General features: G+C 45.9%; 1 protein-coding gene, 2 long non-coding RNA genes and 1 pseudogene across 3 annotated transcripts in view; 3 read left to right on the top strand and 1 right to left on the bottom strand.

Annotated features, from left to right (window-relative positions):
* The window catches only part of LOC133239773 (uncharacterized), a 6,589-nt gene extending 2,199 nt beyond the window's left edge, over positions 1 to 4,390 (top strand). The window contains exon 2 of the long non-coding RNA XR_009733955.1: positions 1 to 4,390. This exon is cut by the window's left edge and continues 1,421 nt beyond it. This is a non-coding gene — a long non-coding RNA (uncharacterized LOC133239773).
* Positions 4,391 to 6,760: 2,370 nt separating this feature from the next.
* Positions 6,761 to 6,879, top strand: LOC133240153 (5S ribosomal RNA; annotated as a pseudogene).
* A 6,764-nt stretch (positions 6,880 to 13,643) lies between these two features.
* LOC133239771 (liprin-alpha-1-like) lies at positions 13,644 to 43,045 on the bottom strand. The gene is given in 15 exon segments (XM_061404033.1): positions 13,644 to 15,065; positions 16,354 to 16,526; positions 17,372 to 17,420; positions 17,423 to 17,522; positions 18,156 to 18,236; positions 23,098 to 23,320; positions 25,111 to 25,334; positions 28,028 to 28,163; positions 31,851 to 31,930; positions 35,731 to 35,862; positions 39,163 to 39,384; positions 39,607 to 39,708; positions 40,808 to 40,972; positions 41,443 to 41,538; positions 42,728 to 43,045. Coding segments are annotated over 15 exon segments (1,956 nt in total). The 5' UTR covers positions 42,845 to 43,045; the 3' UTR covers positions 13,644 to 15,009.
* Positions 43,046 to 43,165: 120 nt separating this feature from the next.
* On the top strand, positions 43,166 to 61,779 carry LOC133239772 (uncharacterized). Its single transcript, XR_009733954.1, has 2 exons — positions 43,166 to 43,255; positions 43,948 to 61,779. It is a non-coding gene; the product is annotated as an uncharacterized LOC133239772 (long non-coding RNA).
* Positions 61,780 to 72,089: the final 10,310 nt, after the last annotated feature.

Below are 72,089 nucleotides of genomic sequence, written 5' to 3'. Positions count from 1 at the left end.
TTTTAATTCCTATTACGTGGGGATTTCTTATGTTATGTCGGTTCAGTTCAGTTCAGTCGCTCAGTCCTGTCCGACTCTTCGTGACCCCATGAATCGCAGCACGCCAGGCCTCCCTGTCCATCACCAACTCCTGGACTTCACTTAGACTCATGTCCATCGAGTCAGTCATGCCATCCAGCCATCTCATCCTCTGTCGTCCCCTTCTCCTCTTGCCCCCAGTCCCTCCCAGCATCGGAGTCTTTTCCAAAGAGTCAACTCTTTGCATGAGGTGGCCAAAGTACTGGAGTTTCAGCTTTAGCATCATTCCTTCCAAAGAAATCCCAGGGCTGATCTCCTTCAGAATGGACTGGTTGGATCTCCTTGCAGTCCAAGGGACTCTCAGGAGTCTTCTCCAACACCACAGTTCAAAAGCATCAATTCTTCGGTGCTCAGCCTTCTTCATGGTCCAACTCTCACATCCATACATGACTACAGAAAAAGCCATAGCCTTGACTAGACGGACCTTTGTTGGCAAAGTAATGTCTCTGCTTTTGAATATGCTATCTAGGTTGTTCATAATTTTTCTTCCAAGGAGTAAGCGTCTTTTAATTTCATGGCTGCAGTCACCATCTGCAGTGATTTTGGAGCCCCCAAAAATAAAGTCTGATACTGTTTCCACTATTTCCCCATCTATTTCCCATGAAGTGATGGGAGCAGATGCCGTGATCTTCGTTTTCTGCGTGTCGAGCTTTAAGCCAACTTTTTCACTCTCCACTTTCACTTTCATCAAGAGGCTTTTGAGTTCCTCTTCACTTTCTGCCATAAGGGTGGTGTCATCTGCATATCTGAGGTTAATGATATTATCCCGCAATCTTGATTCCAGCTTGTGTTTCTTCCAGTCCAGCATTTCTCATGATGTACTCTGCATAGAAATTAGATAAGCACAGTGACAATATACAGCCTTGATGTACTCCTTTTCCTATTTGGAACCAGTCTGTTTTTCCATGTCCAGTTCTTACTGTTGCTTCCTGACCTGCATACAGATTTCTCAAGAGGCAGGTCAGGGGTTCTGGTGTTCCCATCTCTTTCAGAATTTTATACAGTTTATTGTGATCCATGCAGTCAAAGGCTTTGGCATAGTCAATAAAGCAGAAATAGATGTTTTTCTGGAACTCTCTTGCTTTTTCCATGATCCAGCAGATGTTGGCAATTTGATCTCTGGTTCCTCTGCCTTTTCTAAAACCAGCTTGAACATCTGGAAGTTCACGGTTCGTGTATTGCTGAAGCCTGGCTTGGAGAATTTTGAGCATTACTTTACTAGCATGTGAGATGAGTGCAATTGTGCGGTAGTTTGAGCATTCTTTAGCATTGCTTTCTTTGGGATTGGAATGAAAACTGACCTTTTCCAGTCCTGTGGCCACTGCTGAGTTTTCCAAATTTGCTGGCATATTCAGTGCAGCACTTTCACAGCATCATCTTTCAGGATTTGAAATAGGTCCTCTGGAATTCCATCACCTCCACTAGCTTTGTTCATTGTGATGCTTTCTAAGGCCCACTTGACTTCACATTCCAGGATGTCTGGCTCGAGGTCAGTGATCACACCGTCGTGATTATCTGGGTCGTGAAGATCTTTTCTGTACAGTTCTTCTATGTATTCTTGCCACCTCTTCTTAATATCTGCTGCTTCTGTTAGGTCCATACCATTTCTGTCCTTTATCAAGCCCATCTTTGCATGAAATGTCCCCTTGGTATCTCTAATTTTCTTGAAGAGATCTCTAGTCTTTCCCATCCTGTTGTTTTCCTCTATTTCTTTGCATTGATCACTGAGGAAGGCTTGCTTATCTCTCCTTGCTGTTCTTTGGAACTCTGCATTCAGATGCTTATATCTTTCCTTATCTCCTTTGCTTTTCACTTCTCTTCTTTTTACAGCTAAGTCATACAGTGACTCACTTAGTGGCTCAGTCACACACTTGAGAATGTAAGGAACAACACTTCTTGAAACAGGCAATATCGAAAACAATAGCAGTAATAGTAGAATCATAAGAAGTTAAGTCAAGAACTTCTATTAGGTGTAGCCCAGTGACATCTCCATGTCATCTGACTTAGTTTGCTAAATGACTATAGCTTGCTGTTGATATCCTGCTTGTAGATCCTGAGCATCTGATCTTTATTCAAAGACTGGTTATTGAGATAAGCTTTAGAAACAAACTCAGAATGTCCTTTTTAACAACTTAATTCAACCTCTTAGCAATGTAACATAACCACAAGGAACTATCTAAGGAGTGAGTCTTAGTAAATACAGACCTTAATTAAAAAAACTGGCACTTAATATTCAGTGAAACATAATAGATGCCATAGGCCTGACATCAGTTAGGTGGATTTTTCTTTTAGAGCTCCCCAGTATACGTTGAGATTTCTGTATATGTCGGGAGACAGTCTTTTTATTTACCTGATAAGGCTGTTCAGAACCCAAGTGTCTCCAGTTTCTGGAGGGATGAGGCAGAGAGAAAAAAGGTATAATTTTACCCATAGGAGTAAATCACTAGATTGTTTTAAACGATCAGTAACTCGAGGAGAAGTGCTTCTTTATATCTGAAAACACAGAGTAAAAGTCAACAATATGTCAGACAAAAAGTCGTGAAAATTGTGGTCATATTTAGCAGTCTACTCCATCCCATGCAATTGATCCCTTTGTTCTGCTGTCCTTGCCCAATGACCAAGGACATCAGTGAAAGCAATAGTCTCGAAGAGACTCATGAAGTTTTTGTGAACGTCTGTATGACCTGTCCAGCAAAGTGGGTGCCCTGATCACTGGAGATTGTGGAAAGCACCTTTTAACCATTTTTTTCTATTCTGAGATATTAATCCTGAAGCCAGGAAAGGCATTATCAAATAAAAATGAGGTTTGTCAGGGAGCCAGGAAAAGCCAAGTGGCCATCTTGGACCTCTCATAGCCCCAACTCTTTGGTTTATGGCCATTTATAATCCATTTTAAATTCCCTGAAGACATGTTAACTTTTGTAGAAGCAGAATGAGCTTTGTTCATATGTGCTGTAGTCTGTTCTCAAAAGCCACATTCCAAGAAAACTTTGTTCTTTTAATCAGTGAGAGAAAACCAAATTCCAGTTTGGTAACAGCTTATATTCACTGTGAAACAATAGTTATTCACTTAGTCATAGTAACAATAAGACTTCAAAGGCAGTTTAATGTCTTAACAAACTTGTAGCATGCACAAAACTCTTCTTTCACTTGCAACACACCTGGTTACACTTTCTGTATTCATCACTTCATTTGTGCATTTAGAGGACAGCCACCTGTACGTTTAGACTTACTTTGCTTTTCCTTAATAGAATGGAATTCCATTCCTTATTACTTTTTATTGAAAACACACATCTTACTTTTCTTCAGAAACCATGACTTGTACTTTACATCATCATTCTGTAGATTGGTAAGGATAAATCACCCAAAGTTATATCATTTATAAAAGTATCTTCACAATGCCTCTGTTAATTAGATCAATAAACAAACATCAATATCATGTATCAATTCAGTAATGATTATTTCCCAGATCACACAAGCCTCAAATTCATTTACTTTAATTTTCTTGAATTTAGAATTGTTTGATTTGTAAGCACTGACTTCTCTTTAGGCCAATTAATTAGAGCTCATTGAACCACTTAGCCTTTAGCAATTTTTTCCAAGGATGGAGACATACACCGAGACACACACAAATCTGGACAGACAGAAACCTCACAGTTTTCCACCTGAAATTTAAAATGTCTCTTTGTCCCTTTTAATTTCTTGGCTTGAGTTCCAGCTCATGGCTGGAGTCCCAGATAGAGTGGGCTGTGTATCTCAAGGACATGATAAGAGTTAACTCAGGTTTTTCCCCAGGCATGTTTCTGTTTCTCAGGCAGGATCAGAGCTCCCCAAAAGAGTATTTTCACAAGTCAAACTTTTAGTAATTACATGTGCAAAAAGAACCAGTTTTGCAATTTCAAAAAGATTCCATTTTACCTAGTTTTCTCTGGAGTCCATAGAATACACATGGCCATTCAGGGTTCAAAATGTCATTTCTCCTTCATGTAGTCATAGCTTCATAGCTAAGCTTTAAACCAGAGAGTGCTCAGATGGGCTCTGATGACAGGGGTAGACTGATCGATAAGATGTCCCAGCAGGGATTCTCTCTCTGGGCAGGTGAGGTCTTCTCTTAAAGCAAAGAAACCCCATATATAAGGGATTTTTAGGCCTTGAGGATCAAAATTATCCCAGGTTTTCAAGATATTATTCAAGGGGGGTGGCTCTGGACTGTTAGGCCCCATCTGTAAGAGAGAAAAAAGCAGTGCCCAGTGCCATGGCTTTTTTCTACCAGAGGTGTCTGCCCCTGCTCTAGACGGGGTTGGAGACTGATTTGCCACCTAAGCTTCCTTCCCTGGCCAGAGCTAACCTGTCTCTTACAGGTGAAGGTGTCCTACTCCCAACCCCCCTCGTTCTACCACCCAGGCATGGTGGAGATGCACCAGGGTTAGACCTGATGGCATCCCAGATTGATGTCCAGGTCCTCACCATTAAAACCTTGGTTTGATTTCCCTTTTATTCCGGCACCGCCTGGGGTGGAACAGAGTAGTTTTCCGGATGCTTGCCGAGCCAAGACCACTAGGGGAAGCACCCAACTTCTGTGTACCTGCGCACATTCCTCATAACAGTATAAGTGGCAAGTCATAAAGGGATGAACAGTAAACCCAAGACATCCTCCTGAGAGTGGCCATACGAGTCTATTTAATAACAAAGGAGGCGATGGAGGGCCCGCCTGCGAGGAAAAACTAATCCTTCGTATTCATGGAGTGCCAACATCATCCTTTTTATTCCTGTCCATCAGACTGTACAAAAAGAATACCTAAGGAGTTGAGACAAGAGCCACTGGAGGGCTTCGTCTGCTCTGCTAAGAGCTAGCGTTACTAAGGGAAGAAGCCCAATGCACTTTCAATCTGCCCAAATCTGGGGTGTGCCAATCTGTGTCCTCAGGAATCTCATGCTCACCAGCAATGCCTCAATCCATATAGTCCAGAGGCATAGCCATGACAAGAACTTGCCTGTGTGTCTGTGGGATCAGGATGGTGATTTCCAGTCTGAGAGATGTCCCTGGAGCTAGAGCTCCAGCTAGCTCCCTAAAGTGCTCCTGTCTGCAGTGTCCTGTAAAACTTGGAGTGGGGGCCTTGCTAGAAAAGCACAATAACAGCATGGATTGCAAGTCCCTTGAAAGTCTACAATCTGGCACACAAGGTTAATAACTTTAATTCCCCAAGCAGATATAAAATGGTCAGAGGGACCAGGAAAAGCTGACTGGGGAAAAGAAATTCAGTCCACATGCTTCTGATTTAGTAAAGTAGCTGCTGCTGCTGCTGCTAAGTTGCTTCAGTCGTGTCTGACTCTGTGAGACCCCAGAGTTGGCAGCCCACCAGGCTCCAACGCCCCTGGGGTTCTCCAAGCAAGAGTACTGTAGTGGATTGCCCTTTCCTTCTCCAATGCAGGAAAGTGAAAAGGGAAAGTGAAGTCACTCAGTCGTGTCCAACTCTTAGCGACCCCATGCACTGCAGCCTACCAGGCTCCTCCGCCCATGGGATTTTCCAGGCAAGAGTACTGGAGTGGGGTGCTATTGCCTTCTCCGTAGTAAAGTAGAGACCACAGTAAAAGAGCAAAAGAATCTCAACTCTGAGTGTTCTTACCTTGTCTTGAAGATCTTGGTCAAGCCCCCAAGATGATAACCTAGCAGTCAACAGTGACCGATACCACTGGATTCATGGTGTCTAAGAAGAAGATATTACTCTGGGGCCAAAGACAGTCTCAGTCACTCAGAGCTTTGTGTATATTTTATTTAAAGTGAAGGTGACAGAAAAAGCTTCTGACACAGACATCAGAAGGGGCTCACTAATTTAAGTGGGGCCATATATACTTCTCAACTAGCCTCTGAGAATAGACAAAAAACATCTCAAGGATGTGAGCGTTTTGCCCACACCCTTTCCTATAACATACATCCAAAGCTCAAAAAGAGGAATGTCCTTGAACCTGAGATACTGCTCCCTACAATGCCTACTTGTCTTAGGCAAAAAAATGTGAAAAAGAAAGCAAGCTTGCCTCCTCCTTAAAGGGGCTTTAGGCTTGGACTCTTTATCAACCTGCTGGGACAGGTAAGTATACAGTTAAACTCAGAAAACTCTAATGTTGTAATGGTGGTGAGTAAAGCATTTGTATAACATACCACTGATAACTCATGTAAGTATATCACTTATAAATTCAGTATGAAGGTCAAAAGATAAAATATCAAAATAATGATAACTACAAAATGAAATAATGGAACTATGTTTGAAGAATTAGATGACAGTATGATACGAAGTCAACAAACAGAGAGACGCAATGAAGAGCTACAAATTATTTTTTTTTTAAGGAAACTAACAAATTCTGGATTTGAAAACTAAAATAATTGAAATGAAAAATTGATAGGTTCAACAGCACATTTGAGATGCTAGCAGAAATAATCCATAAACTTGAAGATGAATTCATAGAAATCAATGTAAAAATAAAGAGAAAAAATGTTGAGGGAAAATGATGTAAGGCATCCATTCATTACACCATCAAGTATGGAAGGAGAGAGACTCTCAGAAAGCAGGGAGAGAAAGGGGAAGGAGTAAAATTACTTGTAGACGGAATGGCTGACCGGCAGTTCAGAGCGAAACGGAGGTGCAGCGCAGGGCTCTTAGGGCGCCGGGCGGCAGCAGCCTCGGTCTAAGGCCATAGCACCCTGAACGCGCCCTATCTCATCTGATCTCGGAAGCTAAGCAGGGTCGGGCCTGGTTAGTACTTGGGTGGGAGACCGCCTGGGCATACCGGGTGCTGTAGGCTCTTTGCCTTCCCTCTCCTTTAGCCCCCGCCCCACGTCCCAACTCTTGGGCTCCCGCAGCCCCAGCCCCTCCTGGGGCTGGGTGGCCAGGGCACTGACTGCCGCTGCAGACCTGGGTTGCCTCCGCGCGGCCCGCGAGCCCCTCCGCATTTGGCTTCCAGGAAACCAGACGACCGTCCCGCGGGTCTCCGTCTGGGGCTCCCATGGCGTGCCTCAGGCAATCCCGGGGGGCTGCACCAGCCCCAGCCCCAGCCCCAGCCCCACCCCACCCCCATCCTCGCCGGCGAACGCCCGAGCTCACGCGCACCCGCACGCACACACAGATATATGTGCACAGACGGTGCATGTATCTTATTCAGTTATACTTTTGGTGGATATATGCCTGGGAGTGGGACTGCTGAATCATATGGTACTTCTAGTTTTAGTTCCTTCAGGAACCTCCATACTCTTTTCCATAGTGGCTCTACCAACTCACATTCCTACTAACGGTGGAGGCGAGCTCCCTTTTCTCCACATCCTCTCCAGCATTTGTTATCTACAGACTTTTCCATGAGGACCATTCTGACTAATGTGAAGTGGAACCTCATTGTAGTTTGGAGTTGAGTCTGTCCAATCATGAGTGATGTGGAGCAAGATGACCTTTTTAAAATGCAGATGCAATTCTATCACCTCCCTGCTCCAACTGCTCTTGTATTTTCCCATCATAGTGAAGATATGACCAAATCCCTTCATTGCTTGGTCCCCACTTTCTTCTCTGATTTCTTTTCACTGGAATGCCCTCTGCACTCTTTTGGTTCCATCCCATAGGGCATTTTTCATTTCTTGAATGTACTAAGGTTCCCTTGTCACGTAGCCTTCCAAGATGCTATTTTACCTGCCTGAAATTCTTCCTGCATCTCAACCCTGGTTTACGTTGGTTCAACCTATGGATCTCAACTCAATTATTAGTCTGAAAAGCCTTCTCTGACACCCAGTTTTTGGTGAGGGAAGAGGCCCCTATAGAAGTTCTCAAAGTATCTGCCTGTTATTTATCATTAGATTAGTCTCAGTGAAAGAAGGAACTGTGTTTCTTCTTCTCTCAGCATTCTATTTCCAGAAACATATTGCATGCCTACTAGCTCATAGTAGGTGCTCAATATTTATTCAGTGTGTGAAAGACAGAAAAGTTCTGCGAAGCCTCAACTTTTCACTTGGCTCAGCACTTTTGATCTCTTTGTATCTTTGTCGATTCAGTTCTTTTCTTTCTTCTGTTGATGTGCACACTATATTCAAGGCACGATCTAAGGCATGAAGACATATCAATAAATATAGGTTCTTGCTTTCCAGGAACTCATACATCAGATTTCTATAATTCAGGGGTTTTTTTTATTTAATGCTCTAGAACAATGTGAATTTTTAGTATTATCCATTTTCATTTCAAAGAAAGATCATTTTACTTACATAGCAAAGGTGGAGACCTTCCAACTTTCAGTACAATACTTATACCTTTACCATTTCAGGCAAGTCTTGTGGTTCCTTCTGGAGGTGTGTGGCTCTTCCAGAAATGTGAAGATCTTCCATAGTCCTCAGACTTTGGTGTGATTTGGAATCATCAAGAAAGTTTCCAGGTATAGGTTCCAGACCACCCCCTCAAAGAGTCAGTAGCGAATGGAGTGGATTCCAGCAATATGCATTGTTAACCAGCATCACTGGTGATTCTGTTGCTACAGACTCAATGCAGTGGGCAGGGCCTGGACTGCCCACTGGGTCTGATGTGGAATGGAAAGAAGGGCTTACCCCCTCCACTGTTTCTAGCCCTGTGACTAGAAACGGTCCCCAAACAAAAATCAGACAAACAAGATTATCCCAGATCGTAGTCCATGAGATGAAGGAACTAAGCAGCTGGTTGAGATGGAGCCAAGGGGAAAGGTTGCTCTTTTTTTCTCCACCTCTACTCCTTTCTTCCTTGATGCCTTAGTGATTCATCGTGGAGATTTGAAATAAAGTTCACAAGAGTCATATTTGTTGAATAAAGATTTTGCATTGAACCAACTCTAAAAAATGAAGAAAGTTTCACCTGTCACATGATTCTTTTAAAAAGTCAATTGCTTTTCAACTCTGGGGTTTCTCCATTGCCTTGTTCAAGTAGCCTTAATCGTAAAAATAAAATAAAACTAAATAAAGATTCAAATATACCAACAAAGGAAAGCTTCCGTTTCTTAAATCATCTTTCCACTTAGTAGAACACTAGCTCTTTTCTTTGTATTTTGACTAGGCAATTCGTTGTATTGTGGCTCAGATGGGAAGGCATCCACTTGCAGGAGACTCAGGTTTGATCCCTGGGTCGGGAAGATCCCCTGGAGAAAGAAATGGCAAACCACTCCAGTATTCTTGACTGGGAAATGCCACGGACAGAGGAGCCTGACTGGCCACAGTCCATGGGTAGCATAAAAGTTGGGCACAACTGAGCAACTAAGAACAGAAGTATTTCCAAGGACCACATTCAAGAGATTTGGAACTCTTGCTTGACTCCCTCATGTTGACCATGTTGACTAGGCAGCAGATAGCAGCTGATTCATCTTTACAATTAACAAAGAATGTGTCATTCTGTTCTATACTTTTCTGTACTGTAGGAAGAGACTGTACAGAGCAGATGTCTGGACTTGTACAGGACTTTTGGTCCGTTAGAGGATTACAGTTGCACCATCAATGCTTGCCAGAGGTGGCAGGAAGGCGGCCCTGAAAGTTTGAGTCCAGACATGTCCAGTGTTTTAGGATATATCAGATGAGTAAGAATGCATTTACCCTTCACTATGTCTCCATAGAAAGTTGCTTTGGGTTTGGAGGTACACACACACACACACACACACACACACACACACACACCCTGCTGCCGAGACAGGTCAAGAGCTAGAAACCACAGGTAAGGGAGACGGAGAAAGAGGGAGAGAGAGACAGCAAGAGGACACTCAAGCTTCCCAACCCCCGGCCTCCACACCCTTCCCCCTCCACTCTGGGTATCCACCCGGCCCCAAGTCGACCCGACCCCACCCTCACCCACCGACACACTCACACACACTCTCACACACTCACCCTCTGGCCTGGGGGTGGGGGCTGGGTCTCGCCTTAGGTAGCCAGGCCAAAGGGGACCTTTGAGACCTTGGCTTCAAGGAAGTCTTGGGGTCCCCACGGGTGACCGCCAGCCCCAGGGCACCGCGTCCAGCCAGGCCCGGCCCAAAGCTGACGCCCCCTCCCTTGGGGAAGCTGCTTCTTCCGCGTGGCCTTCCTCTGAGGTGCGTCACGGGCTGTGCCAGTGTGTCTGTCTCAGATCCGATGCCATCCTCTCTCCCCTGTCTCCTGTTTGCTGTCTCTCTGTCGCTCGCTCTGTGTCTCCCTCTGTCTCTGCCTCCATGTGTGTGTGTGTGTGTGCGCGCACGCGCACGCGTCTGTCTGTCTGTCTATCTGTATCTCCCTCTCACAGTCCTGGAGTCTATCTCTGAACTTTCATCTCTTTCTGCCTCTGTCTCTCCTGACACCCGGCGGCCCGTCCGTTCCTCTGGCCCCGGCCTCTCACAGGTGCTATGGCTCTGGCTGATGAGGTTGCGACGGCGGGCTGTCGACTGTCTGTGTGTCTGTCCGTGTGCCTGCCTGTTGCTCGTCTGCTCTCGCAGGAAGGTTGTGTGCTTGTCCGGCGGCGTGGGGGAAAGGTGGGGGCCTCGGTAGGGCGAAGGGGCGGGGCTGAGGCGCTCGGGTGGACCGCGCCTCCGTGGCTCCCGGTGGGTTTGGGCACCGGGCAGGTGTCGGGCAGGATGGGCGCTCAGGGCCCTGGCTGGGCGGCGCCTAGGCCCACAGGAGGCTCAGAGGCCCGAGGGCCGCGGGGGTCGGGCGGCGGCAGGGCCAAAAGCCAGACACCTCCGGGCCGCATGGCCCTGGGCAGCGAACGGGATCGAGGGAGGCCCAGCTCGCCGAGCGCGGCCGGGCCTGGAGAGGCCCGGGGTGGAGGGCGCCAAGACCTCCGCGCCCCTCAGCCCACCCCCCAGGCCCCGTGCGCACGCACGCCTGGCATGCCGCTGGGGATCCCGGAAGCCCTCCGGGCTGCCGAACCTGGCCAGGCGTTTGCTGGCCGCGGGGTGGCAGTGTTCGGGGGCATGGCGGCATTGGCTGGCGGAGTCTGGTCGCGGGTCGTTCGGCTCAAGTACAGCGCACACCCCCATGGTGAGGTGCGGCCTGCTGGCCCGACCGGCAGGTCAGAGCGAAAGGGAGGCACAGCGCAGGGCTTTTAGGGCGCCCGGCGGCAGCCGCCTCCTTCTACGGCCATATCACCCTGAACGCGCCTGATCTCCTCTGATCTCGAGGGCTCACATTTGATGGTGGTCTTGTCATCTCCTACCTCTTTCTCGTAAAGCTGGCAGCTGAGGGAATGAGGTAAGTGTAAAATTGAATAACAATAGACTGTGTGGAATCTGTGAATGTGGAGCTCTGTGAATCCGTAGGTCTAAGGAGAGACTGGCAGCTGCCGACGTGGAGTATCTGTCCCCATGACCACGTTTACGTCATCAAATGTGCCATTGACCGCCCTCCCCCCACCCCGGGTGGCAGGGACCCCCACGTGGCAGCCCCCAGGCTCGCTCTCTCTGGCTCATCCACCCTCTAGAAGTTTCCCCAGACCCTCAGTAGGAGTGGGCACTGCTGCGGGTGTGCGTTGTGTGTCCTCGTGCCCCATGTGACGTTGCACGACTAACCGCACTCTGTGTTTGCACCCTTCCTCCCGCGCTCATGGGACCAGGCAGCGTGGCGGGAATGCAGGGGCTGGATTCTGCTACAGTCAGGACTTGCTCCTGATGTGCTTCCGGGTGAGTACAGGCCGGCCTGGTCCTGCGGGGGCATGGAGCCCACGCCCCAGGGAGTGGAGGGTCAGTGGGTCTCTGGAGGTTAGCCTGGGAGAACCCTCACACCAGAGAACGTGACCTTGGCGCCCCACTGCCGCCGGAGTGGTCAGAGCATGGCCAAGGCCCCTCGCATAGGGACGCATGGGTATCACTCCCACAGCGCCAGTGCTGCCGGCCATGCCCTGCATGCACGTTCTCGGAGAGAACAGGGCCCAGAGCGTCAGGGTTCACGAGGCTGCCCTGCCCTGGGCCTCTCCGTCCGGAGGCCAGCATTTCACACGGAGGTGCACCGGCATCTGGGGCTCGGCTGCTGCTAAGGGGCCACCCTCCCTTGCAGGCGCTGCTCTGGGTAGGCCTCTGGTGGGTCTGGCCCTGGGGCCCAGCCCTGCTCGAGCAACTCTGAGGGCAGGAGGCTGTCTGCTCTGTCCTGTTCACATCTCAGCTAGAAAGCTGGATTGGGCTTTTGAGGTTTTTTTACCAGCAGCTTTTAGCTATATGTCAGAATAAAGTCAGCCACAGAGTTCTCTCCTTGATCTGCTTGGCCCTCCATGTTTCTCTGAATTCTCAAAGCAGCTGAAGCCCCAAATGGGGTGGGGGGGTGGGGGTGTCAGGAGGGGCAGGGGCTGGGGCACCAGCTGCCAACCCAGGACTGACTTTTCTGTGTGTGTGTGTCCAGTTTACCTGCACGAATTCTCCAGATGTTTATACAGCATCCAGTATACAACAAAGACTACATTTTGAACTCGATGGAATCTTTACTCTGTTAATACTTGTTACATGGACCCAAAGATATTACAGGGTTTTTAATTAGTGAAAAATTCATGAATACCATAGAGAAAATATTTTAGAATTTAATGTTTCTGATATTTATGTAAACTTATGACTTCATTTATATAATTCCTTCCTTTTTCTTGTATATTCAGGCTATGAATATCCTTTCAGATCAATTTCATGTTCTGATACTGTTCTGATACCTGATTTCAGTCTTTCAAATGAATGTACTGTAGTGCTTGTCTGTATAAATCCTATGAACAAACACAGGGCTTTTGTAAATGATGCATTTATTGTAATTATTCTTGTTTAATTTTTCAATGTTAAACCATGAGAGAAGGGGTTTTCCTGCGATTGTAAAATCATCATGACACGGTGTGCTTTATTATCCTTCCAGAATGTAACCAAGCTCTCCAACAATCACTCTGAAATAAGAAAACTTAATTTCAACCAATTGTTGTTGGATGTTAACGACTGGCCTAAACTGTACTTTTTCTAGCAAGAAATGCTTTTTGTCCACAGCGTGAAGTGATTTAAAAGTACTGGGTGTTAAATGTGAGCTTCTAATGAAATTTGGGCTGAAAGGATACCTAGAAGAAGACTGAAAATCTCTCCTGTAACCCAGTCTCTGTGGACCTGGATCCCTCCTCTCCGGTGAGACTCTTTGGGGACCAATCTCGATGCCCTGCACCCGCTACAGAGCCATCGAGCTGGACAGTGAAGGTGCCACTTCCCAGACAGACAGGGTAGTGTAGCTCTGACAAAGGCCTTATTTTTATGGAAATCATCTTTTTACATGATTGTAAACATGTTTAAAGAATGGACCTAGGCGTACATTTTTAGATTGTGATGACATAGCCATTCTGGATTGTATAAGTAGCAAATGTAATTTTTACTTTTTCAGCGGCACATTAAAAAAGCCAGCAAGAGATGCGTTCAGGTCACAGTGTGATATTTATTATGCAGCTGGTATCTTGGTAGACAGAGACAGCATGTTTCTTTACATGTGGGTTCTGCCTTTAATTTACTTGTACAATTTACTTGTAGAATGATAAATTCTATTTTCCTATTAATCTTTTGTGAACTTCCTGAATATGTGACAAAGTATGTACAGTCTACTTTTGAACTATTTTTATCATAGTATTATTTATTGCTTTCTTTCAATAAAGTACTGAAGCAAAATTTCCCAGGGCCAATAAAGAGTGCCGAGGGTAAGCTGTACTCTCACTGAGAACAGACCAGAGCTGGTAATGGGAGCCCGTGTCATCACACGGACATTCTGTTAAGAGAAATGGACGGATGCAATGGAAAGGCCAGAAGGCGGAAGCATAGGTGTCCCTAGAGGACGACCGACGGTGTGTTCATGCCCTTGGCTCTGGAGACAAGAGGCTCCATCACTTCAGCATCTGCGGGGACAAGGCCCCTCTGCTGCTGAGGTGTGGGCAGTGGGCCGAGGGTGGGAACAAAGTGCAGGTGTCGAGGCTCGCCATCGGTCACAGCGTGGGGTGTCCGAGGGCAACCTTGACGGGGATCCAAATGATGCACCCTAGTCCAGCATCAGGTCCTCCCCCAGCATCAGACCCTAGTCCAGCGTCACGGCCCTAGGCCAGCATCAGGCCCTCCCCGACCCTCAAACCCTCCGCCCACCTCCAACCCTTCCCCAGTATCAGGCCCCCCACCTCCAGTATGAGGTGTGGCAGCCCTACTTGTCTGATACTCCTGAGCACACTCAGGCAGCCCCAGAGCAGCAGGACAATAGCTCTGGCAGGAGGTGCATCTTTAGGAATCACCTGCGGAGCAGCAGCAGCTGGGCTTTGTTTCAGGTCAAGGAGAGACAAAGAAAAGGCACTTGTGCAGGAGGCAGTGGAGGCTGTGGGCACGTTCCCCCAGCTCTGCTTCCTCCCCGTAGGGGCTTTGCTCTCCTGCTCTCTCACAGGCCCCAGGGTGGTGTCCTTCCAGATTCACGGTCTCCTTGATATCTCAAGCCCAAGTCCTGAGTTGTGTCCCAGTCCGGTGTGGCAGAGGGCTGGGAACACCCAAGCTCAAGGGCTGAAAGGATTCCAGGGGGACAGCCGGGCCCCAGCAAGTGGCAGGTTAGGGGATGAGGGTGGCCACCTACAGAGGGCCCCGGAGCAGCACTGGAAGGAGAGCAGTGATGCCTTAGCTCACTCGGGGACGCTGCCCGGCCTGGCACTCAGAGATGTTACTGCCAGCAGCTCTGGGGATACAGGAAGCCTGGTGAGTGACACCACGCCACCCAGGCCGTGTGGTGGGCACTGCTGACCATGTCCTCGGTTTTCATTCTGGTTCCAACTGTCCCTCCAAGGGCTGACGGGCTCCTCTTCCGAATGGCACAGACACTTTCTTTCTGTGGGTGAACGCATCCCTTGTTTCTGTTGGCGCTGTTGTCGCTCATCGTGTGTTTTCCTCTTTACAACCTGTGCTTGCTGCTCTTCCAGTTTAACTTAGGAGCAGCCCTCATTTTCTGCATTTCTAGTTGTCAGCATTCACTGGGGCTTTCCAGGTGGCGCTAGGGGTAAAGATCCTGCCTGCCAATGCAAGAGATAATGAGAGATGTGGGTTCAATCCCTGGGTTGAGAAGATGCCCTGGAAGAGAGCATGGCAACCCACTCCAGTCTTCTTGCCTGGAGAATCCCATGGACAGAGGAGCTAGTGGGCTACAGTTCCTGGGGTCGCAGAGTCAGACACGACTGAAACAGGTTAGCACACACTCAGTTTTTAGTTCAGTCACTCAGTTGTGTCCGACTCTTGTCACTCCTTGGATTGCAGCACTCCAGGCTTTCCTGTCCTTCACTATCTCCTGGAGTTTGCTCCAACTCATGTCCATTGAATCATCATGCCATAGAGCCATCTCATTCCTGTTTCATCCACGAGAGAGGTGGCTGGGGCTCGGCAAAGTGTCTGGTCCCACTGGGTGGGTGTGAACCTGCCCTAACCGCTCCCTAACCACGTGACTGTCACTGTGTCCTCCTCTGTAAATCGGGAGGGGGCAGCACCTGCTTGGTAAGGGACACACACAGCATCTGGTACATAATCAATGCACCATCCATCTCAGCATTGTATTTACTACTAATAGGGATAGCATTTAATAATCTGCTCCTTTTTCTCTCTTGTCACTTAACTGTGCTCCAGACCACATCTGCTTTACTTACCCCTGTAAATCCCACACCCAGCACAAACGAGACTCAACAAATTTGTGGCTGAAGAGGCAGGAACATACGCTGTCCTCAAGGAGAGGAAGCTGAGTGATATGGGGGCCTGATGATAACCCTGTGTGATGAGGGGACCCCAGGAGGACCTGTGTGGCTGTCGGGTGGGGTGGGGGGCATGGGTAGAACCCCTGATGAGCTCCTGGGGATGGGGAAGGTGGCAGGAAGGAGGGCGGGCTGTTCCTTGTGGGGTGTCCACAGATTGTACCTTACCCCTCACTGAGGAGCACTTAGGCCGTTTCCAAACACATGTCACTGTTAGGATGAAACAATCATCGCCCAGCTCCTACTCAATCAATTTCGTAGAATATGTTTCTAGCACTGGAGTACAATCATCTGCTTTATTCCTTCCATGCTCCGTTCATCCACCCATCCAGCCAGCCATCTGTTCATCCATCCACCACTCACTAATCAATCCATCCATCCAACCATCCACTCATTAACTCAGCCGATCATCTCAGACCCATTGAGAAGACAGACGCCTCCTCCACTCCTGCTCCCAGGAGGACCCCCAGGATGATTGACAGGAGCCTCGTGGGGACAACAGGGGAGACACAGAAGGGAGATGCCTGTAGGCCCTCCTCCCTCTGAACGGTGAAGCACCCACCTGGTCCTAACGCCTCCTTGCTGGGGTGTTCAGGCCGGCCCTTTTCCTTCTTGCGAAACAAGCGGCTGATGGAGGACTTGATGCCCTTCTTCTTTGGGGCTTTGTGCAGCGAGCCCTGGCTGCTGGTGCTGCTGCTGGGGTTATTCCCGGGGCTGTCCTGAGAGCCTGTGGAGCTTCGGGGAGAGAAAACGACCTTTAACTGGCACCCTTGTGCAAACACACACCCCTCCACAAGAGCTACTGATAGAAACGGGCACCCAGCAGCACCCGCGCCTCAACCTCGCAGCTGACAGTTGGAGTCTCCTTCACCGACCACACTCCACACGAGCAATGCAGGCTCCCAGCGTCAGACAACTGCACCGGGAAGCTGAGATTCTCTGCCTCGAGCTCTCTCGCGAGGAGGGCTTGACTCCAGGCCAGCTGGTGCAGAGGGCGCTCTGACCCTCCCTTAGGGTCGCTGCTCGGCAGGTGATGATGCTCCAGGAGAAGACGAGCTCCCCTGCTCTGGGTAGGTCCCCCGCCTCCCACAGGGTAACCGTGCCCGGCCGTGGCAGGAGAGCGACGGTCACCGTGCAGGGCTGCTGGTCAGGTGAACACACATGCCCCCCATTGAGTGCTGCCTGGCTCAGGATGGGAGCTCAGCAAGTAGTGTTCTGAACGAGGACAGTGTCAGTCACAGGAGGGGACAGAGTCTCCTGAGAGGAGACCCCTGCAGAAAAGGGAGGGACCCTCAAGAGCGAACCCGAGAGGCACGGGGCCGTCACTGTCAGGAACGTGCCCCAGGCCGGGCAGACCTCTACCAAGAGCAGGAAGAAAGCTCCCACAGGAGTCAATCTGTAGAGATGGACGTTTTCTAAAATCACTGAGGTCACTGAGCTCTTCTTCCCCAGCACCTGAAGTTCACCACTAAACACAGGCACCGAACTCAGTGGTATTCCTTTAAAATCATCCTTGCAACTCTTTCAAGACAAGAGGCGCAGGGCTCCTGAAACTGACGACGCACACACAGGTCGCTTACTTGTGGGCGTCCCTGAGGTCCTCATGGGTGGCTGTGCGCAGCGCCCCGTGCGCAGGCGGCCCAGCCGAAGGGACCGTGGCCAGGCGAGGGTCGAGGTTTCACATTTGATGGCGGTCTTGTCATCTCCTACCTCTTCCTGTATAGCTGGCAGCTGAGGGAGTGAGGTAAGTGTCAAATTGGCTAACAATAGACTGTTCTGAAAAAGGCAATCACACAGGCTTTACATTATAACCAGAAACTTATTTGAAGATCTATTAGCTATGCTTTCCCCCAAGTACAAAAAAACCCTTGTTATAGCTTAATGCCATCGTAAAGGACTGTCTTGTTCAAAAAAAGGGGGGCTATGGGGCACCGAGAGCATCTGACTGAGTGCAGAGACCCCGGACAGGAGCCTCCCTGCAGCCGGCCTCAGCCCTCCCTGGAATCCAGCGACCAGATGGCCCTGCGGGGCAGGACAGCAGAGCGATGCTGGCACCGTGAATCCTGCACAGCATGAACTGCCCTGATGAAAGGACTGTGCTCATCGCCAGATGCTACTCAGAAGCACCACAGCTAGAGTACAAAACCTCTCAGCAAAGCCGTCCAGACCTTTCTGTTTGAAGGAGAAAAAGACACAGCTTGTGCCACCATCCAAGATCATTTGGAGTAATGATGCAGGTTACTGGAACCCATGACAACAAGAGAAACACAGAAAAGGTACCTAACCCCTCCACGTGAACACCATGTGCCTGGATCGTATTTCTCGGTAACATACAGACTGGGGACTACCCACTGAAGTACTTACACGCAGTTCAAGTGTCATTCGCTCACAGTGGATTCCATAAGGCGCCCCCAGGTCTTCACTAAGAGATGATCTTGTATCACCCTAGAGCGGTGGGAGGTTCAAAAAGGAGGAGATATATGGGTACCTATGGCTGATTCCTGTTGAGGTTTGACAGAAAAGAAAATTCTGTAAAGCAATTACCTTTCAATTAAAAAATAAACTAATTAAAAAAAAAGAAGAAGAAGATGATCTCTCTTGGACACCCAGCGTTTCTGCTGGTCCTGGGTGTGAGGAAAGGAAAGACAGTGTGGGAACAGATTAACCCTGCAGGGTCCAAACAGGTCTCACTGATACATTTCGGTGTGTGGTTAAACCAGGGGAGGTTTTAGGAAACATGCATGGCATGTATTGTTATAAACAATGAGTGTGTTGTTTTGACCAACTAACCTGTGCCTTTTTGGTGGGATTCTGTAAGGAATACTGATCCCGTGCAGCCCCACAGGAGCTTGGTGACAGCAAGGGAACTTAGTGCAAAATACAGCTGAACTCATTTAAGAGCAGCTGGATAAACTGGGCTCCCTCCCCTGAGCTCTAACAAGAACCCTCAGACAACAGAAGGCTACAAAGGCTAGAAATTTTCCACATGGAACTGAACAGGGATCAATCTCAAAGTCAAGTAAAAATAAGCATTTATAAAAATCAGAAAACAACAACGAACAGAGCAGGGAAGTGACACACCTGGGTTGACTATGGACTCAGTGGAGACAAACACCTGCCTCAGAGTCAGGGCCCAGGCCAGCCCCTTCTCCTGGGCCTCCTCCTGAGGAAGGCCTCTGGGTCTGGGCCTGGCTGCCCTCCCCCAGGATGGGAGCTGCCCCACTGGTGCCACATGTGGCTAGGAAGGGCAGTGCCTTGTCCTCGCTGAACAGGAGGGCAAAGCAGGCCACAGAGCAGGCGAGCGGCACACCCAGGTGACCAAACCCAGGGGGACAGCGCTGCTCTGCTGTGCTCAGCAGAAGGGCTCCCGGGCACTGAGTTGCCTGAACTGGAGTACCGCCACCCCAGTCCTGCGGGAAGCCCCAGGAGTGCTCGGTCAGCGGGCTGGGAGCAGGAGAGGGACAAGGAAGGCCAGCCCTTGGGGCACTGGACTCCAACAACAGGGGCTCATCCAAGTGACCCGAGGGGAGAGGCAGAGAGCTCCCTCCTGATGCTCCCTCCATCAGGGATGCCGTGATGGACACGAGAGCCTCTGGAGGAAAGCAGGCTGGACAGCACCATGGTTAAGTGTCCAGGCTCTGATCAGACCAGTCCACACCACGCTGCTGGGTGTGAGAGCCTGGGCAGGGTGCCCGGCCTCGCTAAGCCTCAGTGTCTATGTCTGCTGAATGGGGATAGCAGCAGCCTGGACCTCACCTGGGGATGAGATGACAGACTTGGAAAGCACGTGCCCGGCACAGAGTCTCCTGCACACTGCTACCCACCATCATTAAATTGGCTTCCCGCAAATCTAACATCTATGGCTCTGATTCAGTCATTTCTTACATGAAAACACTAAGCAGAAATTCCATGGTGGTCCAAAGGTTAAGACTTGGCACTTTCACTGCCAGGACACTGGTCTGATCCCTGCTTGGGGAACTAAGATCCCATAAGCTGTGCAGCATGGCCAAAAACATAAGTACAGAAATTTTTAGAAATAATAAATAATACTATGTCTATTATAAACAAGCATGAGATGATCAGAAGGCAAACAAGTGGGAGAAAGGCAAATTGTTACAATTGTCCCAACGAATGACCTATTTCCAACAGAACCATCAGCACATTTTAAGTGGTGGGTGAGTTTCATCACTTCCATTAAAACGTCAATTATTCACCAGGACATAACTACACAGTGTTCATTCACGTTAAACGATAAGGACTCTTCAATACTTCACAGAGAAACAAAGGCCTGCTAAATTACTAAATAGTTTACCTTTCGATGCTGCTTCCTTAAATCACTAGGCTGATAGATGCATGCAAAGAAATGAAGAGAAACCAGATTCATTGCGACTTTGAAGCTAAAACTTCAAGAATCCGTAGAGGCAAATACAGTAAAGCAAAAATGATGGCAAACATGTAAGTGACATGAAGATTTAGAGAACATGTGACTGGAAACAGAACATTTTTTTTGACCACAGAAGTTAAATAAGCTATTCAAGATTTACTTAGAGAAACACTATAAATTATTACTCAGGAAGATACCATTCTATTACAACATCATGATTTATTAAAGCATAGCATTCTGTACAACAAAGGGCCTTAACAGGTGTCTATTCTCAGCCAAATCTCTCTAAAAGTTAGTTTCTCTTAATCAAAAACATGTTATACTTTAAATTATTTATTTAACTGATGAGGAAGTTACCATAATATCTATTTTAACACTGAACAAATCTAACCACCTATTGGACATTAATGTAAAATCCTGACACAGAATTTGATTTAAAACTTCTCACAATAAATTCATTAAAGCAAGTTCCCTGTGAAAATATGTAAGAATGAAAGCTAGCATAATAGCAGGTGCAGTTTTTACATTTTATTAACAATAGAAGATACTTTTTTAACGAGTCTAATAGAGACATTAACTGTGCAAAAGCTGATGAGATTTACAGTCTTAAATACAAGCACCAACATAGAAAGGATATTGTGTCAGTTCAGTTCAGTTGCTCAGTTGTGTCCGACTCTTTGTGACCCCATGAATCGCAGCATGCCAGGACCCTCTGTCCATCACCAACTCTTGGAGTTCACCCAAACTCATGTCCACTGAGTTGGTGATGCCATCCAGCCATTCATCCTCTGTCGTCCCCTTCTCCTCCTTCCCCCAATTCCTCCCAGCCTGAGAGTCTTTTCCAATGCGTCAACTCTTCACTTGAGGTGGCCAAAGTGCTGGAGTTTCAGCTTTAGCATCAGTCCTTCCAATGAACACCCAGGACTGATCTCCTTTAGAATGGACTGGTTGCATCTCCTTGCAGTCCAAGGGACTCACTCTCAAGAGTCTTCTCCAACACCACAGCTCAAAAGCATCAATTCTGTGATGCTCAGCTTTCTTCACAGTCCAACTTTCATATCCATACATGACAACTGGAAAAACCATAGCCTTGACTAGATGGACCTTTGGTGGCAAAGTAATGTCTCTGCTTTTGAATACGCTATCTATGTTGGTCGTAACTTTTCTTCCAAGGAGTAAGCGCCTTTTAATTTCATGGCTGCAGTCACCATCTGCAGTGATTTTGGAGCCCCAAAAATAAAGTCTGACACTGTTTCCCCATCTATTTCCTATGAAGTGATGGGACCAGATACCATGATCTTAGTTTTCTGCGTGTCGAGCTTTAAGCCAACTTTTTCACTCTCCTCTTTCACTTTCATCAAGAGGCTTTCTAGTTCCTCTCACTTTCTGCCTTAAGGGTGATGTCATCTGCATATCTAAAAGTCCATTAATTCTACACTTAAGAGGATCATTTCTTTATGTAAGCACAATCTCATTTATGAATTACACATGATATGTAGTTTAGGATCCATCTACATATATTATGCTTATAACTGTGTGCTGCTGCTAAGTTGCTTCAGTCCTGTCCGACTCTGTGGGACACCATGGACTTCAGCATACCAGGTTCCTCCGTCCATGGGATTTTCCAGGCAAGAGTACTGGAGTGGGTTGCCATTGCCTTCTCCTGTAACTGCATAGTGATACACCAATTCAACTTACTGCTATGGGGGAAAAACACCATTTAATGAGACATGAAGACAAAGCACAAACCCAACTAAGGGGACACACGCTGTGGACCACAGCACGGCTATGACCAGAGCAAGTGAGGGGATGGGGGAGGAGAGATGGATGGGTAAACTACAGCCTCGGGGGCTGGTGGGGGATCAGGATTCATGACGAATAAGCAGACAACAGGATGAGGGAGGGAATCAAAACCAGTGATGAAAGCAGACACACTGTCAGAGAACTCCAACAGCAAGGAAAACATACAGAATTGTTCTTTTCCAAATATTTGGAAAGAAATCAAGCATGAATCCGCAGAGAAATCATCAAAGAATTTTAAATATCAACTAATTAGCCAATGATGCAAATTATAAAAACAGTGTCAAAAGACCACAAAGTGGACTAGTTACCACTTCACAGGCCGCTAAAATGATTCACGGTTAATTTAATTACAAGCTGACTAACAATGCAGCTAACATGAAATGGGTGGTAACAGAAAAAAGAGACAATACAAGTCCAGTTACAAAGCAGAATCTTGTACACATGATTTCACGGGGTAAACAGCAATACACTCACAACACCTAAGCTAAACACACAAGAAAGCTGGAACATGTGCTTTAGAGCCGCACACTCTGTCACCAAAAGCCCTAGGTCGTCATCCCAGTTTTAGACTCGGAAAAGTGAGGCAGCCCGACGTCTTCCCTGGGGCCCTGGGGCCCTGGGCTTTTAACCTGGTTTCATACACAGAGCTGGACTGAGCGCATGGCCAGGTCCATCAACAAGCAGACCAGTGTAGATTCTTGGTTTTGTTCCCACCGCATGCCCTGCACCCTGTAGCCAGGCATCCCCAATGGAGAATGTGCTGTACGGCTTTCCCATGCCATGAGAGCTCCCTATGGTTACTTTCATGAAGCTGTCTGCTCCCTGAGAACAGAAACTTCCCTGCAGCTGCTGTGCCCAGCACAGGCCAGGTGCAACGTTACAGAGGCAGGCTCTGGCTGAGTTCATGATGACGTGCTAAGTTGGTGGTCCAAATATCAAGATTAATTTGTCACTGTGCCATTGTGGAATGATTAAAGACTAGGCGGTTTAAAAACTTTTAGACCTCTGAGCGTAGCAAATGTACCTGATTTTCTTCTGGGTATAAAGAGAAAAATCAAAAAACAAACAAAAAACAGCGTGCTGGGGGAGGGATGCGGCAGGGAGGAGGCAGACACATACCAGAGTCATGATGCCCAGCTGGTCTCCCTCCTGTGCCGGGCTGTGCCGCCTCGTTCTGGGCTTGGGCAGGGGCGGGCAGGAGTCAGCATGCGAGGAGGTGGGAAGCAGGTTGAGGGAGCTCACTGATTTAAAACGACGGAGGCTGCCTAAGCTCCCCCTGCCCTCCCTGCTCTCAGTCTCCTCGGCCCGCTGCTCCGTGTTCTCCTTCTCTTCTTCGATCAACCTAAAATAGAATAAAATGCATCACCTGCCTTTGTCAGCAGAGGGACCTGTCTGGACAATAAATTTGGGCTGGCATTCTGTGTCATGATTAGCAAATTCCAGAAACAGTTGCTCAATGAACATCTCAGCCAAAAGGTTCTAAGTTTCCTCTTTTGAATATTCTCAAACTTAGAATAACTTAGCATTGAGTCTTCCAAACTGGCCCTGATCATTCATGCTTGATTTCACTTATTTACTCTAACATTCTGAAGGGGCCCTGGTGGCAATTCTCTTTCCTGTGAAGAGATACCTCAAGTTTACAACCCTTACCTCCCCTGCTCTCAGGGCAGACATGCACGTCAGTGCCTCAAGTCTTTTCCACTGGGAATCAGGAACTCTGTATAATCAAAACAGCAATTCACAAACAAGCTGCAGTTTCTAAACACAAGTCTCCAGACCAGATGAAGTGCTGAGTTGATCTTTTTTTTTTTTTTTTTAAGGTTGTATATATACAAATGCATCACTTTATGAAGTTCTCCACCAGCTTTGTGTGAGTTTCTGGATTCATGTCAATGTGCTGCATTAACCTAGAATTCACAGTTTCTGCTCTTCTCCCCTAATGTGTGGTGGATGTTTTTATATAGCAGTTTAAATACACGATTATGCAAATAAAATGATTTTCAGATTAAAATACAAGATTCTTACAGAAAGTAAACTCTCCAGCTTCACTTCTACTCATACATCTGGAAAGTTTTTCACTGTTGATAACAAGTTGATGGACAGAATTGACCATTTACATCAAGTCAACTTGTCGCATAAGGAAAAATCACTTTTACCTGAAAACTTGCTGTAAAAATAAAAATATTAATCTATAACCGTTCCATACTTCCTGCAGGGACACGGAAAGACCATCTTTCTGAGCTCATCTGTGCTCAAACACGGCCTACAAAGCTGTCTGTCTTGGCGTCAAATGGGCAGGTGACACCACCTGCGTTTGCTGGTTGTCCCGTACACCCCCTGCCTTTCCCCCGGAGCATCCCGCTCGGCCTACAGGAACGGGCACCTCGGCCTGGGCTGACGTGGCAAGAACAGTCTGAGCAGCAGCTCTGCCTGGTCCTGTGCAGGGTCACCGGCCTGCGGCCACTCTGAATGTGGACTCGGGACACGGGCATAGATGTGTGGGTGTGGCACCAGGCAGGCCTCGGGGCTCCCAGCCACCTGGCTGCACCCAGACCCAAGGCCCCCCGCTCACCACGAGGCAGGCCTTTTGATTCTATCCTGTTTTGAAAATTGTTATAACTGCCAAGACGGTGTCTAAAGAAAACATCTTAAATATACTGATGAGATGAGAAAAACTCAAACACATGTCCTTGGACCACTGTCTTACAACAAGCCAATCTTCACACTGTATTAAGTTAAAAAGGAAAATGCAGATCTGAGTGGGAATTTGCCAACCCCAAAACCCCAGCTTTCACCAGGTGGCTTCTCACCAGAACATGGGGGGCTCTGAGGGACACAGGAGGGTCCACGGGCCGCAGGGGACACCACCTCGGCACCTCACCCACCTTGGTGCTCAGAGCTGAGGGGGGATACCCCACAACGCCTCCTGCCGCCCCCACAGAGTGCGGAAACCACACCATAGACAGAACGCCCCAGCTGACCGAGCTCTGTAATCAAGGGCCATCTCAAAACTGAAAATTCCTGAAGCAGACCTGAGGTGAGGTTTCTTGCTATGGAACACTCAGACATCCCTAGGAGAAGACAGCTCCTCAGAGAAACCGAGTTTCTGGTGCTGAGTTCAGGATCACCCACCGGATCTCTTCATTGATGATGTCCAGCTGCTCCTGCATCATCACGGTCAGAGTCTTGGCATTGGCCTGCCTGCTGGGCGACAGCTGAGTGGCTGAGCTGAAGAGGGTGACCCTGTCGCCCTCGTCGTCAGACACGCTCTCATCACTCTCAAAAGCCTGGGCCACGTCGGCCAGCATGCTGGCTTGCTGCGTGCGCTCGCAGTCCTGCTCCTTTCGGGTCTGCACCTGGGCACGAGAGGACCACGTCTTGTCAGCAACATTCAGGGCAGCTCAAGTCTATCAGGAACTGAACCCAATTTTACATGGAAGCCCTGACTCTGGATAAATGCGCCATGCTCATGAGACACTGCCATCTCTTAAGCGAACAGGACTCAAGAAACAGGCAGGGGGAGAATGCAGTTCCTTGATGGCCTGGTGACACTCAGGTCTCAGCGTGGACGGCAGGCAATCCTATGAGGTTATTCACAAGGGTGGGCTGATGGAGTCAGAGACAGAAACTGAAAATTACAAAAATACATCCATGCCTCCATCAGCCAGGCTGGAGCAAAATAAGAAAAAAGAACCTTTCAGCTCGGCAGCCGCTGGGTCCCTAATCAGTGGTCATCACTGGTACCAGTTCACCAGAGTGTGCCGTCCTCCCAGGCTCTCAGACCTCCATTTCCCAGGCTGGTCTGAACACCCACAGAGAGGTGCAAGCAGGGGCAGCCAGCAGACGGGAGGGCCAGCCCCTCCGTGGCTCTCCTCTCGGGACACAGGCCCTTGGGCTGTTCTGGGGGATGGCTCCTCGCACCGCAAGGGTGGCTCTGTCATCAGAGACACATGGGATACTGCCAGCGGGGCCCCGTGCCGCCCTCCCGCTCTCACACCTCACACCCTTCTCTCGGAAAACGTCCCCCCTGCCACACTGTCACCCAGGTCCTGCCTTCTTTCCCAGAAAGGACCTCAAAGGAACTGAGGGGCAGCCTCGAGGTGCTGGCTTGTTGGCTCCCTACCCCTGGGGCCAGTGCCCTCGCCTCCTGTCTTCATCAGGACCCCACCCCAGGGCTGGGCTACCCCATTCGCTGGCTCCAGGACCACCTGCCATCATTCCTCCTCTGCTCCAGTGAACCAGCTGCCTATGGGTTCACCCCCATCAGCCCGGTCGGCATGTCCTCTCCCTTCTCTCGCCTTCCAATCGCACAAGGGGTACCAGCAGATTCCTCCTCCAGGGCTCCCTGCAGCGCCCACTGCGGGTCTCTGAAAGCTCCTTGGGAGTGGCCTCTACGGTCCCCCTCCCTGCCAGGTCTCCACTTCTCTGCCAGCAGGTTGTGAGCCCCGCCCTGCAGGGCAATTCCCCGGGGGCTCAAGGAACCCATGTTACCAAGCCCCCTCCCTTCCTTGCCCTCCCCCACGCCACCCCCCGCCCCGCCCCCAGCATGTCTCTCCCTGGGCTCCAGGCCCTGCCTTCCCTTGCGATTATTCCTCAGTCCCCTGTGCCCCTTCTCAACCTTGGAATGCAGGGTTCCCCACAGCTCTACCTTTGCACCCCATCTCTTTCCACCGGCACCCGCCTGGTGACTTTACCGTGCTCATGCCTTTAAATGCCATCTGTACGCCCACAACCCCAAGTCCACCCTGAGCTGAATGAGTTCTCTCCCGGATTCAGGCCGGAACACTCGGCTGTTCTCCTGACACATCCCTGGAACACCCAATGGGCTCATCCACCTCAACAGGGCTGAGGCCCGGCTCTTAGCTCCCCGCCCCGGCAGCCCTCCTCACCTCAGGAAATAGGCTCTGGCCTCGAACTGCTCAGGCCTGAGCCCAGGCTCCTCCCTGATGTGGCCCGCTCTCTCCCTTGTCCCCGCTGGTTGACATGACCCTTTTTCTATCTCCAAGTGGCTACTTCTCTTCCTGCCTCCGGGTCTCTGGTTCAAGGTCACCCTCCTGGTGTCACCTCACTGGCCACCCTGTTTACACACGATCGTCCCCTCCTCCTTGGACAACTCAGGCACTCTGGTCTCCTTTCCCTGCTCATTATTGTTCAACAGGCTGCGCGGGTTTAAAAAGGGGTCCACAAATTCTTCCATCCTCCTCCCTTCAAGAGGCAGAAGAGGCAACTCCTGCTCAGCCCCTGAGCGAGGCAGGACTTGGCAGCTCACTCTCACAAACAGAAGTGAAGGTGTGCGGCCTCAAGACCAGGGTGTGAAAGGCCCTGGGCTAAACCCCGCACTCTCGCTCTCAGAGGGTGTTCTGAGGAAAGCCAGGCCATGGGAAAGCCACACGGCAGGGACCTCGGCCTGTCCCCAGCAGCCAGGTGAGTCTGAAAGCCTGCCATCCAGCCTTGGGGGGCCTTCCCGTGTCTGTGCCCTCAGGAGGCCCTGAATCAGGCCCGCCTGCTACAATGCACAGGCACTGGGGACTGTGAGCTGCTCCCTGGGAAGTCACTAAGCTTTGCAATGATTCGTTACGTAGCAGTGGATAAAGGACACACATCGTTTTTAATTCACTGCTGGAGTCCTACTTTTGACCATGTCTGGCCCAAACTAACTGCTCACTGAATGTGGAAGCTCAAAACACAGACATGTATGAACAAATACATGGCATGAATGAGGTGAAAAGATAAAGGCACTTAAACTCCCAATGAGAATTCTTCTCACTATAAGCTGATGGATTGTGTATCCATTTACTCGTAGGACGATTTCAAAACTGTGCTAATTAGTACCATGCTGGGCCTCACAGTAGGCCACAAATAATCAAAATTGGTTAAGGAAAAAAAGCATGCCTTCAAAGTAAACTCTTAGCCAGAAAAAGGAAAATGGGGAGACGTAAAGCAATCTATCAGCGCTTTGTTCCAAACCCACCTCAGGACCACAGTGTGAGGGGGCAGGTGCCTCACAAGGTGCCCACCAGGGATGGGAAGGGGGTGGCGGGGTCCTTGCCTCGGATGGCTCATCGTGCAGCGCTGCCAGCCGGCCTTTCTGGGGGCACCGCAGCACCGCCCCGTTGCCCAAGGAGTCTGCCGGCCGGTCCGCCACAGGGAACCTGAGGTCCGGGGCGCTGCCCAAGTGGGGTCGGCTGAAACACACGGGGAAGAAGAGTGCTGTTAGAAGAAAAGAGAGCTCACTCTGTCAGACGAGCCAAAGCCTGTCCATTTGGAAGATCGGCAATTTCACAGCAAAAGGGCCCCCGGGAGGGCACTGCCCTCCTGGCTCCAATAGCAACAGGCCGCCCGCTGCTCTGCAGACACTCAGGGCTCATCCCCAGCAGCTGGAAAACTCCCGTATGTGGGGAAGGCAGTGCTGCCGCGAGGGTGTGGAGCTGACTAGGACAGGATCGGCTGTCTGGGGTTGGGGCGTCCAGGGTCCCCCGGAGCCCGCTCTCAGGTCCCAGGGCAGGGTGTGCACCTGCTCTGCTTTCCCCTTGGCACCCCACCTCCCCTTTGGCCCACGCCTGCTCTGACCTCCCTCTCTCACGGGAAGTTTGTGGATCACAATCGCTGGTCTGCCTGGAACACTGTCTGCACCGCTCTCAGTGTTTTTAAAGGCGCCTCAGACAACCCGCAGCAGAAAAGCCTTGGACCCACAGCTCGGAGCTGAGCACCACTGGTGTCTCCCATTAAAGCAGAGGTGAGCGTGTCACCAGAGTCTGGGCTGAACAAGGCCCAGCACAGATGCTCAGGCCCTGAGCACTAAGGCCTGGGCCTGCAGGTGCCAGGAGCTCACTCAGCAGGGGCCTGCTGGGAGGCAGGGCAGCCCCGCCTTGACTGTGAGCAGCCTGCACTGCAGGACCGCCCGGGTTCTGCTCAGTCTTGTCTCTGGGACGAAGGTGGTGCCTCCATGTGCAGGATTCCCTAAACCCAGGAGACAGGGCCTTCCTCCGAGGACAGGACACCCCATACGTCTGCAGAGTGGCCAGGGCCAACCACCAGCTCAGCCTGCTCGGGGTCACACGCTGCTCTGCTCGACAGTTTTGTGAACACTGTGCTGCACAGGAGATGGAAGTCTGGAATCTCCAGGAGCCACACCTGTCTTCCCTCCCATCTCCCCTCCCTCCTGACAGAACTGTTCCCTTCTCTGCTCCACTTCCACCCAAGGGCCTCGGGCTAGAGCACACTTGGGAACTGAGTGGGGGGTACGACACAGTCCTGCTGTGGACTGGGGACCCTCGAGGGTCCTCTGAGGGCCACAGAGGCCTCCGGGTTGGGTCGATCCCCAACCATCACCTCCCAGTCCCCTTGCGGGGTGCAGCCTCCATCTCTCTCCCTCCTCACCCGAAGCTCTTTCCTCCGGGAGAAGGTCTCAGAGACAGGTTGAGCTGGGGAGGAGCTCTGACCCCTGGCAAAGGTTGGCACATGAGGCGGACGCAGATGCAGGAGCGCCCCGGAGTCTCCCTGGTAAATTCTCGAGCAATCCACCCCCAAAACCAGAGTCTGCCTACTTTCTGCTTTGTGCTTTCACCTACACCTCTGACTTTACGGGGGGCTGTCCCCCACTACCTCTCTGAAAAGAGTTAGCTTACAGCTCCAGTTAATAATTCCTGGGTGTGACAGTGTTTCAACCTACAAACTCCTTTGGAAATCCTCTAGCCTGCCTGAATAGGTTTTTCCGGCCACATGTGATTGTTCAGAGCCTGCCAACTGTGAGAGGCAGGAGATGTTCTAAACTGTCTAAACACAGATTCTTTTGAGTAGTTAAAAGATTGATTAGAAATTGTATTGGTGAAGGGATTTTCACTTGTTGGGCCAATGTTTGCTGCTAAGTTTCCATATCCCTTACCTGCTGTGTCCCTGGCAGTGTATTGATTAATATAATTGGTGTAAGTAGTAGCTTTAATGTTTGTAACCTGGGACCCTTGAGTTAATTCTTTTTCTTGTTATAGCCCACCACACCTTTGCTCTGTAGGAATGCAACTTTATCTAATGCTTTTGGAGGGTGGCTCCTGACCAATCACCTTTAGAGAAAAATAAGTTTTCTGAAGAGAAGGTCTTAAAGTGTTAACAGGCCTCTGGGCCAGAAGATGATGCAAATCACCTAAGCTTTTGCATATGATAAGTTTGCAGGAAGAAAGCCTGGCTTGCTGCAAGACTCTACCCCTTCCCTCATTATCCTCTATGCATAACTTAAGGTATAAAAACTACTTTGAAAAATAAAGTGCGGGCCTTGTTCACCGAAACTTGGTCTCACCACGTCGTTCTTTCTCTTACCTTCTGGCTGAATTATTCAGCCTCTTTTCTCCACTGAATTTCCTCACTGAGCTATCCTTATTTCAGCCTCTTTTCTCCACTGAATTTCTTCACTGAGCTATCCTCATTCTATTACTCTTTATATCCTTAATTAATGTTTAATTAAGCAGTTGTTTCCTGATCCTCGCCGACGCCGTCCCCGCTTCGAATACCCTGGATCAGCTGGGGCTGGTCCCGGGCAGTGACCAATTCCTCTGGGAGGTCCCACCAAATACGCCGTGCCTGCCCTGCCTGTGAGCCAGTTTTCAGTCCCCACTCCCTCCCTCCTGAGGCAGCACAGTGCCCCCCACCCAGCCCACACTGCCCACAAGCCCCACTCTGAGGCCCCACCTGTGCTGCTAAGTCACTGCTGTGACCCCCTCCAGAGCTGCCTCCTGGAGACACCCCTCCCTCGCACCGGCTGCTGTGGCCCACTGTCTTCAGAGCACAGCGGCTCCTCCTGCCCCGCGGCTGCTTCCTCTTCTCGTCTCTCACTCTCACTGACACACACGGGACTGGTGACCAGGCCCCAGGCTTCTCCATCTGAAGCCCCCAATTGTGTCAGGCCTCAGTTCCTGGCACCAGGTCCCTCCTCGTTACCCAAAAACCCCCAAGAGGAGGAGGCCGTGTCCACCTCCTCTTCCTCCACTGTCTACGCAGTCCTCCTCACACTCACCTCGTCCACCCTGGGAGCAGGGGTTCCCCACCTCTGACAGCCCCAGCCCCTCACCCTGGAGGAGCTCTGCCACCAAGTCCGGCCACATCCCCTCCTGTTCTGTAGGGCACGTGCTCTCCTTGAACTCCACCCACCATGGTTTCAGACACAGGACCAGTTTCTGGCTCTGCCTTTGTCTCAAATGACATCTCCTTTTCTCTAGAAGAAGGCTGGGTGGGGGCTCTGGACTGCGAGGATCCCCTAAGCACTCAAACACAGAAATATGCGTATGGGCTCCAAACTGTCTCCTAAGTCAGGATTCAAGCAGTAGTCCATTTCCTACAGATGAATGAATGTCACCAGTAAGCACTTAATAACCTTTGCTAAAGTTTATCTCTCACTTGTGACCATTTTCCGTGAAGAAGCCAAAGAAACATTTAAATACTTAATAAGAATTACCGCCCCTATAACAACGAGGAAGAAAAATCAGGATGCTCAGTAATCTGCTCTCCTCATTCACAAGCCAGGTGATTCCTCCCACCGCAGTCAAAAGACTACAGGTCATTAACCTTCTGTGACTCTTCAGAAACGTCAGTGTCACAGTCTGTCAGGCCCCTCAGATGAATACGCCCAAATACCAACTGGTCGGCCCCCTACTTCCAAACCTCTGCCTGTGGTTTTGAGTGTTGTCAATCCTGTGACACCACTCCCTGGTACCAAGTTTGACCCTAAGGAACGATGCTTGTCTCTTCCCTCTCGCTGGCTACGAAGCTACAGGCTCCTTGAGGTGCGACCATGAGCAACACCCAGTCATACTGTCCACACACCAGACAGGCCCTTGTCACACTCGACAGCGCTGAGGGGAGCTGCCCGGGGAGCAGCCTACCTGTGGTGGAAGGGAGCCCCTCGCGGTCTCGTCTGGTCCACTTCGGCTCTCAGGGTTTCCAGGTTTAGAATCAGCTGGTCCTACGAAACAGCAAATGACACAGCCTGCACCGCTTGCTTTTTGGATGTAAAGTGACTTGCACCAAAATGTGCAGAACAGGTTACATCAGTAGGTATCAACTCCCAACATTGTAATTCTGAGAAAATGTTCTCTAAGAGTCCCTAGCAAATAGAAACACTCAGAACAATATTAACCCTTATAAACCATAATGAAGAGGAAGTTCCATCTCAGGTGTAGAAAAGGTTTCTCTGGAGGAAACATGGCAAGCCATTAACAACGATGAAGTCTGTAGAGAGAAGCTAGACTTCAGGCGGGGGTTTCGGGTCAGGGGGACATGACTCACTCTATTGCCCTCCCTCCTCTCACTGCTTTAAACTGTCTCCATGGAGCTCACCTGCATTCCTCACATTCATTCCTCTACAGCCCACTTCACTTGCTCATGGGGTAAAACAAGTCAAACGGGCCAAGTTTGTGAGTCACTCAACTCAACCTGGAAGCTCTGTGCTGTCGGCCACGGCAGTCACTCGCCTCGTGCAGCCCCTGAGCACGTGAGACAGGCTGGTGCAAAGCCCGATGTGGAAATCACACAGAGGATTTCAAGACTCATGGTGAAAGAAGGACGTCGAGTAGCCCGTTGGTTTTTAGGAAATTTTAGATTGTGTAGGTGGCTCGTATTATCTTTCTGACGCACAGCACAGTCCACGTGAATGGCTCACGCTTTGTCTGAGCTTTTGGGTGATCCCTGAAAGGACTACTCAGAATTCTGAACCACACACAACAGCCACACACTCTAAATCCATCTATAATGCAAACACATTCAGTGTTCAAAACCAGAAGTGCTATACGTGTTATAGCAGTGGATTAGCCATAAGGAAAATGGAACTCGACTTCTGCTAAGCATCTGCTCAAACTCATGTCCACTGAGTTGGTGATGCCATCCAACCATCTCATCCTCTGTCATCCACTCTCTTCCTGACTTCAATCTTTCCCAGCATCAGGGTCTTTTCCAATATGAAAATTCATATTAAAAAACTGGAAATAATTACCTCAAGCAATTTTTAAATGCAATAACAAAGTTGCCAAGTCTGTGTTTTATAAGATGAGCATCAATTTCAAGGTTTAAAAAGCTGTTTTAGGACCTACTGTATTAAAAAAAATGGAGAGAAGACAAAAGAATGATCTATTTGAGATTGGCTCTGTATGAGAAATTGCTGAGAATAATTGACGGGACGGGTCATGGGTATTTATTATACTACTCCATCCACTTTTGTGCATGTTTGCAATTCTCTATCGTAATACATTTAAAAAGTTTATTTTCTGTTAAAGCAGAGTCTTCTCCAGCAACACAATTCGAAAGCATCAATTCTTCAGTGCTCAGCCTTCTTTATGGTCCAACTCTCACACCCATATGTTACTACCGGAAAAACCATAGTTTTTGAGTATATGGTTTGTCATATATGGTTTGAGTATATGGTTTGTTGGCAAAGTGATGTCTCTTACTTTTCAATATGCTGTCTATGTTTGTCGTAGCTTTCCAAGGAGCAAGCATTTTTTAATCTCATGGCTGCAGTCACCGTCTGCAGTGATTTTTGAGCCCAAGGAAACAAAACCTGTCACAGCTTCCACAATAAGGCGTCAGCATTCAAAGATTTTTAAAGCAAAACAAAAGTTGACTTTGAATTGGCTTAGTCTAGTCATAAACAGCATCCCGATCTCAACAGCCTCTGAGCAGCAGTTATGAAAGTAAGAAGTGCACCCCTGATCGGCAGATATTGAGCTCTCTGCCTAAGCGGGGAGGGCGCCTCACCGCGGGTCTCACGATGGGAGTCAGAACCACTGCCCCCTGGAAGTCCGCCTGTGAGGCTCTGCAGTCCAGGCCCAAAAACACAGGTATGGTGGGGACAGTACTGACACGTGAGGCTGGACCCGGGATCCCCACTCCATTTCCTGGATGGCCTGTATTGCCGTGTGGCCAACCTTTCCAGGAAACCTCTCTCAGGACTCGGTGATGTGCGCCTCCACCATCACCCTTTCCTGATGCGCCTTCTGTTGCAGGGCAACTGCGGTTCTCCTGTCTAGAGGCAGCCATCCTACACATACACCGTGTCTGGACCAGCGGTTTGGCATGTGGGACTCCAGCGCCACGTCCGAGGCAAGCAGGCTCCACACCTGGGTGCCATGCCTTCAGTTTCATGGGCCCCAGGCTGGCACCCCTAGGTTTGTCTGAGGGGCAGTTGGGAGGTCCACCTGTATCCCAAGCAGCTCCCCGGACTGGCTGGTCAGAGCAACAAGCAGCCTCTTTGAATGTGGGGAAGCCCTGGCTCCTACCCACTGCCTATGGGCGACCACCTCTGGCCCTGCTCCCAAGGAGGTGGGTGCCCGGATCAGCAGATGGGGCCACACAGGCACACACTCGATGCCAGAGACGGGACTGGTGGAGAAAGGCAGTGCTGGCCCCCGCCCAAGCCACGTCTACTGCCCAGACGCCGCCTCCCTGTCAGCACAGGCACCCGCTGCAGCTCCTTGTTCTTTGCCTCCAGTTGGGCCTCCATCTGGCGCAGCCTATCCTCGATGCTGCTGTGCCTCTCTCTCCTGCCTGTCGGCCAAGAACAGCGTCAGCTCCGCTCACAACAACCCTGTCCTGACAGCACGCGGGCTGTGATCGCAGGGGCGGCAAGCGGGCCATGCTCTGTGCGAACCACGGGCCCTGGGTTCGCCAGGAGCACTCCCGCATGCCTGCTCACACAGCCTGCGCGGCTTCGTGTGTGACACATGGCTCACGGAGGATGCTGGTGACCAGCTCGTGAGAGGAGACGTGCTCCCCGTGCCCCAGGCCCCACACCCACGGCCGCTGCACTCCCTCCTCGGACTGCCTGTGGCGAGCCCGCGTGGGCAGCAGACAGCCGCAAACCCGAGGCACACGTTCTACCTTCCTAAGCTGGGAAGGAAGTTCGAACCGTTTAGCCTCCTGAGTGGTAGAGCTTCCGGAAGACAAAAGGTCGGACTACAAGGCCGACTGGGGATGGACAGCAGAGATGCCAGGGGAGAGGAGAAACCAAGCCTGGAGAGGAAGATCACAGGCAGAAGGGTGCCCCCTGGCGGCTGTTAGTGACCCTGCTCTGGGAGGGTCTGTGAGCACCGGACACCGGCGGCCTCCCGCGACGTGATGGCCCCTCGGGCACTCACTAAGCTCCTGGCAAGGCTTCCGACAGCCGCGTCAGCACAGACCCGGCCCGACTCTCTATGTTCAGCCAGTGCCCACCAGCAGCGCAGGGCAACACCTTTCCCATCAGAAGGACAGGGTGGGCTGGCTGGCTGGCAATGGGGTCGGTGCCCCCAGCAGCGCCACATCCCAAGGACATGGCCTCTCACCCGCGGGCTCCTGGGGACGGCGAGTGGGGAGTGGGGCCTCGGGTCTGCACATGCCCTGCTGGGACTTCTTTAACAAGTGTATGGATAAAACTTAAAACTGTGTTCATTACAGAGCTATTTTGGCCATCTCTTAAACGAGAATGGGATTTTTCTAGGTCTCTATCCTGCTAGGCTTTGAGTGGCTGACTGAACTCTGAGCAGCAGTGACTCGGAGCTGAAGCGTCCTAGGGACACACAGAACTCGGGACAAAACTGGAGGGAAATTAACGTAGGGATGACGCAGAAGTGGGGCGTGCCTGACACTCAGGGAGCGCTCCCATCTCAGACGGGCAGCACGACCCCCATGTCTGCGCTCCTGTGTGGACTGAGCAGCATGGGCAGGGGCTCGGTGGGAGAGCAGGGGAACAGGCCCTCCCTGTGCCCGCCCCCCAGGGACCCAGAGCAGCACCTTGGAGAGCGAGGCCACCCTCTGCGCCTGCTCCGCCTCCACCTCGGGCAGCGTCTCTGCCCTCCACAGTCTCTGCTGCAGCTTCTCTACCAGCTCCAGGCGCTCCTGCAACTGGCGGTTCTTATCCTCTGTCTACAAAGGGAGAGCAGAGGATCAACACAGGCCGAGAGGTGTAGCCACTGTCGCTTTAAGTAAGCTGAGACAAAACCTAAATGCACGTGTCTAGTGGATTCATTCTGTTTCGGAAGCTCCCTCAGGGTATATTTTCTCTCAGTGTTCCTGGGCTTGGTCTCAGTGAGCAGAACACCTCCTGCCAGAGTATTTGCTTTTCCTAAACATTCCCCAAGGACATCTTAAAAAAAAAAAAAAGTTCTTCTATATTAAAGAAGATCTGTAGAATCTTATTCATTCTTATTGACAAGTTAAGGGAAGAAGGGTTCACTACAGACCCTTCTTAAAACGTCACCAGAATCATCATTTAGAGGGAACCCTACCGACCGCAGATGGCTACGGGCGTGTAAGCCAAAATATGGCTTTCATCTCCTCTGAAATACAGACCTGATAAGAGCATGCCTGGTGAAATGCCAGTCAACTAGTATTTGTAAATGCACGATTATTCTTTTAACAGATCTTCTTACTCTGAAAAACTTTCAATGTAGAACATTTAGACAGATTCTTTTTTAAAAAAGAAAAAAATTAAACTATCTATAAGCTCAGGTTCCTGAGAGGTTAGCGTTTGTTTCTAAGCAGCTTTCTTACTTTTTCTGTGTGCGTATTCCTCTATGTACGTACACAAACAATATGCTATGCTTTAAAACCCGCAGAAAACAATAGCATATGGTACATAGTATTTTCTGATCTGCCTTTTACAGCCATTATTTTGTATATCGTGATGCTTTTAATTAGCATTCCCCATCATACTTTTCAATGGCTTTCTAGTATTTTATTTTTGGGGTGGGGACAATGATACACTTTGGCACGCACCAGACTGACTCACTTTGTTTTGGAGAAGCCAGATTTGGTTTTCCTGGTTAAGTCCTGATTATCTGAGACCACTCGGGAACAGGAGCGAGTAAGGCTCACCACACCACAGGAAGTACAAACCCTAATCAGACCGGAGCTCTAACCCTGCCTTTTGTCACAGTGACCCCAGTTCCCAACAGGCAGCCAGCTGCCGTGAAGTTCCCTGCTGCTCTCTACTCTTTCGGTAACAACTCTAACAAGCCAACAGATTCACCTTCAAGTAAAACAAAAGAGTCAGGAATGGAATTCCACAAAATGGTTAAACCAAGTCCCAAATAATTCAAACCTGTAAGTTGCAGTCACCCGCAATTTTTTTAAAATGTATTTCCTTCCAGTACAGCTGATTTACCATGATGTACATCCACACTTTTGAACACAGTATTTTAGGGTCATAAGAACTTTACACTGGGACTTGATTTCCAATGTGGGAGTCACATGGAAAGATCTTTACCTTCCTTCCTCAGTAATTCACTACTATAAAAGTCAGACACGGTTCATAAAAGCCATTACCTGTCGATGCCTAGAATCCTTATTTGCAATTTCATTTTCAAGTTTATTACTGATGTCGTCCTAAGTTTCAAATCAAACATAAAGTTAACATCCTCAGAATAAAAATCCTAGACACGGCAGTTTTCTCGGACGTGAGCAAAAATGCGCCTATCCCAAAGGTCACGATTGGCACCCATCTGTCTTAACGTTCTGTCCAGCCACTTGGTTTACCAAGCTTCTTTTCTACATCATAAACCCAAACAGCAAACGAAAAGTATACTAAACTACCCTGTTATTCCAAGAATTCCAGGAGGGAAGGTATCTGGCATGAAGTCAGGACCTCTGTCTGCTACACCATACAGGCGGGCTTGACCCAGAACAAGGAGGGACCTTCAACAGATCCAACGGGGAGCTCTGAGGCTCGTTTCCTCGAGTGAAAGTTGGAAAAGTCTCATGCAATTTCCTCAGAATTAAAGTAGAATATTAACGAGTGGAAACAGAAGTCAAATTGTACACAACTGGGAGCAGCCTTCTCAAGCCTAGTTCTTCAAAAGCAGAGTTACACCACATGGATGAAACGCTCAAACCAGGACCAGAACTTGCTGCTGGTGCAACTCCTGTCCGCCACTTCAAAATCCACTTCAGGTCCCTCCCTGGTCACTAAGTAACCAATGTGAGAGCAAAGTCCTAACTTTAAAAGTGAAAGGTCTTGAAAACGCGTTTTCTAGAATTCTATACGTATTAAACTCTGCCACCTAATCTCCTGTTGCCAAAGAGTAGTGTGAATAGCTTATGCAAACCTGTGCAAATATTTCTGTTTTGAGTTCTCACACAGAATTACTCACACCAAGCTACTAAACAAGTACACCTGCTGTACCACATGTTGGAGGGGTTCTCTCTGAGACGGTCTCACGGGGGAGGGGTGGGCCGGGTGGGTGCTGTCTGTCTGTGCACAGAGGAGAGGCGAGGCTCACAGGAAGAGGCCTGAGTCCCCAGCACTCTCTGTTTTCACAGTGACCGCTAGGGAGTTTCTCATAAATCAGGACACCCGCAGACATGACCGCCAGAGACATCACGATTCCATATGGTTACACAGCTCGGGCCTGAGGATCTGAGGGTGAGCAAACACCACTCGACTTGTCTGACCGCCGGTATCACTGTCACACATCCCTTCAAGGAGCGGAACCTCAGAAAACTCGAGAAGATGGCCAGGCAAGCTGCCTCAGCAGAGCCCACACAGCATGCTCCCATCTCTCCGAGAGAACAGGCTCCACAGGTGTCACCAGACTCGCCTGAGTGAATCAGAAGCAAATTTCAGCATCATCAGGAACACATTCGACAGGCAGTTGCGGGGGGCGGGGGGCGGGGATGAACCGGGAGACTCGGGTTGACATATATACAGCACTGATACTACACATAAAGTCAACGAGTGAGGACCTAGTGTACAGCACAGGGAAGTCTGCTCAGTGCTCTGTGGTGAAGCAAATGGGCAGGAAATCTAAAAGAGAGACAGACACGTAAATAGATAGATAGATAGATAGTTGACTGATTCACTTTGCTGTACAGCAGAAATTGACACAGCAGTGTAAAGCAACTATACGCCAATAAATGAATGAATGGATGAATGAATTTTTAAAAAAGGAACACAGTGGGCCCCCTAGAACTTGTGGAAATGAGGAGTCCACACCCAGGGTGCGGCACAGCATCAGGGCTGCCCTCATGTTGGTCCACTGCCAACGGACCGCCTGGACCAGGCCTCTTCTACCCCAGAGACCTCGACGCGGAGGCAGGGAGGCAGCCAGTTGTGGTCTGTCCAGTGCTCTGCTCTTACTCACGCAGCCATCCCAAGGCTGAGATCCCCGGGAGAACAAGAAACCCACATTCCACCTCAGGACAACAGACACAGCTGCAGTCACTCACTTCGCGGATGTCCCGCTCAAGTTTTCTGTTCATGTTCTCGGACTTGAGGAGGTCCTTCCTGGCCGTGTCCAGGTCCTCCTCCAGATGTTTCACGTGGGCAGAGAGGGCTGCCAGGCGCTCCTCCATCTGGCTCTGCTCCCGCAACTGCCTCTCTATGATTTCCTGGAGCTCCATCTTCTTAACCATGTCTTCCTTGTGGCTTAGAGAGCCGTCGGAGGGTCTCTAAGGGGGAAAGGAAGCCTTACACAGCCTGGTTTTGGGAGGGAGGGAACACAGTACTTCCGGGCAATCTGTGAGGTCAAAACTGCCTTCTGCGCTCTGGGAGCTCACAGGACCCTCGTGGCCACTCAGACCTACATGGTGCATCGGTGAGAGGTCCCAACAGCCCCGCACAGACTGGATGGTAAGACGAGAACCAGACAGAGAGCGAGACCAAGGACTTGCCTTTCCATTGGCGCTTGGCATGTTTTCTTGCTCATGATGTACATCAAGCACCCTGTCCGTTAGTATCTTTTCCTGGTTATTCTCCTCTGAAAGAATCATCTGCTAAAACCAAAAAAATTGAATCAGAGTAAAGAAATAAGTAAAGACAGCAAAACTCCACCTGGAAAACTCAACTCTAAACTGAAAACACAACATAAAAAGAAAATACATGGTGATGCTATCCATCCCAAATACCACCAGGTGATTAGAGTCAGAATTTGTCTTCTACTGGACAAAGGGGTACTTAAGAGATCCTGCAACTCTGAGCCACAAGTCTAGTTTACTAGTCATTAAAATAACCCTGGTGGGCGGGTCCTCAATCAGAAAGATAAATAACATCTGATGCCCACCACTACAGCCTTCATTCTTTTTTAAAATGAAAGGATTCAAATGACAAACCCTTCACGGAAATTACACAAAGACTGATCAAACTTACCTCTTTATGTGTGGCACCTAATTCTTCTTCTAACAAACTACACCTTTCGAGTGCTACTCGTAATCACGCTCTCAACTCAAATCAAAGGGGCCGAGTCACTGTGTGTTGATGTGTGTATATACGTTAGTACACTTCTTAGTGTACACTCACCCTAATACATGGATACTGTCACAGAATAACTTGAATGTCTCTCATTGATCTTAACGTCAAGAGAATCTGCTTGTTAACAGCTTTAAATTCTAAGTTTGAGAGAACAAAATGTTCTCCTAAATTAATTATTACCCAGTTTTTAACTGCAAATTGATATACAGAATATAATAAATCTTGAGACATTCATGCCAACTAATACTTTTTAACTGGGGGCTTCCCAGGTGGCTCAGTGGTAAAGAATCCGCCTGCCAATGCACGAGGGCAGGTTCGATTCCTGGGTCAGGAAGATTCCCTGGAGTAGAAGATGGCCACCCACTCCAGTATTCATGACTGGGAAGCCCCATGAAGAGAGGAGCATGGTGGGCTACAGTCCACAGGGTTGCAAAGATTCGGACACGACTGAGCATGTATGCAGGCAACGCTTTTTAACCATATAAAACTCTGAATTCTTACAGAAAAAAAAAGTATATACAAGAATTCAAGACGCTCAAAAGTCAACTAGTTACATAAATATGTGCATCATCCGCCTAACAAGGCAGCAAGTGTACAAATCCAGGACGGCCGGATGGCTGGTACCTTCTCGTCCAGGGCCTTGTGGTGTTCAAAGAGCCATTTCAGCGCCCTGAGCACCTCCACCTCACTCCTCATGCCGGCTGGGGACTGCGCCTGCCGCTTGCCTGTTGTCATCCCGACGGGTGGAATATGTCGCGAAACCAGGCACTCCAGGTGCTCCAGCAGCAGCTGCAGGGCAGGGCCAAAGGAACACCTTCAACCTCATGCTCGAACTCTGGGCCGATAACTCCTCTCAGCCTCACGCTATAGCCGGAAACATGCTAAGGCACGTTGGAATCCTGCCAGTTCAGTCGAAAGTCAGAGTGGACTTCCCCAGGGGTCCAGTAGTTAAGACTCCACACTTCTTCAAGGATCATGGGTTTTAACCCCTGGTCAGAGAACTAAGATCCCACACAAAGTGTAGCGTGGACAAAAATGTAAGTTAAGAGAACTCCCCCCTCATATGTACTAAAATTACATTAGCTCTCATCAGAAATTTGAAGCAAGGTATGAGAACCCAGAACTGATCCACCCTGGTCTGTTCAGTGGGAAGATGTGGAAAATGACTTGAAAATCAGACAATGTTTAAAGACAGCACACGGAGGCCAGCGGTGACCCCCGCGGGGCAAATGTCAACACATGAGAATCCCCCTACTGACCCTGGTGTTGTTTCTTTCAGCTTTCAGCTGAGCGATTTCCTCTTTGGCTTTACAAAGCTGCTCCCTGTAGGTATATCCTTCGGGAGTTGGAAATTCCTAGAAAACAGTTAAATGAGAAACTAAATGCAAACATAAATTAAAAAGAGAGCGAGACTGTGAAGACTGACCCTGTCAAGTCTCTCCAGGCTCCACACAAAGGATCTCCATGCCCCTCCAGAGAAGAGGGGTCCACTGACCCCAAGACCACACAGACCACCACAACTCAGAGTGGCCTTCAGCCTCCACCTCGACCTGGCAGGCACGTGGCAGGAGAGAACCTGGAATCCAAGCCTGCCTTCTCAAGACCCAGGGACATTTGAGAAACTTTCCAAAACGTAAACCTAACAACAAAGTGGATAAAGAGATTCTTAAACGACACACAGACCTGGAGCCACTGGGGAAAGTGAAGAAAAAAAAGAAGGTCTACAAGGCCACGAGGCTTTGGAGTGTTCCTCTGGGAAAAAGGCGGATGGCACCTCAAAGCCATCTGTTAGCCTGACTCCACAGAAGCCACCCAGTCATTCAATCAACCGGTTAAAATGTTAAATTTATGTTATATGTCCTTTACCACAATTTGCGTGCATGCAGGGCCATCCACGTGGTGAACTTGCTCAAACTGAACCCCACGGAGTCTTTCGTTCTTCTATTTTTCTTTGCAGAAATTAAAAAAATCCTGGGCTACGTATCCCCTACTACATACTGAGTGTTCAGCACCCAGAACAGTGCCCAGCACTTGTAAGAGGCATGCAGTAGACATGTGTAGCTATGAGGGTGTATGTCATACACGTAAGCAGTAGGTACCTGTCATTAAAATACTGGACACACTGGTCTGTGCTTTGTAACATGGGAGACATTAATGGGCTTAGCTGTTCTGCTTCAAGGACTGACTCTCTAGCTCGATCCTCATGCCCCAGAGATTCCTCCAGCCCGTATATCCTTTCTTTGCAAGAAGGGAGACATTAAGGGCCTTACCCTTTCTGCTTCAAGGACTGACTCTATAGCTCAGTCCATGTGCCCCAGTGACTTCTCCAGCCAGTGTTTCCCTTCTTGTGGGGCCCCCGCCCATCCTCCATGCAGCAACTGCACAACCTCTTACAAGGTAAACCTGCTGGGGTCGATCCTGCCCACTAAGGCCAGAATGCCCTGGCCGGCAGGGCCCACAGCCATGCTAACAAAATGAAACACAACCCCAATGCTTCGCCGGGTGAGGGCCAATCTGACGGGCCCAGCCCCCGGCTGCTCTCACCTCAGGCCGCTCTGCTTCCAGGACGTGGGCCGAGGCCAAGTCCTTCCTAGTCTTCGCCTTTGCCTTGGGGTTGCAGCGCTGGAATAACGCCCAAAGGCGGGCCCTTCTGCGACCCATCCTCGCGGATAGGGGCAGCCCCCGACTCGGGGGCAACCGCTGTTTCACGGTAGGATACCTCGGCTACCGAGCTATCACCACCAATCTCACACTACGACCACCACTCTCACACACACTGCTCTCACACACCACTCTCACACACACCGTTCTCACACTATGACCACTGCTCTCACACTATGACCACCAAATGGCATGAAGGCTCCGCCTCCAGCACATCTCCCAGGAGCCCAGAACTGGAACCCACTCGGTCACAAGGGGCTCCGTGGCAACAGGGGGGCTGGGCTCAGGTCCACTGTCAAGGGTGCAGAGAGGGGGGAGGGGCTGCCAAAAAGTCAACAATTGAGTGCGCAGTGCAGGAGAAGGCAGGCTGTGCCCACAGCTCAGGCCCCCTGTCAAACACGACCCTGCAAGGTACTGGGTCACAGTCGAACCAACCAGTATAAACTCCTTCAGAAACCACCACCCCTGGGAATGAGCACGTCTTCTAAGTGGGCTTCTGCCCCCTCTACCCCCCAAACAAGCCTCCAGTGAGGCTACTGAAAGGGCAGCCCTGAACTCAAGGGCGTCCCCAGAACCCACTCAGCTGAGAAGGACTCACCACGCTAGCTGCCCCTCACTCTCACCCTGAGCTCAGTCCTCCCTGTCAGACTCCCTCACTCGAGCTCAGCAAGGGCTTGACCAACCTCACTCCAGGCACTTAAAATGAACCCACAGTGGGTACAGGGGTTCATTCAACCTGCTGTGAACTCGCCCTCTTTACTTCGACCCTCGGCTGCCAGACGACTCTGCCCCGTGGGGACTGCATGGTGGAGGTTCAGGGGTGTCCCTGCCTCGAGCCGCGACAGCCAGCACCTCCCAGACCTCGCCTGAGTCTCCCACCCCTCTCCTGGCTCCACTCCCACCCTCGCGGTTCTCCACTCGCCAGGGCACAGGCCACTTGCTCCTGGCTCAGCCCGGCCCTCTGCTGTCATTTGAGGACCTCGGTCCCCAGGGTGCTTTGGGTCCTATATCCACCCATCTCAGCAATTACACACTCTGGGAGAGACAGGGTACAGTTTGGGGTCCTGCCCGCAGTTCACCCTGAACACGTTCTCTTTTTTTAGCTTTATCTACTGGAGTTCTCTGAGATGTGTTCTTAAAACATCAACTGTTGCTTTCAAAAAGACTGTAAGGTCACTGTGCTCAACTTTACAAATAAAATCTTCATTTTCCACCTTAAAGTGAAACTGGAGGGAAGACTAAAAGCAGTCATTTTTTCAAACTGAAAAAGAAAACCCACATGTGACCATGTCACAGAATACAGGTCACGTAACCCCTCCCTCCTCAGCCTTGGCCTCCACCACCAGCAGCCCGGCAATGCAAGGCCTGCCCTGGGCCGCCAGGGGCAAGGGCAGAGGGGAGACCGGCTCCTCTGTCTCCAGGCCGCGTGGGCTGCCTGCTCCACCTCCTTCCCAAGTTCACGTGGCACTGAAACAGCCCAGGCAAGCTGGGGACTCTGACCAGAAACACAACCATGGGTACCAAGCAAGGACCCCTGGTTCTTGTTTTCCCTGGTATCAAATAAACTTGATCAAGACAATGATTGTGACTGTTACATGTGGCTTCAGATGACAGAAGACCCCCCCCCCCCAGGGTGTCTCCACTTCCAGTGACAGACGCAAGCATCTTGTAGGTCAGCCTACCAAGAGCTAGAAAAGCTAAATAAGGTTTAAAAGAGGTCCTTAGGCAGCCACAATCCAAGATTTCAAACAAAAGCGAAGCTCAGTGAGGGAGCTGGAGACTGAGAGGGCCGCTCGTTCCCTCGGGGCATCTGAGCAAAGCTGACTCTGTGAAGAAAAGGAAGGGAAAAAGTCAAGCAGAGGGGGCTGGCTAACACAGCTCTGGAGGGTTCCTTGGGCTGTGGAGACAAAAAGTCAAGCGCAGGCCTGACGAGTCAGTCCGGATATCAGAAAACGTACCCAACACTCTGCCCAAACCGGCTGAGCGCTGACTATCAGTCACCTCCTGGTGCTCAGGAGAGACGGTGGGCTTCAGGACCTGCCGAGAACGCGGGGCCCTGGGAGGCACCCCAGGCTTCCAGACACTGGAGACGCTGGAAAGCTCCTCCCTGGGGTCGGGGGGGAAGGTGGGTGAAGGCTGCTGAGACTGAGCTTAAAAGGACCCCCAAGCCTCAAGTCCCTCAGGCCCTGAGTGAACAGACAGCTCTGTCCCCACTGGAGGTCTGCGTCAGAGGAAACTCTGGAGAATGCAGCATCACTCAGAACCTCTAGGGTTTTCCAAACATAATGTCCAACATGCAACCAAACAAGCAAAAGAGGGTGTAACAACAAACAGGACCAAGAGAAAAAGAACTGAACCAGATCCAGAGGTATGAGATATATATCAGCGTATCAGAGGTATGCTAGAGGTATCAGATGCAAATGTCACCTGTTCAAAAATATACTTGACAAAAGGAAAAATTTCTGAGAATCAAAACCAATCTAGAACTTTACAATAACAGTGACTGAATTTAAGAACTCAGTCTCTGGGCTTAACATCAGATTGGACGTAGCTGAAGAGACGATCAGTGAACTGAAGGACGGATCGGTTACAATATATATATAAGAGGGAAAAGGGATAGAATGTATTGAAGGAATCTGTTGTTAAACTATGTTGTTAAAAACTATAAATGGGGACCCTCGTGGTGGAGAAAAGACAGAAAGGGGAATAAGAAATGCCTCCAGGGGTTGAAACTAAAGAGCCTCTTAGTGAAAGTGAAAGTGAAAGGGGAGAGTGAAAAAGCTGGCATAAAACTCAACATTCAAAAAATGAAGATCATAGCATCCAGCCCCATCACTTCATGGCAAATAAATGGGGAAACAGTGGAAACAGTGACACACTTTATTTTCTTGGGCTCCGAAATTACTGCAGATAGTGAAATTAAAAGATGCTTGCTCCTCGGAAGGAAACCTATGACAAATCTAGACAGCATATTAAAAAGCAGAGACATTACTCTGCCAAACAAAGGTTCATCTAGTCAAAGCTATGGTTTTTCCAGTAGTCATGTATAGATGTGAGAGTTGGCCCATGAAGAAGGCTGAATGCCAAAGAATCAATGCTTCTGAACTGGGGAGTCAGAGAAGACTCTTGAAAGCCCCATGGACTACTAGGAGATCCAATCAGTCAGTCAACCCTAATGCAAATCAGTCCTGAATATTCACTGGAAAGACTGATGCTGAAGCTCCAATACTTTGGCCACCTGATGCAAAGAGCTGACTCATTGGAAAAGAACCTGATGATGGGGAAGACTGAAGGCAGGAGGAGAAGGGGACGACAGAGGATGAGCTGGTTGGATGGCATCACCGACTCGATGGACATGAGCTTGAGCAAGCTCCAGGAGTTGGTGATGGACAGGGAAGCCTGGCGTGCTGCAGCCCATGGGGTTGCAACGGGTCAGACACGGAGCGACTGAACTGACTGACAGGGACAGTGGTAAGAGTTGGTTCAAGAATCAGACCATTGAGTCAAAAATGAAAACCACACATTGGTTTCAGCAGCTCTGTGGGTGCCTAAGGCAAGAAGCAAATGTTCAAGCACTCAGAGGAAAAAGGGTGTGGCTTTTAACGGCACAACAACACTGAGAGCTGACTTTCCAAGAACAAGGAAGTCAGAAGATAATGGACTGGCATCTGTAAAATGCTGAAAAACAAATAACCACCAACCTGGAATTCTACATCCAACAAAAACTCTCTTCGAAAGTGAAAGCAAAATAGAGACTTGGAGGGCAAATGGAAATGAGACAACTCATCACCCACACACATGAACTAAAAAAAATATTAAGGCAGTGCTTTGGGAAAAAGAAAAGTAGTCTCTGATGGAAATATAAAAAACAAGTAAAGACCAACAATGAGGTAACTGTGAGGGTAAATACTAACTCTACAAAACAATGATGTTAATGCCAAAAAATATATCTAACCGTTTAAAGTGTGACAGTGACAAGGAGGAAACAGTCGTGTCAGGGAGGCAGTAAGAGTACTAAGTTAGACTTGAATGTAAAACACACGCTGTGTCTGCAAATGTACACCCAACAACCTGACAGAGGAGCACAGAACTAGAGAAACACTTCATACTTCTAAAAGAAGGCAAGAGCAAAGAACACAGACTAGGTGGGACAAACAGAAATCACACAGCAACATGGTGTCTACACACTGAAATATCAACATTATAAACAGAGCCAATACTCAAACTGATTCCAGTGAAAACTATACACTATTCAGAGGTACATGTTAAGATGGAAGGTCTTTTAGACAGGTGAAGGTAAAAGATACCCAAGCTAACACGGACAGAAAACTGACGTGGCAACATCACTGTCAAATAGTGTCTAAAGAAAGAAGCATTACTAGCAATAAAAAAGAACATCTCATACTGATACAAGTTCAGTCTAGCAAGAAGATGAGGATTCTAAACTTGAATGTACCTAATAACATAACCTCAAAATATCAATACATAAAAACTGACAGAAATAGAAAAGGAGTAACAGCCGAGTTCATAATCCCAGTGGGAGACGTTAAAGACACATCTCTCCTGGAACTGGGCTCCCTGGTACGTAGTCACCTGCAACCATGAAGTACCTGAAATGTGGCTGGCTCTACAATGAGATGCGCTGCAAGCCTGAAACACATGCTGGATTTTAAAGACTTAGCATGAAAAAAAGAACGTGAACTATTGCATTAGGTTTTATCATGTTGATTACACACTGAAATGACAATATTTGGGGTGTGTTAAAATAAAATATATTACAGGTAATTTCACCTACTTCTGCTTTTACTCAATGTGGCTACTGGAATCTGAATTACATGAGTGACAAACCTGATGTAACTGATACACACGGAACACTGCATTCCCACTGATACATATTATTTTCAAGAGCCCAACGAACATATAACAAAAAGAACATGTACTGGGCTATTAGGAAAGCTCGAATTATTTCAAAAGACTGAAATAATGCAGAGTATACTTAGGGACTGCAATGGGCTGACAGTTTATGGGCCCTCAAACTTCACCCCGCACGTGGTGATGATCCTAGGAGGCAGGCACTCTGGGAGGGGTCAGGCCAGGAAGGAATGGGCTCCCGTGCTGCGAGGACAGGGAGAAGCAGCAGGCAGTCTAGGAACCAGGAAACATGACTCACCAGACGTGGCACCTGCTGATGATCTTGGGACTCCCCAGCCTCCAGGACTACAAGAAACAACTTTCTGTTGTTTATCAGCTAGTCTACGGGATTTACAACAGTAGCCGAAAAAGACAGGGCTCTTTGATAGTGAAAAAGACAGGGCTCTTTGATAGTGAAGGACAGGGAAGCCTGGCGTGCTGCAGTTCATGGGTCACAAGGAGTCCGACACGACTTAACGAATGACCACCACCACCACCAGTTGATCTGAGTTAAGACTAAAACGGAACTCATGGCTTAGGCTATTTAGTCTGTTTCACACAGGCCAAAATGACTCGTATATTTTAAAGTATTTATCCAAAAGTGCCCCTTGATAGCATTTTACAGCCTGTACATAATAGGATGAATACTTTTAAAATAAATTTAATAGTCTATACTTCTAAAATATAATATTTCAAAATATTTTCCTATAAGAGACTTTGAATATTTTTTCAGTAACTCTCCCTCTTTCCCTCTATGACAGGCACTGAACAATGTTGAGGAAAAATCAGTTTGGTGCTAGGAAGTCACAGGCAGGATACTTACCAACTTTAAAGATTAGTAGCAGAAAAAAAAAAAAAAGATTAGTAGTATATACTATATATTCATAGAGAATTACTTGCTGTCATTAATGTTGGAAGAGCAACACATTCCCATTTCCTTATGGTCCTTTCATAAACAATGCTTCTCTAGTTTGTCTTTTAAACACATAAACAGTGTTTCTCTAGTTCTGTGCTCCTCTGTCAGGTCCTTCTGTTATTGTCTGGTGAAGGGGAAACACTGTTATCAGAAAATGAAACTAAAATTATAAGTTAGATATGATGTTATTGTTCTATTTTTGTATGTTTCTGAATCAAGATTAGATAAACAACAGATGGGCTGCCTTCTGTGGCTGAAAATAGAAATAATGGGTTGTTTGTTTTCTACACAAATAATTTTTGTTTTAATTCTACAAATGGCTCTAAGGTGAACTTGACGGTCTTGGCTAAGCTGCTTCTATTACGGTAACACATTTCTATTATTGAAACACAGATTCTAGTATCAATATTCCTTGGGACATAGATAATTGGATTAGATGGATGAAAGAGAAAAAAATGAAGGGGGAAACTTTAGGAAAGGAAACATGTTCTTTTGAAAATCAATGTTTAAACGACAAAATGATGATTCTAATACAGAATATAAGAACAATTCTTTTTTAAACCTCAGGAATTATGTACTTGCCACAACAGAATAATGAAATTTTTCTTTGTGTATGGCATTCTAGTACGAGGCTTAACTTTATTTTCTCATTGAATCTTCACAACCACCTATGAGGTAGATATTACTGTATTTAACATATTATTCCCTATATTTCCATGAGGCAACTGAGACTCAAAGTGTTACAGATGGGACTGTAAACCCCATGTTCTTAATAAATATGTTACATGTGAATGGCTTTCTAGAAATATCAACAAACTTTGAAATGTGTAACTCTTTCATAAAATGCTTTGAGCGTCTTAGAAGCCCCTAAATAAATAGGAAGATGTGGGAAAACAGAAATGAATATTCTCTGTAAAAACAAAAAATAATGCCTGAAGAGACATATAAAATACAAAATAATTATGTGTAATAATAAAATGATAAAGCAGGAGTCAGAGGAACACTAATGGGAGAGTGATCCAAGTTATTATTTGTATTAGAATACTGTAAGTCAAGAGTACATATCATAATTTCTGGGGTAAGCAATAAAAGAATGCACAACTAACTAGGTAATCAGAGAGAGAAATACAATAATACAAAAGAAGTCAAGACAGGAGAGAGAACAAGAAAAACAGTTTGGAAAAACTGAAATCGAATAATAAGATGGCAGATATTAACCCAAGTACATCACCAATTGCATTATATATAAATGAACTATCGACTACATAAGAGAGTAAGATTGCTGGACTAGGTACAAAAAAAATTTGCTGATAGGAATGTAAAATGAGGCAACCACTATGGAGAACAGTCTGGTGACTATTCAAGCAGTTAAACATAAAACTGCCACGTGATCCAGAATTCCACTCCTAGGAATATACCCCAAATAATTTTAAATCATGTCTAAGCAAAAATAATCCTGCTTATTTAACTTCTATGCAGAGTACATCATGTGAAATGCCAGACTGGACAAAACACAAGCCGGAATCAAGATTGCTGGGAGAACTATCAATAACCTCAGATGTGCAGGTGACACGACCCTTACGGCAGAAAGCAAAGAAGGACCAAAGAGCCTCTGCATGAAAAGTGAAAGAGGAGAGTGAAAAAGTGGGCTTACAACTCAACATTCAGAAAACTAAGATCACAGCATCCAGTCCCATCACTTCATGGCAAATAGACAGGAAAACAATGGAAACAGTGACAGACTATTTTGGGGGCCTCCAAAATCACTGCAGATGCTGACTGCATCCATGATATTAAAAGACACTTGCTCCTTGGAAGAAAAGTTATGGTCATCTTAGACGGCCTATTAAAAAGCAGAGACATTACTTACCAACAAAGGTCCGTCTCATCAAAGCTGTAGTTTTTCCAGTAGTCATGTATGGATGTGAGAATTGAACTATAAAGAAAGCTGAGTGCCAAAGAATTGAGGCTTTTGAACTGTGGTGTTGAAGAAGACTCTTGAGAGTCCCTTCGACGGCAAGGAGATCAAACCACTCTATCATAAAGGAAATCAGTCCTGAATATTCATTGGAAGGACTGATGCTGAAGCTGAAACTCCAATACTGTGGCCAACTGATGGGAAAAACTGATTCACTGGGAAAGACCTTGATGCTGGGAAAGATTGAAGACGGGACGAGAAGGGGATGACAGAGGATGAGATGGTTGGATGGCATCACCGACTAAATGGACAGAAGTTTGAGCAACCTCTGGCAGTTGGTGATGGACAGGGAGGCCTGGCATGCTACAGTCCATGGGGTCGTAGAGAGTTGGACACGGCTGAGCAACTGACCTGAACTGAAGCAAAAATGTGCATATGAATGTTCATAACAGAGCAGTGTTATTCATAATGACCATAAAGAGCAAAATAAAGCAAAAGCAAGCAAAGGAAAGGAAATAACAAAGAAGAGAAGTCAATGACACTGAAATCAGAAAACCAGTTTTTTTAAAAAATCACACAACCCAAGAGCTGGTTCTTTGAAAACTTTAGTACAATTGATAAGGTTCTAGTACAAATGATTTAAGACAGAGAAACACAACTTTACCAATATCAAGAATGAAAAAGAGGGTATCACTAGAGACCGTACTGACATTAAAAATATAATAAGGAAGGACTTCCCTAGTGGCCCAGTGGTTAAGAATCTGTCTGCCAATGCAGGGGACATGGGTTCAATCCCTGGTCCAGGAAATTCCCTCATACTTCAGAGTGACATGCCCATGTGTCACAACTACTGAAGCCCACACACTCTGCAGCCCAGGCTCTGCAACAAGAGAAGCCACCACAATGAAAAGCCTAAAACAAAGAGTAGCCCCCACACTCTGCAACTAGGGAAAGACTGCACACAGCAATGAAAACCCAGCACAACCAAAACTAACTTTCACTTTCCAATAAAAATGTTAAAAATACCTAAGTAATATTACAAACAACTCTATGCATATAAACCAGACAATTTAGATGAAGTAGACCAATTCCTCAGACTGCCAAAACTCACCCAAGATGAAACTGATAATATGAACAGTCCTGTAACGATTCAACAAATTGAATTTGTAGTTTAAAATCTCCTGAACAAAGATGTTCAGGCCTGATGCTTTCATTGGTAAAATCTAACAATTTTAAAGGGATACCAATTCTACACAATCTCTTCCAGAAAACAGCAGAGAACTAATCCAAACCAATTCTATGAAGTCCGGATTACTTAATATTCAGTTCAGTTTAGTTGCTCAGTCGTGTCCAACTCTTTGAGACCCCGTGGATTGCAGCAAGCCAGGTATCCCTGTCCATCAGCAACTCCCAGAGTTTACTCAAACTCATGTCTATTGAGTTGCTGATGCCATCCAACTGTCTCATCCTCTGTGGTCCCCATCTCCTCCTGCCCCCCAATCCCTCCCAGCATCAGAGTCTTTTCAAATGAGTCAACTCTTCGCATGAGGTGGCCAAAGTATTGGAGTTACAGCTTTAGCATCATTCCTTCCAAAGAACACCCAGGACTGATCTCCTTTAGAATGGACTGGTTGCATCTCCTTGCAGTCCAAGGGACTCTCAAGAGTCTTCTCCAACAGCACAGTTCAAAAGCATCAATTCTTTGGCGCTCCAAAAATCAAGACACTGTGGTATTGGTGGTGAAATAGGCACAAAGATCAACAAGACAGAATAGACAACCCAAATATAAATCTATACAAGGACAGATAACTGATTTTTAAGGAAGAAGCAAAAGCAGTTCAATGGTGGAAGGATAGATAGCCTTCCCAACAAATGGTGCTTAAGCTATTGGATATTCACAGGCAAAAAAATGAAACTCACTTGATACAAATTAACTCAAAATTGATCATAGATTTAAATGTGAGACACATAAAGCTATAAAACTTCAGAGAATTTGCAGACCCACTGAAGAATTCTTAGAAACGACACCAAAAATGCAGTCCCTAAAAGGAAAAAAACTTGGTAAACTGGACTTTGTTAAAATTTAAGACTTCTAGTCTCCTAGACTTTGTTAAAAGGCTGAAAAAGTAAGCTACAGACTAGAATAAACTATTTACAAACTATATTTCCAACAAAGGATTTGTATCTAGAATCTATAAAGAACTCTCAAAGCTCAAAAGTAAAAAGCAATTCAACTGAAAATGAACAATAGACATGAACAGACATTTTATCAAAGAAGATACATGAATGGCACATGAAGATGTTCAATATTATTAGTCATAAGGGAAATGCAAATTGAAATCATGTAAGATATCACATCATCTGAGAAAAGCTGAATAAAAAACAGTGAAAATACCAAACGGTGGTAAGAATGCTGAGAACATACGTCTCTCATACACTGCTGGTAGAATGTAAAATGGTAGAACTTCTATGGAAAATAGCTGAGTAGTTTCTTAAAAATTCAAATACATGCTTATCCTGCAACCCAGCAATCACACTCCTGGGCATTTATTTACATGAAAGGAAAATTTACGTCTGCACAGAAACCTGTACATGAATGTTCAGAGCGGCTTTACTTGCAATAGCAAAAAGCTGGAAACAACTCAGTATCCTTCAGTGGACGATTAAACAAACTGCAGAACATCTCTGTAACGGAATACTTCTCAGCAATTAAAAACAGTCACTACTGGTACATGAAGCAACTTGGATGGGTCTCAAGGTATTATGCTAAACGAAAAAAGTCAATCTCAAAAGATTATACACTGTATGAATCTATTTATATAACATTCTTGACAAAATTATAGGGACAGAGAACAAATTAGTGGTTGCCTGGGAACAGGAAAGAGTGGTAGGGAGAAAGGAAGCACAAGAAAGATGTGGTGATAAAAACAGTTCTGTATCATTTTGGGGTTTTGTTTTCTTTTTGCCACACTGGGGGTCTTGTGGGATCTCAGTTCCCCAACCAGGGATCTGAACTCGTGCCCCCTGCAGTGGAAGCACAGAATCCTAACCACTGGATTGCCAGGGAATTTCCACAGTATCTTAACCAAAGTGATGGCTCCATGAACTTATACATGTGATACAAATGCAAAGACAATAAAAATACATGGACATGTGCATATACAGACACAAAAATGAGTACATGTAAAAACGGGTGAAATATGATAACGGGCTAAAGAGTATACCTATGATAACTTTCCTTTTTTTTTTTTTTTAGATCACCTGTGCCTTTAAAACTTTTTATTTATTTATTTGGCTGTGCTGGGTCTTCACTGCTGAGTGCAGGCTTTCTCTAGCTGCAGTGAGTGGGGGCTACTCTCTAGTTGCAGTGTGCGGGCTTCTCATTGCAGCAGCTTCTCTTGTTGCAGAACACAGACTCTAGGGAATAGAGGCTTCAGTAGTTGTGGTACCTGGGCTCAGCTGTCCCAAAGCATGTGGGATCTTCCTGGATCAGGGATCAAACTGGTGCCCCCAGTATCAAACTGGCAGGAGGATTCTTAACCACTTGACCACTAGGGAAGTCCAAGGTCCCAGTTTCGATACTAATGGCTACATAAGATAGCAAGGCACAGTTCCCCAGCCCCCCGCCCCCAGTGAAACTAGCTACAGTATATAGAATTTCTACACTCCTTTAATTTCCTGAGCTGCTGCTGTTGCTAAGTTGCTTCAGTCGTGTCCAACCCTGTGCGACCCCATAGATGGCAGCTCACCAGACTCCCCTGTCCCTGGGATTCTCCAGGCAAGAACACTGGAGTGGGTTGCCATTTCCTTCTCCAATGCATGAAAGTGAAAAGTGAAAGTGAAGTCGCTCAGTCGTGTCTGACTCTTGGCCAGCCCATGGCCTGCAGCCTACCAGGCTCCTTCCATCCATGGGATTTTCCAGGCAAGAGTACTGGAGTGTGTTGCCATTGCCTTCTCCCTGTGAGTCTATAACTATTTTCAAGTTTAGGGATTCCCTGGTGGTCCAGTGGTTAAGAATCCACCTTGTAATGCAAGGGACACCAGTTCAATCCCTGGTCTGGGAAGATCCCACATGCCACATGGCAACTGAGCCAGTGGGCCACAACTTGTGAGCCCGAGCTCTGGAGCCTGCAAGTTGCAACTATTAAGCCCACGCTCCATGACTACTGAAGCCTATGCACTTTCGAGCCTGTGCCCTGAAACAAGAGAAGCCCCTGCAACGGAGAAGCTCTTAAACCACAACTAGAGAAAGACTGTGCACAGCAACAAAGACCCAGTGCCACCAAAAAAAAAAAAAAAAATTTCAAAGCTTAAAAATGCATTATATTCACATGCTGATGTATGTATAGACATCATACATACAAGCATATGTATGCCTTAAGTAAGTCTCAAACTTGCTTAGTCCTCAACTATACAATACCAACTAATCTGATATTGATATGTTACCATGTTAGTAAAACCTGCATTTGTGAGCCCCATCATGAATTATAAAACTGACTTGAATCACCATTTTGTGCTGTTTGCACTGAGTATAAGGCTTTAAGTGTATGCTTCTGTCACTCACTAGCTCTAAGTATCTTGTGCTGTGGCTCAGCTAGCATTGATGGACACTCACTACAGGCTGGGCAGTGCTGTAAGTGCTTCACACACCTAACTTAATCTTCTCAACAATCCCATAAGGCAGGTACTATCATTAGTCATACCATTTGATAATAAATGTGAAGAAAAGAAGACACAGAAAGCTAAGTAGCTCGCCGAAGATCACAGAGCTACAAAGACAGTCCCAAGAGTTCAACCTTGGCATTCTTGTCCAGAGCCCTTGAGCTTATTAACCAGTTTGTTCTCTGTAACCTCTCTAAATTTCAGCTTTTCCTCTATAAAATGGTGTTAATATATACAGAAGTATTAAGGAGATCAAACCAGTCCAGTCAATCCTAAAGGGAATCAACCCTGAATATTCACTGCAAGGACTGATGCTGAAGCTCCAATACTTTGGCCACCTGATGTGAAGAGCCGACTCACTAGAAAAGACCCTGATGCTGGGAAAGACTGAGGGCAGGAGGACAAGGAGATGACAGAGGATGAGATGACTGGATGGCATCACAGACTCAATGGAGATGAGTTTGAGCAAATTCCGGGAGATGGTGAAGATGGGAAGCCTGGCATGCTGCAGTCCATGGGGTTGCAAAGAGTAGGACACAACTTAGCGACCGAACAACAACAACATATACAAATAAGAATATATAAAATAGGATACAGCTCCTAGTAAATGACAGCTTAAAAACAGATTAGGAAAGAGTTACAAATTAATAAAGCTGCAGAAGGCCTATTTGATGGGCACCAGGAACCCTGCTCAATTCCCTGTGCGCAATCAACTACCAAGTGAAAAAGTCAATTGTCAACTGGAATGGTGTTTTTAAGAAGCAAAATAAAACATGCATTAAAATCTAAATCCCAATTCTGGGTGAAAGAAACCAGACATAAAAAAGTACATTCATATAAAACTCTAGAAAATGAACACACTAATCCACAGTGACAGAAAGCAGATCAGTGGCTGTTTCTGCAGGGAGTCAACTCAGAGGGGTGGACTACAATGGGCACAGGGAAGCTTTTGCAGCGTAGTAGTGTCAGTTGCCTGGAGAATCCCAGGGACGGGGAAGCCTGGTGGGCTGCCGTCGATGGGGTCGCACAGAGTCGGACATGACTCAAGCGACCTAGCAGCAGCAGCAGCAGTGTTAGTCGCTCAGTAGTGTTGGACTCTGTGCGACCCCACGGACTGTGGCCCACCAGGCTCTCTGTCCATGGGATTCTCCACGCAAAAATACTGGAGTGGATTGCCATTCCCTTCTCCAGAGGATCTTCCCAATCCAGGAATCGAACCTGGGTCTCCTGCATTGCAGGCAGATTCTTTAGTGTCTGAGCCACAGGGAAGATCCCTAGGAAGCTTTTGAGGTGATGGAAATGTATGATATCTTGATAGTGATGATGGTTTCACAGATATATACTTCTGTCAAAACTCAAGCTGAACACTGTTCAATGGGTACAGTTAACTGTATACAAATCATACCTCAATACAATTATGTCAAAACAAAAAACATTAATATTTTTCAAATAAGCAAACTGCCCTGATTAGAACTCTTCACAATTTTTAACTTCATCAAAGTAAAAATTAAATGTTAGCCAGCATACTGCCAAGTTGAGAATATATATAAGGAACACAGACTATCAAAGCTCTATAAAGGAGGAGAAAAGACTCTTCAGCTGATAAAGTTTTTAGAAGATTCTTACTGAGTACTCCCTAAGCAGCAGCACTTCTATTCACTAAATTAAGACCAGGGTATATGAAGTTTACAAACTCAAAAATAACTTTCTAATATTAAATTTCTGGTTCCTTCAACAAAGGTGCAAGACACGGAACCTTCTATTTTTTGTTCAAATTCAAATCAACCAAGCCTTTGTGCTCCTATTCTCTTTCTTCTTTGAAATTTCCATTCCTGTTACCATAGGAACCTGCTAGCTGACAAGCCTTCAAGCATAGCAACAGCCCAAGCTTAGCAAGGAGTGTGAAAGGGGAACAGAGTCAAAGGCCAAAATTTGACTCGTGAGATTCAGAATTCCAATCTCTGTCACTCTACAAAGGGTCTGAGAACCACAGAAACTGTATCCTACTGGGTTTGGGAATATTATGACTAAATTTACTAAATGTGAAATCAAATGTGGAATGGCCTTGAAAATTCAAAAATGGTATTCATTCTATTTTAGATCCAAATTAGAGTAAGAAATTCTTTTAAACAATTTTTTAGAATAATTTTAAGTGACGTAAAATAAGACCTTTGAAAACGTTTTTGTCAGAATAAAATTCTAAAGAGAAAAGGTCTAAAACTTTAAGAATTACTTTATATAGAATATATAAAAAGTTCTGTTTGTAAAATACCTTTAGTCCCATAGATTTGCTTTTCTTTTACAAATTTATTTTGTTAATGTCTTATGACAGCATATTAAATACCTTCCAATATTAGTTCAGTGAGCTAGTTTGCAGAAATATGACTTTATCACAGGAGTATATTTATCTTAAGTCAAAGGGGAGCTCCTGGAGCAGCCCATAAAATCTGACTTTTCTTCAGGAAGTACTTTTAACATTTCAAGTATCATGAATGGTTGTGAATTATAGTCTGACTCAAAAGATAAAACTTTACAAACCAAATTCATCACAATTAATACTTTACAATAAGCATTTAAGGCATTCTTTTAAAGTGATCTAAAATGCAAGATAATCAATTAAAATTTTAAAAGCTTATTTTTTCTTCAAGTCAGAAATCACTAAATGCAATTAATTCTCCACTACTTGTGTATTTTCCACACTTTTCGATTCAGAAGTTTCCTAATTCCTGGCTGCTTTCCCTATCACACAATAGGCTCTTCAATCCACTTCACCAGGCTGTTGTTTGCTTAGGGAAAGCCACCGTAATAATACTAACCCAAATAGAAGATAATAAGTCAGTCTGCTGGATAATGCACGTATCCTAAAAATATAAGCCATGAGTTTAAAGAATAAATACAATCAAAGAAATTTCATTTCCTCAAATGCCTATCCACAAAATGTTAATCACGGGTACAAAGAAGTATTAAATTATAGTATCCTCTTAAAAACAAAACAACAGAAAACTCTGTCTTTCAAGGTCAATTCAAACATCATCTGCAACTGATCCTTTCCACACATGATCCTTTTCTTTCTCTTTGAATCCTCTCAGCACTATATGCCTATTTATGGCATTTACCAAGTTCTTCCTTAAGTTTCAGTCATTCAGATAAAAACATATTTAATAAAAGTTACTAAGTCTTAGACACTGCAACTGGGAGCTAGACAAAAAAGGACAGCTGGGATTTTTAAAAATAAAGTTTCTGCACTAATTTTACTATTTTAAAAATACAATGTGTTTCTTACAAAAAAAAAAAAAAACCAGAAAACACAAACATTAAATGAAAAACACAGAAAACACAATAAACTGTGCTAATTCAAGAACAATCACTGTTGGTCTTGACAAAAATCTTTCCAGATCACTTACACTACATGAACATGAATACACTTCCTTTCTTCAACAAAAACAGGATGATACCATATATAGTATTTTACTATCTCTTCCTATTTTTTTCCTATTAATTAATGTATCAGATTTGGCTTCCCTGGTGGCTGAGTAGTAAAGAATCCACCTGCCAAGCAGGAGACTCTGGTTCAATCCCTGGCTCAGGGAGATTCCCTGGAGGAGGAAATGGCAAAGCCACTCCAGTATTCTTGCCTGGGAAATCCCACTGACAGAGAAGCCTGGAGGGATCCATCAAGTATAACCATTAGAATTTGACAGGCAAAGATGGAGATGAGATGATTATTTAGGCAGAAAGAGAATGAGAGGTCTAGAGATAAGAAAGCGGGTTTGTTTTAGTCCTTTACTTTACTATACTACTTACAAGTGTAAACACATACTGTTGAAAGCTTCAAGTCACTTTGACCTTTCCCTGCTCCAAAAAAAAAAAAAAAAAAAAAGGGCCAAGTAAAACACTGGTGTTCACAGAAAAGTGGTATCTCTGGTACTGCTGTCAGGACTACCATTACTAACCCCAACAAACTCACAGCTACTTACAATTCCAGGAGATCATGTGCTTGGGTACAGCTCTACAACCTCTACACGACTACCACCACCTCTTCTGGAATTCACAGTTTATGAAGTTCATTAACTCACTCAAACATTTATTTAGCAGTTACCTATGACTGGTTCCAAATAGGAAAAGGAGTTCGTCAAGGCTGTTTATTGTCACCCGGTTTACTTAACTTCTATGCAGAGTACATCATGAGAAACGCTGGCCTGGAAGACACACAAGCTGGAATCAAGATTGCCGGGAGAAATATCAATAACCTCAGATATGCAGATGACACCACCCTTATGGCAGAAAGTGAAGAGGAACTAAAAAGCCTCTTGATGAGAGTGAAAGAGGAGAGTGAAAAAGTTGGCTTAAAGCTCAACATTCAGAAAACGAAGATCATGGCATCCGGTCCCAACACTTCATGGGAAATAGATGGGGAAACAGTGTCAGACTTTATTTTTCTGGGCTCCAAAATCACTGCAGATGATGACTGCAGCCATGAAATTAAAAGACACTTACTCCTTGGAAGGAAAGTTATGACCAACCTAGATAGCATATTCAAAAGCAGAGACATTACTTTACCAACAAAGGTTCGTCCAGTCAAGGCTATGGTTTTTCCTGTGGTCATGTATGGATGTGAGAGTTGGACTGTGAAGAAAGCTGAGCGCTGAAGAATTGATGCTTTTGAACTGTGGTGTTGGAGAAGATTCTTCAGAGTCCCTTGGACTACAAGGAGATCCAACCAGTCCATTCTAAAGGAGATCAGCCCTGGGATTTCATTTTTTTTTTTTTTTTTTAGCACAGAAAGAGTTTTTTTTTTTTTTAATTCCAAAAATCATTTACTTTGTTGCAAGTATAGGAGTCGATGCACATTTTGCCATTTAAGAGGAAAGAATGTGTGGATATCTGAGGGAACATATTTGTGGCTTGTTTCCATGATATCTCAGAACTCCCTACCCTGCCTGCCTAAAGATCAGCCCTGGGATTTCTTTGGAAGGAATGATGCTAAAGCTGAAACTCCAGTACTTTGGCCACCTCATGCGAAGAGTTGACTCATTGGAAAAGACTGATGCTGGGAGGGATTGGGGGCAGGAGGAGAAGGGGATGACAGAGGATGAGATGGCTGGATGGCATCACTGATTCGATGGACATGAGTCTGAGTGAACTCTGGGAGTTGGTGATGGACAGGGAGGCCTGGTGTGCTGTGATTCATGGGGTCGCAAAGAGTCGCACGCGACTGAGTGACTGATCTGACCTCATCTGATCTGATGTGTTAGGTACTATGTTACCTGCTGGCCCTACAAAGATGAATAAGGACCTCAATAGCAAGTTCTGCTTTCAAAAGCAAGTGTCCTGCAGTAGGACCTGAACTAAAAAATGAGGACAAGTTCGTACCCAATACAATGGCTATTATTCCAAAACAAAAACCCAGAAAATAACTAGTGTTGGTGAGGATACAGAGATACTGGAACCCCTGTGCATCGCTAGCAAAAATGTAGAATGGAGCAGCTGCTATACAAAACAGTTCGGAGGGTCCTCAAAAAATTAAACAGAATTATCATGCTATCCTAAAATTTCACTTCTGAGAATAACCAAAAAAAATTTAAAGCAATGTCTGGAACAAATATTTATACATCTGTATTCACAGCAGCTATATTCATAATAGCCAAAAAGTGGAAGGAACTCAAGTGTCTGATGCATGAATGATTAAACTAAACGTTGGGCATAAATATGCAACAAAATATTATTCAGTCTTAAAAAGGAAGGAAATTCTGACACTTGTTACGACATGCATGAATCTTGAAGACATTGTACAAAGTGAAATAAGCCAATCACAAAAGGACAAATATTTTATGATTTCACTTAAATGAGGTACTGGAGTAGTCAAATTCAGAGAGAAAGAAAAAAAGTAGAATGGTGGTTGCCAAAGGTTGAGGGGAGGGGAGAACAGGGAATTAGTGTTTAATAGGTAGTGTTTCAGTTTCAGAAGCTGAAAAAGTAAAGGATAGTGGTAATGACATACCAAGGTGACTGTACTTAATGCCACTGAACTGCACACTTAAAAATGACTGGAATGGGGGAATTCCTTGGTGGTTTCATGGTTAGGACTCTGAACTGTCACTGCTGGGGACTGGGTTGAATCCCTGGTTGAGGAATTAGGATCCCACAAACTGCATGGCATGCCAAAAAACAAACAAGAAAAGATTCAAATGGTAAGTTTTATGTTATATATATTTTGTGTACATGCATGCTAAGTCACTTCAGTCATGTCGAACTCTTTGCAACACTATGGATTGTAGCCTGTCACACTCCACTGTCCATTGGATTCTCCAGGCAAGAATACTGGATTGGGAAGCCATGCCCTCCCTCGAGGGGATCTCCCCAACCCTAGGCTCGAACCCACATCTCCTGCATTGGCAGGCAGTTTCTTTACCACTAGTGCAACATGTATATTTTGCCACAATTTAAAAAAAATTCTGAGGAATACTATCTATAAGTGCTACTATGAAATAGCCAGGATATATTGTTAAGTAAAAAAAAAAAAAACAAGGTAGAGAAAACAAACAGTATGACACTATACCAAAAGAGCGTGGAAGAATATATAGCTATACACAGATATTATATAGACATTTTCTACAATTACTATAACTTTTAATGGAAGGATAAACAAAAAGCTTTAAAAAAAAAACAACTACCCCCAAGGGAAGGAAAGAATAAGGTTAGGATTCAGCTGGTAAAGAATCCAGCTGCAGACTCCGATTCAATTCCTGGGTCGGGAAGATCCCTTGGAGAAAGGATAGGCTATCCACTCCAGTATTCATGGCCTTCCCTGGTGGCTCAGATGGTAAATAATTTGCCTGAAATTCGGGAGACCTGAGTTCAATCCCTGGGTTGGGAAGATCCCCTGAAGGAGGGCATGACTACCCACTCCAGTATTCTTGCCTGCAGAATCCCCATGGACACAGGAGCCTAACAGGCTACAGTCCATTGGGTCTCAAAGAGTCAGACACAAATGAGGGACTAAGCACAAACACAGTCCAGAAACTAGACTCCTCTCAATGTACCTTGTCATACATATCAAGTTGTTAAACATGATTATAAAATAAATTTAAACAAAAAAATATTTTTAAGTCGTTCCTCAAAATCAAAATGAAAAACAAACCTACACTGTGTATTGAGTTAAACCAAACAGAGGAGTGCTTAACTCTAAAACACAGCAATCTGACTGCACATCCTTGGTGAAATGCATCCTAAGGACATAAGAAATACAAAGAAACCTTACAGTGCTTTCAGTAATGATACTGATATTATTCTGAAATTATGTAATGTCTGTATACCATAAGGTTTCGGTATGAGAAGAAACAAAAATTCTAAAATTTTAAATAAAAACTCTCCAATAATATTTCATTACAAGTTATCAGTATAAACTCATGCTGAACTTTCTTTTTTTAAAAAAGTATTTCCTAGCTCCATCTTTGAAGAGACCTATCAATTACTAACCTAGTATCAATAAGCATAGCACCCAGAGAGCAGTCTGTAAAAATCCGTGAAAATTCCTTCCAACTAAAAGGACCAGCGCTCACAAAAGAAACTGATAATTCAACTTCTGAGGCAGAATTTTACGAAATGAGGTTGGATCATACCAGAAAGCAAGGAAGCAGTCAGACGCCACTAGGATAGTATCAAAAACACTTAGGAGCTATCTTGAAGAGGTGCTCACTGCCAAAAGCAGAACAGACTGAGCCACAACAAAATAATAACTGCAAATGGACTGAAACACATAAAATATGATAAAAATCCATGACTTCATAATGATACTTGAAAGGAGAATGATGATATTTGAAAGGAGAAAGATCTCATTAGTCACTTTTGAAAGATTCTTATGAATCAATTTATTATCCTAAAAACTAACAAAGGAGAACAGTTGCATATTTACTGTCTTTTTTATATAAACTGAACACAAGAGTAACTCAACAGTCCAATAATCAAAATGAGGAAGTTTCTGTTGATAAAGTATTCTAGCTGAGAAACGAAGAATGACAGAATATCACCATTTTACAAACCCCTAATAAAATTCTTGACCTAGGGAAACATCGACGGCTGCTAAAATTATACAGAGTAACAAGTAGATATTACAGGGCCTTGGAACTATTCTTTCAAAACAAAAACAGACAGAGGAACATGGTCAAAAGCATCACAGGGATGCAAACAGCAAAATAAAGTCTGAGACAATCTGCAGGGCAAGTGTGTTACGAGAAAAAGGAAGATGGGAAAGGGAAGGAGAAACTATAAATTAGGAAGCATATCAGTTCAGTTCAGTAGCTCAGTCATGTCCAACTCTTTGTGATCCCATGAACTGCAGCACGCCAGGCCTCGCTGCCCATCACCAACTCCCAGAGTCTACCCAAATCCATATCGATCGAGTCAATAATGTCATCCAACCACCTCATCCTTTGCCGTCCCCTTCTCCTCCTGCCCTCAATCTGTCCCAGCACCAGGGTCTTTTCCAATGAGTCAGCTCTTCGCATCAGGTGGCCAAAGTATTGGAGTTTCAACTTCAACATCAGTCCGTCCAATGAACACCTAGGACTGATCTCCTTTAGAATGGACTGGTTCCATCTCCTTGCAGTCCAAGGGACTCTCAAGAACCTTCTCCAACACCACAGTTCAAAAGCATCAATTCTTCAGTGCCCAGCTTTCTTTATAGGCCAACTCTCACATCTATACATGACCACTGGAAAAACCATAGCCTTCACTAGACAGACCTTTGTTAGCAAAGTAATGTCTCTGCTTTTTAATACGCTGTGTAAGTTGGTCATAACTGTCCTTCCAAGGAGTAAGCATATTTTAATTTCATGGCAGCAATCACTATCTGTAGTGATTCTGGAGCCCCCAAAAATAAAGTCAGCCACTGTTTCCACTGCGTCCCCATCTCTCTGCCATGAAGTGATGGGACCGGATGCCATGATCTTCGTTTTCTACATGGTGACCTTTAAGCCAACTTTTTCACTCTCCTCTTTCACGTTCATCAAGAGGCTCTTTAATTCTTCTTCACGTTATGCCATAAGGGTGGTGTCATCTGCATATCTGAGGTTATTGATATTTCTCCCGGCAATCTTGATTGCAGCTTGTGCTTCTTCCAGCCCAGCGTTTCTCATGATGTACTCTGCATAGAAGTTAAACAAGCAGGGTGACAATGTACAACCTTGACGTACTCCTTTTCCTATTTGGAACCAGTCTGTTGTTCCATGTCCAGTTCTTCCTGACCTGCATACAGGTTTCTCAAGCGGCAGGTGAGGTGGTCGGGTATTCCCATACCTTTCAGAATTTTCCACAGTTTATTGTGATCCACACAGTCAAAGGCTTTAGCGCAGTCAATAAAGCAGAAATAGATGTTTTGCTGGAACTCTCTTCCATTTTCCATGATCCAGCGGATGTTGGCAATTTGATCTCTCGTTCTTCTGCCTTGTCTAAAACCAGCTTGAACATCTGGAAGTTCCCTTTCCACGTATTGCTGAAGCCTGGCTTGGAGAATTTTAAGCATTACTTAATTGCCAACATCCACTGGATCATGGAAAAAGCAAGAGAGTTCCAGAAAAACATCTATTTCTGCTTTATTGATGATGCCAAAGCCTTTGACTGTGTCGACCACAATAAACTGTGGAAAATTCTGAAAGAGATGGGAATACCAGACCACACCTCTTCTGTATGCAGGTCAGGAAGCTGGACATGGAACAACAGACTGGTTCCAAATAGGAAGACGTCAAGGCTGTATGTTGTCACCCTGCTTTACTTCTCCAGAACTGCCGAGAGAAATATCAATAACCTCAGATACGCAGATGACACCACCCTTATGGCAGGAAAGTGAAGAAGAACTAAAAAGCCTCTTGATGAAAGTAAAGAGGAGGAGTGAAAAGCTCAACATTCAGAAAACGAAGATCATGGCATCCGGTCCCATCACTTCATGGCAGAGAGATGGGGACATGGTGGAAACAGTGTCAGACTTTATTTTTCTGGGCTCCAAAATCACTGCAGATGGTGATTGCAGCCATGAAATTAAGAAACGCTTACTCCTTGGAAGGAAAGTTATGACTAACCTAGATAGCATATTGAAAAGCAGAGATACTACTTTGCCAACAAAGGTCCGTCTAGTCAAGGCTATGGTTTTCCAGTGGTCATGTATGGAGTTGACTAACTGAGTGCTGAAGAATATGCTTTTGAACTGTGGTGTTGGAGAATTCTTGAGAGTCCCTTGGACTGCAAGGAAACCAGCATCCTAAAGGAGATCAGTCAGGTGTTCAATGGAGGGACTGATGCTGAAACTGAAACTCCTATTTGGCCTCATGCTCTGGGAGCTGGAGGGAGGGGACGACAGAGGATGAGATGGCTGGATGGCATCACCGACTCGATGAACATGAGTCTGAGTGAACTCCGGGAGTTGGTGATGGACAGGGAGGCCTGGCGTGCTGCGATTCATGGGGTTGCAAAGAGTCGGATGCGACTGAGCGACTGAACTGAACTGAACTGGAGCGTGAGATGAGTGGAATTGTGTGGTAGTTTGAGCATCCTTTGCCTTTGTCTTTCTTTGGGATTGGAATGAAAACTGACCTTTTCTGGTCCTGTGGCCACTGCTGAGTGTTCCATATTTGCTGGCATATCGAGTGCCGCACTTTCACAGCGTCATCTTTTAGGATTTGAAATAGCTCAACTGGAATTCCATCCCCTCCACTAGCTTTGTTCGTAGTGATGCTTCCTAAGGCCCACTTGACTTGACATTCCAGGATGCCTGGCTCTAGGTGAGTGATCACACGATCGTGAGTACCTGGGTCATGAAGATCTTTTTTGGACAGTTCTGTGTATTCTTGCCACCTCTTAGTATCCTCTGCTTCTGTTAGGTCCCTACTATTTCTGTCCTTTATTGAGCCCATCTTTGCATGAAATGTTCCCTTGGTATCTCTAATTTTCTTGAAGAGATCTCTAGTCTTTCCCATTCTATTGTTTTCCTCTATCTCTTTGCACTGATCGCTGAGGAAGGCTTTCTTATCTCTCTTTGCTATTGTTTGGAACTCTGCATTCAAATGGGGATATCTTTCCTTTACTCCTTTGCTTTTCCTTCCCGTCTTTTCACAGCTATTTGTAAGGCCTCCTCAGACAGCCATTTTGCTTTTTGCATTTCTTTTTCTTGGGGATGGTCTTGATTCCTGTCTCCTGTACAATGTGAATTGTACATTGGAGACAACTGTACTGTACCGTGTACTTGGCCACTGAGACAGTTCAAAACAGTGTGCCAAACTCAGGAATGAGCAATCTTGTTTCTATCAAAAGCCACAATACTCAGGGAAAAGACAGACATCAAGTTAAGAACTTAAGAAAAATTTAACGTGTGTGTTTGTGTATAAATGCACGTTTTGTAAAGAGAAATAAACATACTAACATACTAACAAGGATCTTTTCTCCAATTTAATAAATGGACATTCACCCCATTTATTTGAACATGTTCCAATTTCAATCGAAGTATTGAGGAGGAATTCTCTCTACCCAATGAAAGAACACCCAACTTGTTGATTGTGAACAATAAGAAGCCAATTTGAAATAACCCAAATTCTGCAATTTCTCTCCTGGCATCCTTAGCTCAATACCATATATTATTTCATTCGAAGCACTCATTTTGATTTCACCAAACATCAGTACAGGAATGAACCCAAGGCAGGCTTGAAGCCTGGGTCTGCTGAAAGATGCTTTACCTAGGAAATGTCTTTCAACTCACCCAGTCCCACAAAGAACACTCAAGAATGTGCTGGGGTTACCTGCTCCAATTATTTGCTCCCACTAAAAGCTGGCAAGCTGATCCAAAGTTCCTGGATCAGAGACAGGAGGGTGTCATCAGCAGACAAGTCCTTGTAAGGATCTAAGAATCCTTACTTCTATTTGCAAGTGTGCTCTGTTGATTGCTGAATTTCCATATCCTTTGCTATTACAGAAACTTTACACTCTCCGACTGTCAGGAGACTCTGTCAGTGGCATCACTGGCCTGATATGACAACCAAGCCAACTATCCCCGACATCACTTCATATCACCAGAGCTTTCTCTTACACATCTAGGTGCTCTCCCTAGAAGGAGTGAAATTCAAAAGATGCAGTCTCACTGCCAGCAAAATGTCTAGCCTATATGGGCATGTTTGAAGAGAGGACAGAGACAGCTCACCATGCCACCATTATGAAAGCCCCAGGAGCCCACAATGAGAGATGCAAATTCATATGAAACAAATACATCGTCTTTCTAGTACTTTCTCTCTAGGGTCACTTAGAAATGACATTTGGAATAGAAGTAACACTTCTGGACCATCTATTCTGCATCATGCATTGTGCTAGCTACTTAAATCTCTCATTTAATCCTAATAGCCATTCAAAGTATTTTTGTTATTAGTGCCTTTTCACAAATGATTTTCACAAAGATGTTGAAGTGAAGTGACTCAGTCGTGTCTGACTCTTTGCGACCCCATGGACTGTAGCCTACCAGGCTCCTCTGTCCATGGGCTTTTCCAGGCAAGAGGACTGGAGTGGGTTTCCTTCTCCAGATCACAGAGATGTTAGGTGACTTAATTTCAAAGTCTGAAAGCTACTACGTGAAAGAGGCAAAAGTTAAACCCAAATCAGTATATAAATCTTTATGACTTATTTCTGACAACTCTATTTGCTTTCCAAAGGAATTATACTGACTTAAAATGATACCAGAACCAAAGATAGTCCTCCTTCATTTTTTTTGGTGAGAGAACTGGGTAGTTTTAACACCCAACAGGGACTACCATGCAAGGAACCAAATTCCTATATTAAACCAATACCCATTTTCATATACCCACTCTAACAGTCTATACCAAATCTCTCCTTACCAGTTAGACTGTGTGTAGTCAGTGGAAGAGCAGAAATATTTTATTCAACCTCTACAATATTTTCAAGTATTTGGACTATACAATTTGCCCTCTACGTTTCAAAATCTATGAATAATCATCTTTCTACAAAATTTCCCAGATTTAGGCTAGTTTACTTGGAAGTATTAAATCTTTGAATTTTACAATAAAATGAAGATTCTAAAACAAGTAGTATTCGATTTGCTGAAAGCACTGTAACAAAGACTTAAAGACTAAAATTAAAACAACAACAACAACAACTTTAAATTCTATGTACTATGTAGCTACATTAATCTTAGAATATGAGAAAACGGTAAAAGCTATCACTTTAACAGAACTTACTCCAAAAGTACTGTGCCAAATACTTTATAAATGCTTCATTTTGTATGAACACTTCATTTTGTATCTTCCAAAGTGTTAACTCTATTTTACAAGCAAAGTGACAATGGTAAGAAAATCCAAGTAACTTGACCAAAGTAATACAGGTAGAAAGTGGTAGCTGCTGCTGCAGTTTATACAATTCCAAAGCTTTTACCTCTTGTTGTCACAGTTTACTGCCCCCTAATTCCTATCTGGTAAACATATCTTTGTCCACAATTCTAAAACCACTGTCAAAACACATACAAAATTATTTAAACCTATTATTAACTGTATCCATTAATTTGTCATAGCTTCTAAAGTAAAATAATTAAAAAGTGCCTAAAGATGGTAACAACAACCCTGTATGCGAGACAGCAAAAGAGACACAGATGTATAGAACAGTTTTTGGACTCTGTGGGAGAGGGAGGGGGGATGATTTGGGAAAATGGCATTAAAACATGTATAATATCATATAAGAAACGAATCGCCAGTCCGGGTTCGATGCGGGATACAGGAAGCTTGGGGCTGGTGCACTGGGATGACCCAGAGGGATGGTATGGGGAGGGAGGTGGGAGGGATTCAGGATGGGGAACACGTGTATACCCGTGATGGATGCATGTTGATGTATGGCAAAACCAATACAATATTGTAAAGTAAAAAATAATAATAATAAAAATAAGTAAATAAATAAAAAGTGCCTAAAGAATTATCATTAGAAAAATTCAAGTTAAGGCAACAGATTTTCATGACGTATTGAGAGGTCAAGAACAGATAATTCACACAACAAAACCTCTATCACTGCTTGGGAGTTACTGTTCTTAAATTGATGTAAAGATAGTAAGACCAGGATACCATCTTAAGTATTTAAGACAATGTAAAATACTGTAAACCCACCAGCCTCAAGGTTGAACCAAAGCACCCATTTTCAAAATCATGTTACCTTCAATATTTACTAAGTGAATTATGAATATTATTATTATAGTCTGCTCTTTAAAGTCTTATTATCAAATAACAGAAAAGATGTAACCATAACTTGGACAATTTAAACTTCTGAAAAGCTATTACTTCCCCAGTTCCAATGTTTCAAAGTTCTTCATAAAAGAATAATATCTGAAAACTAAGATAAGTAACATCCCCCAAACATGAAATCTTCAATTTATCAGAGTCTGAGCCTAAATACATAACTTTTTAATGTACAAGATGCAGTTAAAAATAACATGTTAGTTGTTCCTGGTGTTTATCAAACACATTCATTAGACTGATTAAAAGGGCAATACAAGAATAATTTTCTACGATATGCCAAATAATAGATGAAGTCTTACCTCCATTGCTAAAACTACCATCTGTTGGTCATAGTGATTCAGAAGATTGGGCATGAAGGCAGTGTTATAAGGCAAATCCTGGCACACCCTCAAGGTAATAGGCTCAAAGAAAATAAACTGTGCCCACCGGTTTGGCCCACAAACATAGTCAAGGGCCACAGTTAAAAGATGATCCAACTCATAGCCACGCTTTCTCGATTGAATGGGATTCAGATGATCAGGCCTACTCAATATGTATTTTAGATCTTTGTACACCTACAGGTCTCAGCTTGAAAGTACTTCTTCTATCTTACTGTTAAGTTCTTCAAACAGAATTACTCTGCACCGTCAGAGGTTTGTTAGCTTGGTCTCACAAAAGGCATTTGTTTTTGGTTTCACAATATGGGAAAATGACATCATCTTGCCTCTTCTTTTCATTTTCTTACATCGGGTACCATGTGGCCAACGTGTCAAGTTGATCAACCACATTCCCAAACAACAGGTTCCATCTTAGGAGAAGAGCTATTTCTTCCTTTGACTGAAGTATCTGAAAAATAATTGAAAAAAAATTGGGTGAAATTAGCAATTTCCTCTTAAAATATTGCAAGTTTGATATTAAAACTTTGATTAGCTCAGTAAAGTTGCAGGATACAAAATCAGTATACAAAAATCAGTTGTGCTTCTACAAACTAACAATCAGGTACTAGAAAGAGAAATTTTAACATACTGCCTTTGGGACTTTCTGGTGGTCCAGTGATTAAAACTGCACACATCCACTGATGAGCTCCAGTGCACTCCCTGGTGGAGAACTAAAATTCCAAGTGCCAGGTGTGTGGCTAACAACAACAAAAATCACAAACTTTGACTGCCTTACAGAGAAAATACATGGATATTTCAGAAAAAATACGACAGTTTCTCTACCTTCTCATTCTTGCTATAGATATACAAGAGAATCCATAAACAGCATTTAAAGGAAAGCACTATTTCTTCCCTCAGTTGTTTATATAACATATAGTTTAATTTCCCATCTACAGTGGTAGTTTTTCATTTGTCACAAGACATAATTGATCCATTTTGAAAAACTTGCATGCTGTTGTCCTAAATTTTATTTAAATATCTGCCACACTTAATAATAAGTTATTTAAATGTTATTATATATGTTTTAATCATTACATGATTCAGCAGATGGTATCTGTGAAAGGTGTAAACTATAAAGAAATCAAAAGATATGGATTGAAGCCTCTTTCCAACTATGTGAATCACTTAACTTCTCTGAGCTCAGAATTTTCCTTTCTAAAAATTGCACCTCCCTATCAAAGATGTATGAGTGAATTATAAAATAATGCACTCTATAAAAGGTAAAGCAACATCAAACTTTAGGTAGTTTTATTACTGAATGACAGCAGATACAAAGACTTACTTCTATCAACCAATACTGAACTGGCAAACAGAAGATTCTAAAAGTAGTATCAGGACATTTTCCCAACAATGCTTCATCCTTTTAGATAGTGCAAAAATTCAGTACAGAAAACGTTTGACCAACAAATGCTTCATTATACAGAGTCAGGCTGCAGAGAAGAGTCAACTCTAGAAAGTTACAGCATGGAATATGAATGATTTCCAGTGAAGAGTTTCTACCAAGTTTCAGAGTTGGATTTGACACTGCCTTTCCTGGGGGCTTCCCTGGGGCTCAGACGGTAAAGAATCCGCCTGCAATGCTAGAGACCTGGGTTCGATCCCTGGGTTGGGAAGATTCCCTGGAGGAGGAAATGGCAACCCACTCCAGTATTCTTGCCTGGAGAATGCCATGGACAGAGGAGCCTGGCAGGCTACGGTCCGTGGGGTCGCAGAGAGTTGGATGCAACTTTCACATTCACTTTTTTTCTAGGGACAAAAATATGCATCTCTTTTGGGGCTGGAAGGGTAGGTAAGAGTGGAAGGCAGGATTGGTAGGAAAAAAGCGTATTCTAAAACTATCATACTTCCATTTGGTTTTGTAATGATGTTAAGTCTGCTTTTACTTTATTTTTGCTTCACAGATGTCAAATATTTCTGTTTGAAGTACACAACCTCAGCTGGGAAAACATGAGAAAGTCAGGTTCAGAAATTCTCAGAGACCCAGGTTAACAGGACAACTCAAATAGATATTAGGGCCTGTGACAGAGAACTTGAACCGTCTTGGCTAAAGCAGAGAAAGAAACTGTCCTTTGCGCACTACCAATGACAGGGCCCTCTGCATCCCAGGCTTTCATTACTGGGCAGAAAGAACTATTTGGAGAAAGTCAAGCCA

This window comes from Bos javanicus, chromosome 27 (assembly GCF_032452875.1).
Source record: "Bos javanicus breed banteng chromosome 27, ARS-OSU_banteng_1.0, whole genome shotgun sequence".
Taxonomy (NCBI): Eukaryota; Metazoa; Chordata; class Mammalia; order Artiodactyla; family Bovidae; genus Bos; species Bos javanicus.
This window is presented reverse-complemented; position numbering and strand designations above follow the sequence as displayed.